The following is a 58,583-nucleotide window of genomic DNA, read 5'->3' as shown; positions in this document are numbered from 1 at the left end:
CTTAGGTAACTAGCGAAACTAGCGAGCTAACTTCCGCTAGCTTCCTGCTAACTTCTAACTCCGTTAAATGTAATACATTTTGTTTTCATGGATGCCTGGAAGTTAAACTTTATAGTTACACCTGGTAAAGTAGCAATGCTGATCGTTTTATTAAAGATGAAAGAATTGAGAAAGTTTTTAACTCTCAGTGATGCTGCAGTGTTGTTTGACCTGAAGAATACGGAGTTTAGGACCCAGATTACTCCCAGATTTAAGAGCATCTTAGTCCGACAAATACGACAATAACAACGGCCGCTTGCATGTTCTGCAAAAAAATGTGCTTTGTCGTGTATCTGACGGACAAACACCAAACCAGTTCCACATCACTGAAGTTGCACCATTTTTACAAACCAATTCTGGTTCATCTGTTTCACTCAACAAGCGGCCATGTGCATATGAAAACAAAGGCACTGCGTATGCGCGTTTTACTCCCATTCTATCGCGATATTTCATTTTCCTATCGTTGCCTAACATTATACCGGTATTACCGTGAACGGTATAATATGGCCCAGCCCTACTCACAGCTGAAAGGAGGTTCAAACTGAGCACGTGACAGTCTGGAGATGCCGTGGGGAACGTTCTGCTGCCTGCAACAACCTCCAGCAGGATCATATTGTGTGTGTAATGGTGTGGGGTGGCATTTCTGTGCCTGCCAGAGAGCCTGACTGTCATTGGGTAACAAGATGAGATCCTCGGACCCTTTGTGAGACCACATGCTGGTGCGTTTGGCCCTGGGGTCCACCTAATGCGAGACGACACTGGACCTCATGTGGCTGGAGTATGTCAGCAGTTCCTCCATGACAAAGGCATTGATGCTATGGACTGGCCCGCCTGTTCCCCAGACCTGAATCCAATTGAGCACATCTGGGACATCATGTCTCACTCCATCCACCACAAACTGTCCAGGGGTTGGCAGATGCTTTAGTCCAGGTCTTGGAGGAGATCCTTCAGGAGACCGTCCGCCACCTCATCCCGAGCATGCCCAGGCATTGTAGGGAAGTCATACAGGCATCTGGAGGCCACACACATTCAACTACACACTTTCATGCCATTCAACTACCTAAAGAACAAAGTATTTAATAAGAATAATTCATTCATTCACATCTGGGATGTCCTTTTTTTGGGGGGGGGGGGAGATTAGCAGTGTATGTGTAGTCATTAAAATATCCTTAAGTGTGAACAGTTTGGGTTTTTTTTTTTCAGCATTTGACATTACTGTAATGCTTTGACAAAAAACTACTTCACTTAAATAGAACTGCAAAGCTAAATTAAGTCTATTAAAATGTGTTTCAGTTTGTTTAGGGGTCTGGCACAAATCCTGCCTTGCAAAATTGGCAAATGAGAATTGCCACCAGTCAACACAGGTGTGTATCCCATTCATATTTGGCTTGACTTTTTTCAGTTTATTTTTTACCTGTCTAAAGTATTGATCAATTAAAATAACTTTTATTCTTACATTCCAGAAAGAAGAAATTTCTGAATATTCAGGGGAGGATGTCAAATATCAAGCGATGATGATGGCAACCACAGCATATCAGAAGAAGAATATGTGCCAGATTCAGAGTCATATGATGAAGATTCAGATGAAGACATCTCATTATTGCCAAGCACATCAAAAGGTCTGCTATGCCAAGATGACATCTCCAAAGCGCATGAACAATCAGATTCAACGAATTTAATCCACAACTTGACAAAGGACAAGCCACAAGATAAAGTGAGCTTTGCGAAACTGAATCAGAAAAAATGACTTTAAGTAAAAGAAATTACTGCTATTTTTGTGGCAAACCACAAGCTAAAATTTCCCGCCACCTGAAAACGCACAAAACAGCTCCTGATGTTGTGCATGCATTTTCCCTGCCTAGAGACTCAAACGAGCGTAAAAGTCTGTTAGAGAAATTGAGAAATAAGGGAAATTTTAAGCATAATGCTGCAGTTTTGCATGGTGGAGTGGGACCACTGAAAGTGAAGAGAAGACCCAAGATTAAAGCAGTAGAGGGAAAGTTTGCTCATTGCTTTTATTGTCAAGGGATGTATGTTCGCAAGGATCTTTGGAGACATGTCCGCAGATGTCCTAACAAACCAAAAGATGACACGGATAAAGAACCTGGAAGAACCAAAGTACTCGGCCTGGCTTTAACTCTGGAGTCTCAGTGTTATCCGCAGGTGTCAAGTGGAGTCTGGAAGGTTCTTGCTGTTATGAAACAAGATGAGATTGCCTCAGCTGTGCGAAATGACTTTACTGTTATTCAGTTTGCCCAGTCCCTCTACAATAAACATGGACAAGACCCTACAAAGTATGATTATATACGACAGAAGCTTCGTGAAGCGGGACGTTTGTTGTTGTGTCTGCGCACAGAATCCTCAGTGCATAACATGGAAGAAGCTATTAAGCCTGCTAATTTCCAGAGAGTTGTGCAAGCAGTAAAGAAAGTTTCAAGTTTTGATGAAGAGACACTGTCATACAAAACTCCAAGCCTTGTGCTGAAACTGGGACGTACACTGCATAAAATGTCTGACATTATCCATTGTCGTGCCCTCATGACAGAGGATGAAGCCCTAATCAAGTCCACTGATGCGTTCAAGAAGTTGTATGTCTCCAAATGGTCCGAGATGGTGTCTCATCGTGCCTTGAACACATTGAGTGAGGCAAAGTTTAACAAGCCATCAACATTGCCCTTTACAGAAGATGTTCGGATTCTCCATCACTACCTTCAAAAATCTGCAGAAAGTGCCTTTTGCAGCTTGGAGAACGAAGCCACAGCTCAGAATTATGCCCAACTTGCACAAGTTACACTCTCACAAATCATTGTGTTCAACCGAAGACGTTCTGGAGAGGTTTCAAAGATGTGCCTCAAAAGTTTTCTTGAAAGAGACAAAACGGCACTCCACACAGATGTTGCCATGGGGCTCTCAGAAATGGAACAGAGACTCTGTAACTATTTCTGTAGAATAGAAATAATGGGAAAAAGGGACAGAAATGTTCCAGTTCTGCTAACACCAAGCATGCTGGATGCTCTGTCACTACTGGTTAGTAGGAGGCCTGACTGTGGTATTTGTGCCACTAATATCTACCTCTTTGCAAGACCCCGATCAATGAGTCATTACAGGAATGGACTCCTTGCATGTTCATGCACACCAGTGTGGAGCAAAGCAGCCTGAGTATCTAAGATCGACACAGCTCAGAAAACATGTTGCCCCACTCTCACAAGTCCTTAATTTGAAAAACAACGAACTTGATCAGGTTGCAGATTTCCTGGGTCATGATATCCGCGTTCACCGCGAATTCTACAGATTACAAGTTCCCACAACACAGCTGGCCAAGATTTCCAAACTGCTTTTAACACTGGAAAAAGGACATCTTTCCCAGATCCAGGGGAAATCACTGGATGAGATCAAAATAGAAGGTTTGTATTGAAAGGAGCAAATATTAGGGCAGTAGTTGAATATTATGCTTTATCAACAGAATTAAAACCTAAAAGCACAGACCATTCTGTTAAATGTCCATGATTTAAGGTTCTTGAAGTCTATTGTTTCATCACTTTGCAACATTTGGCAAACTGCAGAGTGGTGGCCTTAAATAGTAAAACTATGTACTATAATTTCCAGTATTTGTTCTGTATTTTGTCATATCTCGTTGTTAATGTGAGGTTTTTTGGGGGGGTTGTGTTTGTGTTTGTTTTTTTCCCCCCACAATTTCTCAGATGAAATTGCATTAAGTGATGCTGAAACAAAGGACAGTGAGAGTGAATCAGATGATGATGACACAGCACTCACAATGTCGGCGTGTGGCACCAGTGAGCCTGTACATGCAGTAGCTGATTCCACAAACACAGCGCAGCTCCAAGACACTGTAGATTGTGGTAAGTTACCACTAGCTTCGTTTCTGTGGATAAAATGTTTGTTACAAATATTAAAACTTAATCAAATTGTGTAATCAGCAGATGAAGGACCACTCACAATGCCTGCAGCAAGTGAGACTGCTGCTCCCTCTGAAGGTAAGGGGTGCAGTTGGTTCTCTAAGCTTATTATTGTTTCATCACTTTGCAACATATGGCAAACTGCAGAGTGGTGGCAAAAAGTCACTTGGATGAGTGACAAAATGTTTCTCCCACTGAAAACGCTACGTCCAGATTAACAGAATCAACGTTTTGGGATTTACTTACCTGGATGATTGAGCATGCATCAAGAGACTTTTATTCATTTTTTTATTCAGTCTTTTATTCACAGTGGAACGCTAAATGTTGTCTCATTTTAGAAATTTGATAAATTTTCAAAGAGAATTTTAGCTCGTCTTGATATTGATGGTAGCAACACATTTCAGAAGTTAGTACAGGGTAGCATCCATTCTTTTAACAAGCAAATGTTTTTTTGTTTGGTTTTTTGTTTGTTTTAACTACTACTACTTTATATATCTTCCAGAGAAAAATGCTGCTCAATCCCACAATTCCCGAAGAGCTCCCAAAAACATGTGGTCCAAGGCTGAGGTTGCTGCAGTGATGAGGCATTTTAAAGACCACATAAACGAAGGGAAACTAGCCACCAAAAATGAATGCAGTCATTGCAAATTGGTAGAAGATCTGGTGTTGGCAGGAAGAACAGTTCAAAACATAAGAGATTTTGTAAGAAACAGAGGATTAACTGCAAAAAGGCAGACAAAAATGAACTAAAATAACTGTTTAGCCAGATGTGGTTTTACATCTTGGTCAGATTGCCAATTGTTGTTAACACTGATGTTCTGTTTAAAGAAAAAAAAAGTTCTTGTCAATTACAGAAGTAGTTTGTATTTCATAATTTTTACATTTAATTTATTTAGGGTTTTTTTTGACAGGTTATATTTAAAATAAAAAATTATAAATGCATATTTTCTCCCCTTAATATTTACCTTTAGACTATTAAAATTCATTTTAAATGTTATTAATTTTTCTGTTTTCTATATTTTTATATTTCTGTGGGAAGCGTGGGCATTTTTGTCCATAGATTTCTTTTTTATTTATGGTTAAAATTAATGTTCAGATCCAAGAACACTAATAAAATGATGTTCCAGTAATCCTGTGTCCTGTCAGATGTGTATTCATGGTAATGATGAGCTATTTAAATATTACATCATTGTCCCTTTAAAGACCCAATATTATTTTTTTTGGACCTCATAAAACACATTGTTGTCAAGTGGACAATGTCTCCAGAAAACACAATAGAGTCTGGTTGATGTGTATCAGTGTATCTAGACTTCTATAGGGAGTGTATGAGGTCTGAAGTGACCCAAATTTTTTTCAGATTTTTTCGAACACTTTAACCTCGCTCCCTTGGCTCCAAGTCCTTTGAAAAGGGTAGTCCACTTAAACCACCACCGGGCGGATTGACGTAGGATAGTCCCTCCATACCACATAGACCCGTGTGTGTGTGTGTGTGTGTGTGTGTGTGTGTGTGTGTGTGTGTGTGTGTGAGTGCGTCTATGTGGTATGGATTGACATTTGACCTGCGCTGTACCTGGGCTCCGGGGACATTTCGACTTTTTGCTGTGTATTCATGTGTCCCCCTAAAACATGACTTGTAAATGCATTTTTAAGTGTCTAAATAATAATTTTTTCTACTTCTTATGAGGTCATTATTTATCTTTTGACCTGTATTTGCTTAAACTGTAGTGTAAATTCATTTATTAAACTATAATTAAAAGATTTTCTGATTTTCTTAAAAGTCCACCTATACCCCTCACCTGATTTTTGTGTATTCCAGTGTATTGCACAGCGACGTTTCGAGTTAGAGTGGATGTGTGTAGGTACTGCAATTTAATACACATTTTCAATACACACGGCCGGAAGTCATTGTGATTGGTAGGCTATATATATAGGCGGTACCTACAGGAAACGGCGCCACAACTTTCGCGCGCGTGCCCTTTAACAAGTGTATGTCGACGGCAATACGAAGACGGATTAAAAACACAAAGGTAAGCCTTTTTTAATGTAAAATGCACCATGACTTTAATACTATATGAACTTATAGGTGCACAGGCCTATATTAAACTGGTTTAATTTATGCTTTATGGACTGTTAGTGAGTCTTTGAAGAAGTAAAACGGCCCCAGCGTTTGTCATTGAGTAAATAAAATAGGGCTGACGACTAACCGCGTCAACGCGATAAAGCGGGCTAACCCGTGTTAGGATTTACTCGGTGTTAAAGCATTATTGTGGCTTAAACGTGTTAATGCCGACATCGCGACTAACGCGATTAACAATTAAACCAGCGCAGTCTGAGTCAAAATCCCTGATGTCGCTGTTAGCTAATTTCGGGCAGTTTGTCCAATGTCTGTCCATTCTGCTGACAGCCCTAAAATAAAAGCAAGGGTATAAGTGTATTTAGTCGTGTATTTATTTATATGCCTGAAGAAAAAACTTCTTACAGTTTTGATGCCTAAGCTTTCTCAGTACTTGTATCACTCTCTGCAGTCGCCATTACAGAAATGTCACATGTCGCCATTTTGAGTACTAGGCCTTTAACATTTTAAAAGAAGGCATAAATTAGCACTATGAATAAGTCAGCTGTGTTTATGCTGTAAACTACACTACTGCTAGTTCTGCTACTACTGATGATGATGACAATGATGACGATAATCGTAATACTTTATATGCTTTGGTAATACAGCCAATCGTACAGGAGAACATGCGAAGGAGACGCATTCCTCCACGGGAGGATGCAGTCTGTCATGTTTCTGCTGGAAGGGACAAACTGGGACTTGATATCCACTACATAAATGCCTTCAAAGGTAAGTTGGTCTTTAGTTTGGATTAGATTTGGAGTTTTTCACTTTGTCTTTTGTCACTCACTTGGTATGCCTCTGCAATTCAGGTCGGGGCATTTTCACGACTGTTCCATTCCAAAAAGGAGACTTTCTTTTGGAATACAGAGGTAAACTCATAACAAAAGAAGAATGTGAGCGGAGACACAGAGTTTATCATGACAGCCTGAAGGTGTTCATGTTTGAATTCAAGTTTGATGGAAAACTCTGGTGGTGCGTATTATATCAGTGTAGTTTGATTAAGATTAAATGACACATTGCTTTTGATTTATGAAAAAAAAAGCTTCCTAACTAACTAGTTAAGCTAATACTTTTTTGCCTAACCCCACAGTGTGGATGCATCTCAAGAAGATGGGTCATTAGGCAGACTTGTCAACGACAACCACATCAGTCCAAGTGCTAAGATGAAAATATTAAATATCAATGGAAAGCCCCATCTATGCTTATTTGCAAGCAGAGACATAAGTCCAGGCGAAGAAATAGACTATAATTATGGTGACTCGGATTGGCTCTGGAGATGCAAGGTATTTCTACAATTGTACTTTTTGGAACTGATAAATTGCATACCCTAAGCCATTTTTACATTTGTACCTACTCAAATTGGCTTAACGTGACTTAGGGCATCTAGTTTTTCACTGAAATTGAGTATCACCTACTGTGCCTGGGGTAACTATAGCAATGCAGCCGAGCATCCAGTGATATAAATGCCACAGCAAGCATGGACGTCAAGGTGACAAAATGCCTGCTGCTCAGTCTATACTTTAGTGTTCAATTCAGGGATCACGCTGTTAATTTTGGTCGCTATTTCAAACATTTCAGAGTTTCAAAAATGATGGCTTGGATTTTCACGAAGGAGGCGCACTCATAACTTATCGAGTGACACCATTGACCAGCCACCTGGTGGCATTCAGTCTATGTCAAATTTTCTGATCACTTTGGATCACTTGGAACCTTGGTGCAGTAGTTACTGAAAAACTACATGGTACTATAACCTACTGGAAAAACAGGGGTAGGTACTAATGGAAAACAGGCAATTGTGATGGCTGCCACATTAAAGCCCTCTAAAAGCACTAAAAAAAATATCAGCAGGTATGCAGAAATAAAAAATGGCTTTCGGTTTCTAAATTTTAACAGTGATTGATGTTTAATGTGATTCTACACAGCAAAATCTCCAGTGTTAAATTAACACTGGAGAGTGTCTATAAGGGTCCACACCTCTGAGTGTTAAATACAACACTGTTGAGTGTTAAATTAACACTTTTGACAGTGTTATATGTTTAAAAGTAACCTAGTCAGTTTTGAAGATTAACAATGGCTAACACTGAGCAGTGCTGATTTTCTAACACTGGAAAATAACTCAAAATGTTAGAAATATTCCAGTGTTAGAAAATCAGCACTGCTCAGTGTTAGTCTTTGTTAATCTTCAAAACTGACTAGGTTACTTTTAAACATATAACACTGTCAAAAGTGTTAATTCAACACTCAACAGTGTTGTGTGGACCCATATAGACACTCTCTAGTGTTAATTTAACACTGGAGATTTTGCTGTGTAGCCTCTTTAGTTAGATTCATTTTAAATTTTGTCCCTTGAAGATAAATGGGCCCTAGTGACAGTTCGTTGCTGCTACAGGTGATTGTTTTACTCCTTTAGCAATGGCTTAAAAAATAAAGAAATCACACTGACTATTTGTCTCTTAATCATAGGGCCTTAAATTCTCTATACATGACAGTGAATATTTTAAAGACAATAGCTTGAAACTTATCTTTCTCATACAGTTTATTTAATGTTTCAAAAGCCTCTTCAAAAATGCACTGTATATTCATTTTCTATCTGTTACACACGAAGACGGAGACCAGCCAGATTCAGAAGACTGTGAGCTGCCTAAAGCCGCAACCAAACAGCTTTCCAAACAATGATCTGGACCTGAAACATCCAGAGCCTGAAAGGGTAAATATAATCCAGTGTACCACTTAATGAACTAATAATTTAATCTATCATCATTCTTTATGGATGCTGTGTGTGTGTTTGTGTTTGGCAGTCACCTGGGTGTGATGTGATTTACATGGACTGTGGCTTGTAGGTCCTTTTCATTGTTTCAAAGTGCAAGTCTGGATAACATCTGAGTGTGTGTGTGTGTGTTAACCACCCAAATGTGACTTAGGAGGACCACACTGTTATTGGGAGACTCCGTCAAAGTTTGCTTCATGGTGACATCACTCTGGTTTTAGGAGGGGTCTTCTCGTATTTCTTGACAGTTTGACCTACAGCATGCAGAACTGACTACATGTGCTTTGTTTCTATGTGGTTTGAAACTCAGGCTTGAACATTAAGATAGATAGTACTATACAACTTAACTTGTTTTAGGCACTTTTTACTGCTTTAGTGCATGGGCTCTCTCGCTGTGTACTCTGGCTTCTTCCCACAGTCCAAAGATGTAGCTTATGGGGTTAGGTTAACTGGTGATTCAAAACTGCCCTTTGGTGTGAATGCAAATGCTTGTCCTTCCATGTTAGACTGGTGATCTGTCCAGGTTGTACTGCCCTATGGTAGCTGGTATAGGCCCCAAAACTGCTACCCCACAATCCTGATAAGGATAAGTGGAAGAGGATGGATGATTGCAAAGGAATCAGTTGTTAACTATTGTAGCCAGTATTTTTTTCAGAAGAAAACATTTCTTGAGTGGAAAGCCCCCCCACACACACACACACACACATGCAAATTAAAAACAGAAGCACAGGCCTGCCCAGTACAGTTGCAAGAAGAGCACTTGGTCTAATCTTTGTGCCATCTTTTCTTTGTTGCAGGATCTTGATGAAGAAATGCCTCAGCAAGGCTCAGAAGCCATGCATTCTTCTTCAGTGCAAGATTTTGAAAAGGTAACATTGACCTAGGACAGATTTTAATGAATGTTTCTCATGCACGATGTGTACCTTACGCTATTTGCCGATAGTGAAATGGTCTATTCATCCTCTTGAGTGATGCATTTTTAGTAACTGTCAGATTACTGTTCTTTTGTCTTCATTCTCTATCTGTTACACACGAAGACTGAGACCAGCCAGATTCAGAAGACTGTGAGCTGCCTAAAGCCGCAACCAAACAGCTTTCCAAACAATGATCTGGACCTGAAACATCCAGAGCCTGAAAGGGTAAATATAATCCAGTGTACCACTTAATGAACTAATAATTTAATCTATCATCATTCTTTATGGATGCTGTGTGTGTGTGTGTTTGGCAGTCACCTGGGTGTGATGTGATTTACATGGACCGTGGCTTGTAGGTCCTTTTCATTGTTTCAAAGTGCAAGTCTGGATAACATCTGAGTGTGTGTGTGTGTGTTAACCACCCAAATGTGACTTAGGAGGACCACACTGTTATTGGGGGACTCCGTCAAAGTTTGCTTCATGGTGACATCACTCTGGTTTTAGGAGGGGTCTTCTCGTATGTCTTGACAGTTTGACCTACAGCATGCAGAGCTGACTGCATGTGCTTTGTTTCTATGTTGAAATTTTTTGAAACTCAGGCTTGAACATTAAGATAGATAGTACTATACAACTTCTTAACTTGTTTTAGGCACTTTTTACTGCTTTAGTGCATGGGCTCTCTCTGGCTGTGTACTCTGGCTTCTTCCCACAGTCCAAAGATGTAGCTTATGGGGTTAGGTTAACTGGTGATTCAAAACTGCCCTTTGGTGTGAATGCAAATGCTTGTCCTTCCATGTTAGACTGGTGATCTGTCCAGGTTGTACTGCCCTATGGTAGCTGGTATAGGCCCCAAAACTGCTACCCCACAATCCTGATAAGGATAAGTGGAAGAGGATGGATGATTGCAAAGGAATCAGTTGTTAACTATTGTAGCCAGTATTTTTTTCAGAAGAAAACATTTCTTGAGTGGAAAGCCCCCCCCCCCACACACACACACACACACACATGCAAATTAAAGACAGAAGCACAGGCCTGCCCAGTACAGTTGCAAGAAGAGCACTTGGTCTAATCTTTGTGCCATCTTTTCTTTGTTGCAGGATCTTGATGAAGAAATGCCTCAGCAAGGCTCAGAAGCCATGCATTCTTCTTCAGTGCAAGATTTTGAAGAGGTAACATTGACCTAGGACAGATTTTAATGAATGTTTCTCATGCACGATGTGTACCTTACGCTATTTGCCGATAGTGAAATGCATTTTTAGTAACTGTCAGATTACTGTTCTTTTGTCTTCATTCTCTATCTGTTACACACGAAGACTGAGACCAGCCAGATTCAGAAGACTGTGAGCTGCCTAAAGCCGCAACCAAACAGCTTTCCAAACAATGATCTGGACCTGAAACATCCAGAGCCTGAAAGGGTAAATATAATCCAGTGTACCACTTAATGAACTAATAATTTAATCTATCATCATTCCTTATGGATGCTGTGTGTGTGTGTTTGGCAGTCACCTGGGTGTGATGTGATTTACATGGACTGTGGCTTGTAGGTCCTTTTCATTGTTTCAAAGTGCAAGTCTGGATAACATCTGAGTGTGTGTGTGTGTGTGTGTGTGTTAACCACCCAAATGTGACTTAGGAGGACCACACTGTTATTGGGGGACTCCGTCAAAGTTTGCTTCATGGTGACATCACTCTGGTTTTAGGAGGGGTCTTCTCGTATGTCTTGACAGTTTGACCTACAGCATGCAGAACTGACTGCATGTGCTTTGTTTCTATGTTGAAATTTTTTGAAACTCAGGCTTGAACATTAAGATAGATAGTACTATACAACTTCTTAACTTGTTTTAGGCACTTTTTACTGCTTTAGTGCATGGGCTCTCTCTGGCTGTGTACTCTGGCTTCTTCCCACAGTCCAAAGATGTAGCTTATGGGGTTAGGTTAACTGGTGATTCAAAACTGCCCTTTGGTGTGAATGCAAATGCTTGTCCTTCCATGTTAGACTGGTGATCTGTCCAGGTTGTACTGCCCTATGGTAGCTGGTATAGGCCCCAAAACTGCTACCCCACAATCCTGATAAGGATAAGTGGAAGAGGATGGATGATTGCAAAGGAATCAGTTGTTAACTATTGTAGCCAGTATTTTTTTCAGAAGAAAACATTTCTTGAGTGGAAAGGCCCCCCCCCCCCACACACACATGCAAATTAAAAACAGAAGCACAGGCCTGCCCAGTACAGTTGCAAGAAGAGCACTTGGTCTAATCTTTGTGCCATCTTTTCTTTGTTGCAGGATCTTGATGAAGAAATGCCTCAGCAAGGCTCAGAAGCCATGCATTCTTCTTCAGTGCAAGATTTTGAAGAGGTAACATTGACCTAGGACAGATTTTAATGAATGTTTCTCATGCACGATGTGTACCTTACGCTATTTGCCGATAGTGAAATGGTCTATTCATCCTCTTGAGTGATGCATTTTTAGTAACTGTCAGATTACTGTTCTTTTGTCTTCATTCTCTATCTGTTACACACGAAGACTGAGACCAGCCAGATTCAGAAGACTGTGAGCTGCCTAAAGCCGCAACCAAACAGCTTTCCAAACAATGATCTGGACCTGAAACATCCAGAGCCTGAAAGGGTAAATATAATCCAGTGTACCACTTAATGAACTAATAATTTAATCTATCATCATTCCTTATGGATGCTGTGTGTGTGTGTGTGTGTGTGTTTGGCAGTCACCTGGGTGTGATGTGATTTACATGGACGAAGTTTATTAGTTGATATCTGCAACTGAATTGAAAACACCTCACCTTTCCAACTGTCCAAAACAAATAAATGTTGCAATATTTTGCTAACAGTGTCACAATCATCGTCTGGTGTGCACAACAATATCATCTTTGGACAAGTGCATTCAGTGTGTGGGACTGGTTTCCTCCCTCAAGTGGCTTGGCTATAAGTGCAAAGGTGAGACATTTAGTGAATAGGTACATTATATAGTAAAAAGCATTAATGGAGTTCAACAAGTTAAGACTAGCTGAAATGAACACTGCTCCCTTTTTAATTAATGGGTGGTCACGTCTAATTAAAGAAATGTAGTATTACCTCATTGGTGCAGGACCTTGTAAAAATGGTATACTTGGGATTGTCCTCAATTCCCCATTCCATAACATAAACTGCTCAAAATAATAAAGGGAACACTTAAACGATGCGATGTTACTCCAAGTCAGTCACACTTCTGTTATATCAAACTGTTCACTTAGGAAGTAACACTGACAACCAGTTTCACATGCTGTTTTGCAAATAGAGTAGACAACAAGTGGAAATTATAGTCAATTCACCATAATAAAGGACTGGTTCTGCAGGTGGTGACCACAGACCACTTCTCAGCACTTATTCTTTCTGGCTGATGTTATGGTCACTTTTGAATGCTGGCGGTGATTTCATTTTAGTGGTAGCATGAGACAGTCTACAACCCACACAAGTGGCTCAGGTAGTGCAGCTCATCTAGCGTAGCACATCAATGTGAGCTGTGGCAAGAAGGTTTGCTGTGTCTGTTAGTGTAGTGTCCAGAGCATGGAGGTGCTACCTGGATGTGGAGTAGGCCATAGGAGGGCAACAACCCAGCAGCAGGCCTTAAATAGTAAAACTATGTACTATAATTTCCAGTATTTGCTCTGTTTTTTGTCATATCTCGTTGTTAATGTGAGGTTTTTGGGGGGGTTGTATGTGTTTGGTTTTTTTGGGTTTTTTTCCCCCACAATTTCTCAGATGAAATTGCATTAAGTGATGCTGAAACAAAGGACAGTGAGAGTGAATCAGATGATGATGACACATCACTCACAATGTCGGCGTGTGGCACCAGTGAGCCTGTACATGCAGTAGCTGATTCCACAAACACAGCGCAGCCCCAAGACACTGTAGATTGTGGTAAGTTACCACTAGCTTGGTTTCTGTGGATAAAATGTTTGTTACAAATATTAAAACTTAATCAAATTGTGTAATCAGCAGATGAAGGACTACTCACAATGCCTGCAGCAAGTGAGACTGCTGCTCCCTCTGAAGGTAAGGGGTGCAGTTGGTTCTCGAAGCTTATTATTGTTTCATCACTTTGCAACATATGGCAAACTGCAGAGTGGTGGCAAAAAGTCACTTGGATGAGTGACAAAATGTTTCTCCCACTGAAAACGCTACGTCCAGATTAACAGAATCAACGTTTTGGGATTTACTTACCTGGATGATTGAGCATGCATCAAGAGACTTTTATTCAACTTTTTATTCAGTCTTTTATTCACAGCGGAACACTAAATGTTGTCTCATTTTAGAAATTTGATAAATTTTCAAACAGAATTTTAGCTCGTTTTGATATTGATGGTAGCAACACATTTCAGAAGTTAGTACAGGGTAGCATCCATTCTTTTAACAAGCAAATGTTTTTTGTTTTTTTTGTTTGGTTTTTTGTTTGTTTTAACTACTACTACTTTATATATCTTCCAGAGAAAAATGCTGCTCAATCCCACAATTCCCGAAGAGCTCCCAAAAACATGTGGTCCAAGGCTGAGGTTGCTGCAGTGATGAGGCATTTGAAAGACCACATAAACGAAGGGAAACTAGCCACCAAAAATGAATGCAGTCATTGCAAATTGGTAGAAGATCCGGTGTTGGCAGGAAGAACAGTTCAAAACATAAGAGATTTTGTAAGAAACAGAGGATTAACTGCAAAAAGGCAGAAAAAAATGAACTAAAATAACTGTTTAGAGAGCTGTGGTTTTACATCTTGGTCAGATTGCCAATTGTTGTTAACACTGATGTTCTGTTTAAAGAAAAAAAAGTTCTTGTTAAATACAGAAGTAGTTTGTATTTCATAATTTTTACATTTAATTTATTTAGGGTTTTTTTTGACGGGTTATATTTAAAATAAAAAATTATAAATGCATATTTTCTCCCCTTAATATTTACCTTTAAACTATTAAAATTCATTTTAAATGTTATTAATTTTTCTGTTTTCTATATTTTTATATTTCTGTGGGAAGCGTGGGCATTTTTGTCCATAGATTTCTTTTTTATTTATGGTTAAAATTAATGTTCAGATCCAAGAACACTAATAAAATGATGTTCCAGTAATCCTGTGTCCTGTCAGATGTGTATTCATGGTAATGATGAGCTATTTACATATTACATCATTGTCCCTTTAAAGACCCAATATTGTTTTTTTTGGACCTCATAAAACACATTGTTGTCAAGTGGACAATGTCTCCAGAAAACACAATAGAGTCTGGTTGGTGTGTATCAGTGTATCTAGACTTCTATAGGGAGTGTATGAGGTCTGAAGTGACCCAAATTTTTTTCAGATTTTTTCGAACACTTTAACCTCGCTCCCTTGGCTCTAAGTCCTTTCAAAAGGGTAGTCCACTTAAACCACCACCGGGCGGATTGACGTAGTATAGTCCCGCCATACCACATAGACCCGTATGTGTGTGTGTGTGTGTGTGTGTGTGTGTCTCAACCTCAAAATGCACTCTGCCTCACCCCGCCCGTTGACGCTTCTGACCTTTTACCAGACAGAAGCTCTCTGTGATAGGTGTAATAACCTTAACTAAGAACATGTGTAATCTATTGAATGAATGCTTTGATGAAATTATAATTAATGTAATGGTAATGATGGTTATGAATAGTAGCAGTAAAATATTTCCCTGATCTCCACACTCCCTCTCTTGAACTCTTGACCACAAGAGGTCACCATACGTTGCGCTGTGTCACTCCTCGGCCCACTCAGCTGCCTCCATGTCCATCAATGGCATGATGGGCCCGGGTCACCATTCCCAGGTCCACTGCCCTCGCTCTGACCCTCTCTAGCCGTCCTCTGGCCCAGGGAATGAGACAACACCCTCTGAGACATGAGACAAAACAAACACCTTTCCCTACTACGCCTCCCTCACGTATCTCCTCACTTGGTCTCTTAATTATTCAAACTTGGTTCAAGCTATCATGTTTGGGACTCTCTAATCAAAAACGAGCCTAACTTATGGCCTTGGCTCCCTATTTCGTCTGCCTTCAACAACTGTGGGAGTGAAGCTTCCGTGGAATGTGCTCTCCGTCTCCTCTATTATCAGAAAACAAGGTCCTGACTCTCTGAAAACAGTATTTCTTATAACTCAGCAGTATAATGCATCATAAAACAATATCATTCATTCACAATAAATCAGCAGTCCAATGTAATACAAACCAGTTTCACAAATGTAATAGTTATCACCTTCTTCTAATTCAGGAGAATAATGCAAACTAAAACTACATAATAGTTTCACAATCTTTAATTAGGGGTATAACGTGGCATAAGATAATAGAATAATCTCACAGTAGCTTTCATTGCGACAGGAAACGGTTATGTGGTTACGCTGTCATTACATAATTATTATTAGTACACTGAACTTTTCTTCGAGGCCTACGTGGACAAAAATTTTCGGTTTACCCACCAACAATAAAATGGAAAGGTGAGTAATTAACACTAAAATTGGACTATTAACAAGAAACGAGAACATTCCAGCCTTTTAATGCCAGTTATTTTCCTCAGTCTAATTAGAGAAAATTGTTTTAGATTGTTTGCGCTTTGTATATAGTCTTTGTCCAGAAATGTGTCTAAAATCATAATTTTTAGAATTTGAAAACTTCAATAATATTGATATATGCTCTCCATTGGTTAGTATATATAGAAATATAACATATACCTAAGATTAGATTTTGTACTCTTAGGCGTACATTTAAAAGTAACACCCTCCATTTAAGCGTAGTGAAAACTGTTCAGTCGTTTGACTTTTGATGTTGTATCTTTTCTTAAATATATATATTCATTAAGAAAAAGAAGTGATAACACATTGAGATAATTGAAAAATACGTAACATTTTCTAGTACGAACAAATACGTTAAAACAAAATCAATGTTTGGTTGCATTACTTGTAAAACAACCATAATAAGTAACACTGTTCACCATGATAAATAACTCATCTTACAAAAGTGTTTTTGTCACATAAGGTCATAAATTCTCTTTTAAGCAACGATTTGCATTGGCTTGACACAATGACTCTTTCAAGTCATGGTGATTGTGATAATGATTGTAAAGTCCGTTCGGAGCAACGGTCTTTAACAGCTTGTTTTTGTGGTTTAGGAGCCACTCAAAATGTATATGTAACATAGTATAACATTATTAATATTAATAAATCAATTAGGGAATGTGTATTACACAGTGAATTAGTGCTTGTGTTTTTTAACTATAGTGTTAATTACAGTAATTTGCACTGTGAATTTTACAATTTAGAACTTAGAGATAGTTTCTTAGCAAATAAACGTTAACAAGGGCTGTGTTAGTTAGCGCGTGTATGTCCAAAAATCTAAATGCTACCTGTTATGTTGTTGGCATAGAAAAAGGATTTTCATAGAGACACTGTAGTGACAAACATTGAAAGTGTTTATATATATATATATATATTTTTTTTTAATGTATATCTGAATGTTGCAGAGGAATGAATCAGATGAATCAGCTAAGGTCAACACAGACAGTAGCAGTTCAGAAGAAATATTTTTCACATCTGGTTTGCCACAGCAGAAAAGTTTCTTCTTCATAAATGAGAATAAATGGAAGGAGTTACGGCAACATCAGTCAGGAAGACTATTTAAAGGACTGCAAGTGGACAAATATAATTGCCAGTGGAGTCAGAACCCTTAATCCGTACTGCAGTTTTGGATTTCGGAGACAGTGTGAAAAAACTCTCTTCAAGATCAAAGGCACCGGTTTTCAGGTTTATGGGGTACTGCAGATTTCAGGACTGCCCTGTCACTGTGGCTGTGGTGGTTTATGACAAAGAGACACTGAAAGCAGAAGTCGTTTTCAAAGGAGGTGAGGTCTGCCATAATAACAAAGAGCTGAAAAGGCGGCCTGTGCGTGCACAATCACGTCAAAGTGCTGGAGAACTCCTCAAAAACAAATTACCAAGGAGCTTGTACTTGGAGTCTTTACAGAAAGTGCCACAAAAGGTGATCCAATCTGGCAACAGGGATGATGCTCCAACAAAAGAAATCTTGAAAAACATTACATGGTCTGAAAGAAAAGCCAGTAGAGCAGATCCCAACGAGTTGATTAGCTTACAAAAGATAATTCAACAGTATCAGGACACTGAAAAGGACGTACTGCAGAAGATTCTGATGCATCCAAAGGGCGTAATGCTGTGGTCTAAGAAAACCTGGTCAGTTTTCCATCAAAGATGCAAAGAAGACATTGTGTACTTTGATGCCACTGGAAGTATAATAAGAAAAGAAAGTGCTGGAACGCCACCATACTATGTGTATGAGTTGGTTGTCAGAAACCCATCCAAAGGTGCTTCTCCTCTTCCAGTTGCTACATATGTCACATGTGACCACACTACAGCCTCTGTGACATACTTCTTGCAGGCCTTTCAGACTGATCTGGTCAGAGCATTTGGTAATCGGGCCTACAACAGGCCTGTCATGTTCATGTGTGATGGATCCCTGGTACTCCTCCGATCCATTTCCATGACATTCTGCAGAACAAGTCTAGAGGATCTGCTGCAGAAGTACTATGTCTTACTGAGTGGCCAGCATTCAGCACAGCAATTCAACATTCCCATTCTTCATCGATGTTTGAGCCATGTCATGAAAAATGCCAAGGACCTTCGTAAAAAACATTTATATCAATAATTAAAAAAGAATACAAGATTTGTAATGTAAAGGTCCTACTAACAGTGATTTCATTCGTTCATTTTCCCAGCATTCCAGAGAACTACAGGCTTGGAATGCATGTGTTTGGGCTCCTTGCATGCTGGGATAACTTAAAAGTAGTGCTGTCAAAATTATCGCGTTAATTGTTAAGATCAACGCGAAATGTTTAATGCATTAAAAAAATTTAACGCTGATTTTGTTTTTTTATTAATTTCCTGTAATCTAAGACCTTTAAATTCATGAGCACCTCTGGAGGAGGGGGCAACAGTGTGCTATGCTGGCGTTTGGCCTGACAGAAATGATTAGAAGAAGTGACACCATGCTACTATCTAGCTAACACTAGCTAACACACGCAAGCATGGACGAGGGCGGACTTTTGGGTGGAAAGTTTCTCTTTAAGAAGTTGCCTGATGGCTTGTTGGACAAAACGAGAGTAAGATGCACAATTTGCAACGCTGAATTCAAGTACCACAGAAGCAGTTCATCACTGGCGTATCACCTGAGAGCAAAACACCCAACTGAATCCACCTCTACGGGACCTCGCCAGTCTACGCTTCAGGAGTATGGTGCTTGTGGACGAATAACAAAAAATGTGAGAGAAAAGGTAACCAATTCCTTGGTTGTTTGGATAGCTAAAAACTGCCGACCAGTTAGCATAGTAGAAGATGATGGACTGAGAGAAGTCATTCGTGCTGCATCAGGAGATGAGTGTTACAATCTGCCCTCGAGAGGAACCATTGTGTCGAGACTGCACACTTTGTATGGGGACCAGAGGGCTCAGCAGTCCAGCAAGCTTGTGCAAGTAAGGAATGTCGCTCTCACCGGAGACCACTGGACTTCGGTGAACAACGATAATTACTTAAAATATAAAGAATAAAAAAAATGTAATTGGAGCCAGGCTATTAATAAAGTAATTGAGATTAATCGCAATTAATAACAGAAAATTGTGAGATTAGTTAGTTAATTTTTTTTAATCTATTGACAGCACTACTTAAAAGACATGGATGATGTTGTCCATAGTGCAGCAATAGTGTTTTGCAGTCCTTGTAGTGGAAGGAACGTAACAAAACACTACAACAACTTGAAAATCCTTATGCAAAAACGGGGGACCCTGGATTTGGATGAAAAGACTGTGATTGCTGAAGATTACAAGGTTAGCTAAGATTTATTTTTTAAGTAACCATATTAATAACATTTTTACTTGTGTCTGACCCAAATGAATTAACGAATTCACATTATTTTAAAAATATGTATTTTAAACCACAATGACATTTTATATAATTAATTTTTCTATGGTTTGATAACTTGCTGAATACAGATATATATCTGTTTTACAGACTGATGTTCAGAATGCCCCCTTGAAGACCCATTTCCAGACAATTGTTGACAATGCAACACTGGACTGTGAGGGCGAAAGAAACATTTTTCATGCACCCAAATTTATTGCCGGTCTGGTAAATCACCTTCTACCACATGCAACTTTGTGGTCATCAATAATGTATTACTATCTTAAATTGATGTAAATGTGCTAAATGTTGAATTATCCATTTTAATTATGTTTTTGAATTACTTGTATTCTCCTTAGGGGATCTTGGACATCATGGTACTGGTCCTGCTTACCAGCAGCTCAGTAAACTCTATGGTGACATTCAGCAATCCAAGAACCAGGTATCATAGCCAGAAGAATAAGTGAAAAAGAAACATAAATTGTATATAAATTTACAATACATAGATACTGACTTAAACAATGTACTATTGCATTTAAGAATTTTACACAAGACAACAGAACCCAAGGAATCATGGAGAAAAGCCAGTGGGATTTGAAAAAAATCCGTATCCAGAGAAGGAGACTGACAAGGCTTGATGACTTTGTGGAAATTTGTCAAAAAATGCACGATGCCCTCCTGCTTGAATATGCAGACATGAAAAAATCAAGACAAAAAGGTATGAATAACTTTCTAATAATGAAAATTGTGTTTTATACAACTAGAACAAGAAACTAAGAAAAAGTGAAAACATTTGGCTATGACTATAGAATTAAGAGATAATAAAATAAGTAAGCATTAAAAGTATGTATGTGTAATCAACAGTCTTTTCGCGTGGAAATGGAAAGACAAACGCCTTAAACGAAAAGGTGTGTATGTGTCACCGTTAGTGACAGAACTGCCACTGAAGAAAAAGAAAACTGAGGTAAGTCATCATGTTCCCATTATTTTCAATAATTAAACCTTGTGATGTCCTCCCGATTGCCATACTCCTTTGGTCCTCTGGGGTAAAGCGTCTGCTTTGACTATTTATAAAGCATCAATTATAAATTTGCCGCAAAGCAAGAAGGTCCTGAGTTCAATTCCACCATCAGGCCGGGGTCTTTCTGTGTGGAGTTTGCATGTTCTCCCCGTGTTTGCGTGGGTTCCCTCCGGGTACTCCGGCTTCCTCCCACCGTCCAAAGACATGCAGCTTGTGGGGATAGGTTAATTGGATAATCCAAATTGCCACTAGGTGTGAATGTGCGAATGAATGTGAGTGTGAATGGTTGTCTGTCCCTGTGTGTTAGCCCTGCGACAGACTGGCGACCTGTCCAGGGTGTACCCTGCCTCTCGCCCTATGACAGCTGGGATTGGCTCCAGCACCCCCCACAACCCTGAAAAGGATAAGCGGAAGCGAATGGATGGATGGAATTATAAATTATCATCCGTCTCCATGTTTCAATGTTTTATCAAACTGTATTCCAACTGATTACCTGAAATCTTTATGTGTTTTGACATTTTTTTACACCTAGGCATGGGCCTTAGTGAACCCCCACTTTAATGCCAAAAAATGCATGTCCATAGGTGACATAAGTGCAGGAGGAAGCTCAGGTTTTTTGCTTTTTGCTGGTCACACCATGTACAGCTTTGTTTTCAGCAGTTGTAGGCCAAGGGCATATGAATTAAACAAGCTTTCAAGGGTGATCATTGTCTTTTGGAGACCTACTGTATTTAGCAATCTACACTAGCATGTTCTCTGTACAGCTGGACCGGGCATCACATACTGACAATGTTTTTATCTCATAGTTCCTCTGTTTACTTGGGATGTAATGTTGGACAGAATCCTTTAAGGGGACTAGGCACTCATACACAGTCATATCAGTTCCTGTATGGTACACCAACAGCAGGACAGATGCTCACTCGTTACATACATCTCAAATCAGAACACGTTTGTCTCATTCATGACCATATTCTTTTGTATAATATATTCTATTATATAAAGTCATTCAAAAATGTTCTGTTAACAGGTAAAAGGGAAGAACACTGTTCAAACCTTTAAACAGGAACAGCACAAACAATATGATGCTTGTCAAAACCAGGTATTTTTAGAAATGTTTTTAATGTCTACATTTATGTTTTGTGTGTTATTGTCATAAATGACTCTGAAAATTGACATGTGTCTATCTTTGTAGGATGAGAGCCAGGAACAAATAGCCGTTTGCCAAAAAATAGCAACATACATGGCTAATAAAGCATCGGTCACAGTACGGAAAAGAGATTTATGTGCCTTCAAAGTGGATGCAATTGTTAATGCAGCTAATGAAAGTCTCTCTCACATGGGTGGACTTGCAAAGGCACTGTCTGCTACTGGAGGACATACTATCCAAGCAGAGAGTGATCTCTTCATTGCCAAAAATGGCAAATTAAAAGGCTGGACAAGTTGCAGTTACCACAGCAGGCAAACTACCTTGCATGAAGCTGATTCATTTGGTAGGCCCGTGTCTGCAGAATGACCCAACAGTGCACATGATATCCCATGCAAAGAAACTTTTGACTAAAGGTATTTTGAACGTCATGACATGTGCAGAGGAGCACAAATTTTCCTTTGTTGCCATTCCAGCAGTGAGCTCTGGAATATTCAACTTTCCAGTCTCAATTTGTGCTGATGTTGTAGTCACCACAATCAAAAAGTACTTTGAACATAAGAACCGCACAAGTCCTCCATTTGAAATACACCTGGTAAAAAACGATGATCCAACCGTGAAGGAAATGGAAAGGGCCTTCAAAGAGATCCTTTTGGAGCCACTCTCTGATGTCAGGAGGACAGCGAGTATACCCATTTCTAAAGTATAATTGTCATCTTTAGTGTTAGAAAACAATTATAACAATAAGCATGAATAAGTAATTATTATGAAATAATAAGTGAAACTTAAGAATTAGAGCATCTTTGATGCATAGAATAACCCTTTTCAAATTGTGCAATAAAAATTAGCAGTCATTAAATACATTCAGGCTATGTTGTTCTTCTTCATTTGTTATGATTTTGTAATCACCGCACTTAGTGAGTATTATGTGAAATATATCAACATTAAAAACGTGTAATTCATGCAAAAGGTAATGCAATTTTTTCCTTAATAAAAAAATTAAAATGATCACAGCAGTAACAAATATTTTCGTTTAAATTCAAACCACAAATCAAGGGGCCAGAGGATTCTCCATCTACACTGGAAAGGACAGAGCACCTTGTGAGAAAAACAACCGGTCTGACAAAGGACACTGCATCACAGGTGATGTTTCACAAACAAACTCATTCACAATCAATTCAATAACTATGTCATCTGTTTGAAAAACCAAGTTTGTTTGTACATATTTTTGTAATTATATATTAGATTTTATTATATGTATGTGTTGATGAATGAAAAGTACAGACCACAGAAAAATGACAAATGTCAGTCCAACAATAAATGTAACTTTTACATGTTACTGGCCTTAATATTACAAAAACAACAGTAACTGACTCAATTTTTAATTTCTTAATGTAGTTTAACATCTCAAATAAATTACATTAAAATCTATGTCAAATTTGGAGATGTTTTCGTGTTGTTGCGTCAGGTACAAAAATACTTTTAAAAATTAGATTTAAAACCGTTGTAATCGATTACAATGAATGTTCTCATAAGAAGAATTATTTGAATTTAGTTACTATTGTCTTCAAATGTGTTGTCCACAAATATGCGACACAGGTCGCATATTTGTGGAAACAACAGTAAACGGAAGTTGTTGTTTCTGTGGTCCCATCTCAGATTAGAGGTAACAACTTTGTCATACATCACAGTGAGTTCCTGACCCTTAGACCACACAGCTGGCTTGTTGGAGAGGTATGTAATCCAGTTAATTAAAAAAAGAAAAAAGTACTGCATAAGGTTAACGTTAAAGCTGGGGCAGAACATTAGTTGTTCCCTACACATTCAGTAAGTACTGCTTTAGATCGACATTCCAGGCATATCCTCATGACCGAATACTGAATATACGCAAGTAAAAAAAATCTTTATTAACCTTTGTATTCCAAAACTTTATCATGTTTACAAAGTAATAAAAGCTTATTTATTATACTCCTCAGGTCATTGAAAGTCTCCTGCACCACTGGGGCTTTCGGAGCAGAGTGAAGCTGACCCCCCACCCACTTGAAACGTAAAGGCAAATAGGCGGAGCGGTTAGTGCTACGTTTGTGCAGATTTGTGCAGGTAAAATTAGCGTTTGTGCTGCTACGGTTTCCGAGATATTAAACTTTATTTTATAGGTCATTCAAAGGTCACCATCCCCCCAGACTGCTCCAAAACAAACCAAAATGGTCTACTTTTTTAGTGCTACGTTTGTGCTGATTTGTGCAGGTAAAATTAGCATTTGTGCTGCTACAGTATCTGAGATATAATGATTTTAATTATCACGGCCTACGCTGTATAACACCAGTGTCTGTGGCAGTGAGTTTCAGCAGCTGTGGAGTTTTGCACTTTTTCTAGGCTTGCTGCATATTAACTTTTATTAGTTTACACTTTAGGAACACAATTTATTCAGCGGAAAGGTTGATATTTCTTTTGTTACTAGTGCAGAAACGTACACAAGGTAGGCTAAAGTTTTTATTTTTTCTGTGGCAAAACTGAGTTTCATGTGAAGTGATTCACGTATACCTAAATTATTATTATTTTTTACATACCCAGTTGGCCTCTATGATTTTGTTTTGAATTATATATGTTCATTATTATTAATGTAGCTGTCTCAGAAAAAATGAAGTGTTTGCTTTGATAGGTTGTTACCTACGTGTAGAAAACTGAATATTCCACAGCACCCAGGCGAGGGATCTTCAACCTGCGGCTCTAAAGCAACATGTGGCTCTCCGGCCCCTCCACTGTGGCTCTTATAAGACCAAGTAAGTCATTTTTTTATTATAAAGACAACAAGAAAGGGTTCTGTTAACAGTTTTTTTTTTAATGAAATATCTGCATTGACTATTCACTGAATGTACAAGGCTTTTAAAAGTGATTTAATGTTTCTTAGGTTCAAATCTGTTTACTGTAATTTTCAAGTTGGTTGCCCATCTTTCCTAATTTTCAATTATTATGGAAAGGACTCACGTAGCTGGCTTCATTTTAACAAATACTTTTTTCCGTTATAAAGCTTTGATGATTCATTGTCTTATCAAATCTAAAAATAAGCATTTTTATTTACATAGCTTACACGATACAACAACTCATTTTCTAGATATTTATAGGCTCTTTCTTTTTTTAGGCTCTAGACAGGTTTTGTAGCAGCAGGGGGAAAAGGGGCCCTTTGAAATGAAAAGGATGCTGACCCCTGACTTAAGCCACCAGGTAAACACAAAACAAATACAGAAAAATTATTGACAGAAAAATGGAACGGGTACTTTCAAGGCTACGGGTGAAGGTGACTGGGTGTGTAAAAGCAAATATGCATCAGACTGACAAAGAAAAGAGTGTTAAAAGATTTTTAATTTAGAACTTTAACTTTATGTGCAAAACTGAACTTACTGTCAACACACACTAGCCATTTGAACACATGTAACTGTAATGAACCAAATAAAACAGAAAATGCAGGCAGCACTCATTATACTGTGTATAACACAGCATGGGGTTGTATTTTTTTCTTTTCAGATGCTCCTGTCACTCCATTTCCCAGGTCATCATAGCACTCCCACACACATGGAGCTCTCCTGCAGTATGCAGTGTAATGCCCCAAACTATCAGTGGTCATCTTTCCATGGAAAGCAATTAATGCCCTCAAAGTGAACGACTTTCCTTGGAGAACCAGGTTGGAGGGAAATTCATTCAGTGGAAATTCTGTTTGGTTTGCAAGGTCAGTATCAATCCACACGATATCTCCAATGTTGTAGCTGTGAGTAACTGTCCCTGCACAGAGCTCATTTCCTGTGGTGCTGTCTTCTGTTTTGAATTCTGATGGACACAGAGATGGATTGGAGAGTGGCCTGAGGCAGGTAGACTCAGGTAGGCCAAGTCCTGCTTCCACAGCCGTGCCAAGATGAGCCATACCAGACTCTTTGAGGACAGAGATGGCAGGAGAAACAAATGGCACTTCCCTTGTCATCCCTTTGCTGAGGTAGCAGTGCTGTGAGGAGCAGTGTTTGGTAAAATAAACACTTGAGATGTTCCTCATTGTCTTAGCAATTACAGCGGAGATATTGCACTGAGCATCGATTTGGATCGCAGCAGACCTCAACGAGACAGCTTCAAACATTACACTAAGCAGCTCTGCTCTCCTCCTGTAGGTTTGTTGGGTCACACCATCTGTGGCAATGGCTTTCACCAGCTGCAGGACTGGGTTTTCACTGTCTTTCAGAACAGCATTTTGAAATGTGGAGCTGTCACAGAAGGCACAACATAAGCACTGAAAAAATGCATCAAATGCACAGGTATTGAGCACAGAGATTGTCGATTCCCCTAATCTAATAGGCTGATGGAGGTTTCCATTTTTTAATAATCCCACTTTCACTCTTTTGGCCCCAAAAGTTTCATCTGCATGGAGCCATTCGGTACATGAAGAGAGGTAGGAAGTCCTCTTCCTTTTTTTGGGTGGAACAGCTAGGCCCCTCCAGTTCTCAACTGCATCCCCATCAGCCGGAAGAATGTTTGTGGCAGCATCAGATCCCACAAACGGGTGAGCATCCATTTTTATTTTGTCTTCTGCATTGTGAGTCGTCATGGATCCAGAATTGGCATCTGTGACTTTCAGTGATCCCACTGTTGCCTCATCTTTGACCTTTTCTTTTGCAGAACAAATCCGCATATTTCCCTCGATGAATGAAAGATGACGAGCAATGAAGCGATCGACTCGAAGACGCAAGTTGTCATGTTTGAAAAGGCCATGTTTTATGTTTTTGAACTCAGCTTCAACAGTGGCTGAACTTGCTGTGATGCTGGTGCTTTGGAAGAGAGGGACCATTATTCCTGTCCAGAGTGGCAAGTAACTTGCCAGTCTTATTATATGAGGAATAATCTCAGGGAGAAAGTGAATATTATCTCTATCCCCGTTTGCTGCAGCAAGTGACCTGCTCTCCTCACATATTTCTGTTACCCACTGTCGTAGGTCAGTCTGGATCTCATCCACTGAATCCACTCTCTCACTTTCCTCCGTCTGTTCATCTGGAATGATGATGGAGTCTTGAGCAATTTGGGCTTTCAAGTATTTCTTGCACCTTTCTGAAGGAAGAGGGGCTCCAGAACTGTCATCACCTTCTGCCTCACTGAGGGCCACAACAGTGATAGCATGTAGGAGCTGTTTTGCATGGTCCAAACATTGAGACTGAAGAAGTTTTGCTAATGACCTGACAAAGAAATCTTTAACACAATGTGTTTTCTTCTTCAGGCAGTCCCACTGGCATATCATCTTGATGCAGTGCGCAACATCAACCCTGATATAACAAGGGGGGAGTTTGGCAGACTGGGTTCCAAGAAGGACATGAAAGCATTCATTAAGGTAGGACTTCAGATCAGGATGAGGAGTGAAAGCCTTGACCAGAGCTCCCAGAATTGCCAGAGAAAAGTCACTCACAGCTTCCTTTGGCACAGGTGCACCTGCACGAATCCATTCTGTCAACCAGTTTGCGATGGCATTAACATCATGTTTCTCTGACAGCATTTGCACCACTGGGACACTGGGGCAATTGTTTTCTTTCAGAATACCTTGATAAAGGAAGATATGGCCAGATTTGACATTTGGTCTCAGCAGTTTTTTCACAACTGAACCGGTTGCATCAAAACACACAGTTGGGGGAGATTTTTTTGACAATGTCTTATAAACATGCATCTGTGTTTGACTCCAGTAGTGACAGAAAAACTTGTCCAGTCCAATATCTCGGATGCTACCACTGTGAGGAACACTATATTTTAACAATTGCAGAGATGCAATGGGGTCCTTATCTCCTAATTCCAAGTCTTTTCTCTCTTGTTTGGCTTTTCGCAGTGTGGCCAAATTTGGAAGGTGGCTTGGCTCAGGATCTCCAACATCCATCAGATCTGCTGCCCTCGCTGACCTCCATACAGCTGGTTCCATTCTGCCCTCACACAGCTCTTTAGCGATCTGTTCACGCAGGTTTCCAGACATGAACCGCTTGGAGTGGCCAGTGTGCAGGGAGAAATCTGTATTTCTCATGAAACACTGGAGCACCATTGGACTATTAATTGCTGGCTGTCTGTCACATGACATTTCTAACTGGCCATGACACTCCTTACAGTCGCCTCTGATGTCCAGATATTTATTGGTGACAGTTGGATGGAACTTTGCTCTACGGAACACAAGTGTACATGTATTTTTGATCTTCTTCCATATAAGATCGTTGATGATATGAGTCCAAGTGCCAGGTTTCAAAATTGTGTATTCCCTTTTTTGGGTAGGAGAAAACTTGTCATTGTATTCAACCTTTTCAGGAATAAATTTAACCCAGTCCTCAAAAGGGACTTCTAGTTCAAAAGCTTGACAGTTTTCTTGTCCAGGAGAAATGCAATGTGAATCTAACTCTCCTTCACTATTACTTTCCTGATCACTGATTTCCAAAGCTGACCAGATGTTGTGTCTATTTAGCTTCACAAAAGTGTACAGGGCCTTTGCTGACATCTTGTCTTCTAGCTGCTGACTCAGCTCTTTCCAGACTGATGCAGCTGGAGTGGCTATTTTGCCATTTTGGACTATGGCCTCTTTTGAATTGCAAAGAACTGCAAAAATGGAAACCTTGTCTACAGATGGCTTTCGAGGCATCTAAAAAAAAAAAAAACAACACACTGATTATGATGGAGCAAAATGTGATTTCTGAACTATATATACAGCCAGGAGCAACCCCTCCCCCAAGTTCTCCACCAATCTACACTTTCATATTTTGTGGAATTATTGTTTTTAAGATGGAGCTATTGAATTTGTGAGTTTATTAAATTGAGTCTGAGTATTTAACCCATGTACTGTACAGCACTTTAGTCCAGTGTACTACATGTTTTAAAGTGCTTTAGAAACTTTTTTCTTGGACATTTTTGAAAATGTTTAACATTGAAAAAAAATCCTTTTGATCCAGACAGTTAGCTATATCATGTATTAACTCAGTAACTAAAACCTCAGTATTTTAAATGTAAGCTTACCTTGTTCAGAAATCAGATGAACGCTGTTCTAAGAATCCTTCAGACACAGTAATGCCAAAAAATTGTTTTTTCTGCCAGAAAATGTGTATTTGATGCAAAAGACTGCTAGCTTGTTCGTTTCTCAAAAAGTGTTCATGGGAGTGTAAAATGTTCAAATGTAGTTTTCAATAAAGTTTTTTTAATCCACTCTAAAAAAAATAAATACTCAAGCATTTGCATCGTGGTTTCATGAACAAAAAGTGATTGAAGTAAAGAAATTGAAGTTTAAAAAAAAAAATACACTTATTACAAATTTAGCTTATTAAATACAACAAGAGGGTTTTTTTTAACAGAACTTTATTGAACAAGTGAACACACAAAGTGAAAGGTCATTTGAAAAAGACATTTTTCAGCAGTAAACCATAACAGGATATCTCAAATCACAGGAGCACAAACGCTAATTTTACCTGCACAAATCAGCACAAACGTAGCACTAAAAAGTAGACCATTTTGGTTTGTTTTGGAGCAGTCTGGGGGGATGGTGACCTTTGAATGACCTATAAAATAAAGTTTAATATCTCAAAAACTGTAGCAGCACAAACGCTAATTTTACCTGCACAAATCTGCACAAACGTAGCACTAAAAAAGTAGACCATTTTGGCCCGTTTTGGAGCAGTCTGGGGGGATGGTGATGTCATCAGCAAAAAATATAACTTTTAATATCTCAGATACTGTAGCAGCACAAACGCTAATTTTACCTGCACAAATCAGAACAAACGTAGCACTAAAAAAAGTAGATCATTTTGGTTTGTTTTGGAGCAGTCTGGGGGGATGGTGACCTTTGAATGACCTATAAAATAAAGTTTAATATCTCGGAAACCGTAGCAGCACAAACGCTAATTTTACCTGCACAAATCAGCACAAACGTAGCACTAAAAAAGTAGACCATTTTGGTTTGTTTTGGAGCAGTCTGGGGGGATGGTGACCTTTGAATGACCTATAAAATCAAGTTTAATATCTCGGAAACCGTAGCAGCACAAACGCTAATTTTACCTGCACAAATCAGAACAAACGTAGCACTAAAAAAGTAGATCATTTTGGTTTGTTTTGGAGCAGTCTGGGGGGATGGTGACCTTTGAATGACCTATAAAATCAAGTTTAATATCTCGGAAACCGTAGCAGCACAAACGCTAATTTTACCTGCACAAATCAGCACAAACGTAGCACTAAAAAAGTAGACCATTTTGGTTTGTTTTGGAGCAGTCTGGGGGGATGGTGACCTTTGAATGACCTATAAAATAAAGTTTAATATCTCGGAAACCGTAGCAGCACAAACGCTAATTTTACCTGCACAAATCTGCACAAACGTAGCACTAACCGCTCCGCCTATTTGCCTTTACGTTTCAAGTGGGTGGGGGGTCAGCTTCACTCTGCTGCCATTCGGCTAAATCTGGGGAATAATATCTACATTATGAACCACTACACGAGCGATGTGATCCTCTATAGAGAGAACTAATCAGGAGACAAAGCTTGTCCAAGGTAAAAAAAATAAATTAATATATTCTAGAATTAATTTTTTAAAATTTTATTAATGTCTCGAGATAAATGGAAAAAGTATTGTTGCAAATTTGTAATTAATTTCTAATATGTCACAGGTGAACTTTGACAACTACAGAGCCATTTTATCCTTTGTGAACATTGGAAATGTACACTGGAAGTTTCTGGTTAGTACAAGCAGCATTTCTGTGAAAAAAAGTTTGTTTCAGTAACACATTCTTCATAATTTATGTACTTTTAAAATTTATATATCTATCGCAGTACATAAATGCAGATGACAGCTGTCTGTATTTTGTCGATCCGTCAAGAAACTCTTTGGAGCAGGAAGAGTCTGACCGTGCAGCCAAAAGATTCCGGTAATTATGCGTTATTACATCTATATAATAACATAAAATATTAGAAAAGTGACAGGAGGACTTAGGTCTTTTTCTAAAGGTGAACATATGGTCGTAGATGAAAGTTTAATAAAATCCGTGGTTATCAGTTCTTTAAAGAATTAAAAAAAAAAAAAAAACTTCAAAATTACACACATATGTAATTTTAAATAATAAAAAAAAAAACCCTGACAGTGTTTAACCCTCAGGGCTCTATACTGGCCATTTGTGGCCACTTTGCTTTTCGCTTTTTTTTTTTTCGCATTTTTGTTCTGTTAATGCCAGTGGAATTAAACTTCCCAAAGGTGTGTATTTTTGTCAGATTTTTTAATTTTCAACATCAGCTCCTTAATAATGTCAATAATATTCACTATACACTAAATAGTTCCTCTTGGTTCTATAGTGGCCATTTGTGGCCAATTGAAACCCATTATAACCACCTTTTTTGATTCCTTGTTACTGACAGTACTATATCATGCAATTTAGGTAAAATTGCTTTCATTCTAAAGTCAACACATGAAAATTGTAGTTTTTAATGTTTTTTACCAAATTACATCATTTACCCATTTTTGGCCAAGCAAGCAATTTCATGTAATATTCTGAGTTTCTAGTAGCAGCCTTTGATGACCTACCACACTCCAATGGACCAAAATAATGAAACAATTTTGACATAGGTTTGATCTTAAGGATCTAATAGTTTGTGTTTATGCATGACATTGCAGTACAAACATGTATTTGCAAGATAGACTGGAATAAATTCAAACATTACATAGGCTGCAGTGAATTTCTGTGGATGCAGGATATTGAGCTTTGAGGTTCCCAGTCACTTAGCTTTGAAGCACATGCTAAAAGCACTTTTACTCTTGTATTTTTCATCAAAAGATACCATACCCAAAATATTAACTCTAGAAATAAAAACAAAAACAAAAAAAAACCCAATCACAGGACATTTTGCAGAGTTCAAACCTGCAGCTGCAGCTGGAGCGCAAACAACAACAAACACTGTTTGTAAACGTGTCCTGGAGTTTCTGCAGGTGCAGACAGAGCTACTGCTGTAAGTAAGCCTAACAGCTTCCAGATCATTTATTCTGGCAATATGGCAAGAAGGTCATCACTGCTTCAAGCACTGCCTATATGATCTGGTCAGAGAGCAAGGACAGCAGCAGTCATCTGTCCTTGAAGAAAATACATCTGCCCAAGTTGAAGAAACCTGCTCTCCAGAAGATGAGGGGACAATCTTCAAAGAGGCTGACTGCATCACCACTGATGTTGAGTTCTAGCCAGTGCCCGAATCCTCTTCTTTGTGGGAGGATTGGGGTTGGGGGGCATGGAGGTGGAGCCCCCCCCCCCAATGATTGGAGGGCTCCACTCACTCCACTCCACACCACTGGAGGGCTCCACTCACACCCAGTTCTCAGGAAGTGTTGTTGTTGTGTTTTGGAGTGAAAGTGTTGAGTTCTGTGGTGATGAGCAATAAACGAGCAGTGTTTATCGACAGCTCTCGTGTCGTCTGTGTTTACCTCCACATTGGTGACCCCTGACTCGAACATGCTGCAGTCCGATGGTGGCGCCGACTCCGCTCTGGATGCATCAGCAGCGCCAGCCCTCTGCCTCCGGCTGCAGCTACGTTTGCTGTGGCGCAAACGTCCTACCTTGTCAGAACACCGGACTTTTGGCTTCACGATCCCCCGTCGTGGTTCGTGCACGTGGAGGCCCAGTTCGCCCTTCACCACGTGGTGGCTTCTCTCGACCCGCTAGCAACCCGTCGTGCGTTGACGCTTCACCCACCCGAGTACGCCGCCCCTAAGGAGGTGCGTCTTCGGTGCTATGCCTCACCGACGCAGAGCGAGCCGAGAAGCTCCTCTCCCTCTCAGGCCTGGGTGGTGGTACGGCTCTCGAACTGATGGCGCACATGCTGTCCTTTCTCGGACCGGACGACGGGGGATTTCTCTTCGCCCACATTTTCCTCAGACAGCTGCCGGCCGCGGCCGTGAGAGCCGGCCTCGCCAACTCTCCGCTTCCGGGCACGAAGGATTATCGCTCCCTGGCTGAGGACGCGGATCGTATTCAAGTATTCAAGTATTTATTTTTATTGTCATTGTCAAAGAACAATGAAATTGCGTTCTCCGGCTCAATATTGAGCTCTTTTATTTGGTCATTAAATTGCGTCACTGGCCACTAACACACCATGTGTGACATTGCGTCACTGGCCATTCATCTCTTCCCCCCCCCCAAAAAAAGAAAGAATAAATAAATAAATAAAGTAAAAATAAAGCATTGTGACAGTTACTGTTACTGACCTGCAATGATGATAAAAAAAACATATTAGGTTTCACCATTTATATGCTAAAAGATGTGAACTTTATTACTATTTTTACTATAATAATACATAACCTGACTGGTATTCAAAGGGTATAATATCAGAATTTGAATTATATTTTGGTTTTTATGACTAGAAGCGGTGCTAATTTAAAAAATCAAGTCAATGAAAGTAGAAAAATGTTTTAATATATATGAATTTTATAGCATTTTGTAAATGTAAACAGGGGGTGGCCATTTTTGGCCACGAACAAGCTGAGAGGGATTTTTGTTTTTGTTTTTCTCTCACTGCACAAAAAAACAAAGATGCATAAAACTCATTGATACTTTTAATTATTGCTATGCATCTAACCTCCATCATGGTTAGAAAATAAATCAGTTTGCATGTATTATTTAGAAAAAAAATGGGGATTCTATGCTTTTATCCCTATGTAAATCATTACAATTATGTGATTTAACTGGTATTTAAAGGGTTAAAATTATGAATTTGATTGAAATTTTGATTTTCATGAACAACCCTGATGCTAATCTAAAAAATCATGTAAAAAAAACTGGACATTTATAGCATTTTGTAAATGTAAACAAGGGGTGGCCACTTTTGGCCACAAACAGTCTGAAAGGGGTTTTTTATGTTTGTCTGCCACTGCAGAAAAAAACAATGTTGCATAAATGTCATTGATGGTGTTAATTATTGCTATGCATCTAACCTTCATCATGGTTAGCAAATAAATCAGATGGCATGTATTATTTAGAAAAAAAACTGGGATTTTATGATTTTCTCTATTTATGAGTTGTTATGATTATGTGTTCAAACTGGTATTTAAAGGGTTAAATTTCAGAATTTTAATGAAATTTTGATTTTGATGAACAGCCCTGATGCTAATCTAAAAAATCATGTAAAAAAAAACTGGACATTTTTCTTAATATATAATAATTTTATAGCATTTTGTAAATGTAAACAAGGGGTGGCCACTTTTGGCCACGAACAGTCTGAAAGGGGTTTTTTATGTTTTTCTGCCACTGCAGAAAAAAACAATGTTGCATAAATGTCATTGATGGTGTTAATTATTGCTATGCATCTAACCTTCATCATGGTTAGCAAATAAATCAGATGGCATGTATTATTTAGAAAAAAAACTGGGATTTTATGATTTTCTCTATTTATGAGTTGTTATGATTATGTGTTCAAACTGGTATTTAAAGGGTTAAATTTCAGAATTTTAATGAAATTTTGATTTTGATGAACAGCCCTGATGCTAATCTAAAAAATCATGTAAAAAAAACTGGACATTTTTCTTAATATATAATAATTTTATAGCATTTTGTAAATGTAAACAAGGGGTGGCCACTTTTGGCCACGAACAGTCTGAAAGGGGTTTTTTATGTTTGTCTGCCACTGCAGAAAAAAACAATGTTGCATAAATGTCATTGATGGTGTTAATTATTGCTATGCATCTAACCTTCATCATGGTTAGCAAATAAATCAGATGGCATGTATTATTTAGAAAAAAAACTGGGATTTTATGATTTTCTCTATTTATGAGTTGTTATGATTATGTGTTCAAACTGGTATTTAAAGGGTTAAATTTCAGAATTTTAATGAAATTTTGATTTTGATGAACAGCCCTGATGCTAATCTAAAAAATCATGTAAAAAAAACTGGACATTTTTCTTAATATATAATAATTTTATAGCATTTTGTAAATGTAAACAAGGGGTGGCCACTTTTGGCCACGAACAGTCTGAAAGGGGTTTTTTATGTTTTTGCTCTCTCTGCACTAAAATAACAATGCATTATAATCAATGTTGATGTGAATCAATTACATGCCCCAGACTCTACTATTAATAATACAAGAAATTTCAGTAGCAATGCAATTATATAAAATTGCGAGATTTGAGGTTGTCGTCCAGCTGGTGCAGTGGACAAACAAACTGGTGTTTAAAGGGTTAAAAAATAAAAAAGTAATAATTATTTTATATTTATGGAAAGAACTGAAGTTACTTAAAAGCTTTATGCAAAAAAAATGGCAAATAAACAAAAATAATAAAAAATTACAGACCTAATCTGTAGGTGGCCACTTGTGGCCACTAACAAGCTGAAAGGGTGGTGATTTTTAACAGACCCTGAGGGTTAAGCAGTGAGACATTTGAGACAGTTAACATTTGTAGATTTAAAAAAACATGTTATTAATTTTGATACTTCATGTAACATAATCTAGAGCACAGGGCTTTCTGACACACCATTAAAAACATAGTGATATGTATTATATGTGTCTGTGATTTATGAATGTTCTTTTTATGTGTGACTTTTATCTTTCATTTGTATATAAATGTGATACGTTATGTTCACAAAGTGAATACTTTCACATACTTTGTATGTCTCTACCAGCTTTGCACATCTAGAGACTGGTAGAGACATACCCTAAAAGACTGGCAGCTGAGTATTGAGTCAGGGGGCTGAATAATTACGCACACCCCACTTTTCAGTTATTTATTTGTAAAAACTGTTTGGAATCATGTTTGATTTTCATTCCACTTCTCACGTGTACATCACTTTGTATTGGTCTTTCACGTGGAATTACAATAAAATTGATCCATGTTTGTGGCTGTACTGTGACAAAATGTGGAAAAGTTCAAGGGGGCCGAATACTATTGCAAGCCACTGTAGTAATTATTTTCTCATCAAATTCGTAATGTTGGTTAACACACTTACACCCCCCCTTCTCCCTCTTCAGGTGCAGTGTGAGTTTTGTCTCAGATGGGCACATTTTGGATGTGCTCAATATGAGAGCAGCCTGGTCAAGTACTTGTGTAAAAAATGTGCATAGTTTGTTATGAATACTGTTTCTTTTTCAGCTCTTTCTCCCTGTGTTCTGTTGGATCTGTAAATGTCAAATATATTTATCTGTAAATATATTCAGTAAATATATACTGTAACTCTAATGGAGTGAGTTCATTGTCAAAGTTTATATAGTCAGGTCATTTCAATGGTGACAGGTGTATAACTTAAGCACCTTGGCATGCAGACTGCTTCTACAAACAAGTGCCAAACCATGCTACCTTTGTTATTATGAGCTAGAAGCATACTCTGACAGGAAGAATTACGTGCCAAACCATGCTACCTTTGTGAATGTGACCTACAAGCACACTTTAACGGGTAAAAAGAAGTGGCAAACCGTCCTGGCTTTATGACTATGAGCTACAAGCATACTCTGATGGGCAAAGTTAAGTGGCATACCGTTGTGCTGGAATTACTATGTGACATCAGAAATTTGTATAAACTACTTAGGGAGGAAATTTTTGAGAAAGTAGGATGTTTTTTCCTAACCATGCTACCTTTGTTATTATGAGCTAGAAGCATACTCTGACAGGAAGAATTACGTGCCAAACCATGCTACCTTTGTGAATGTGACCTACAAGCACACTTTAACGGGTAAAAAGAAGTGGCAAACCGTCCTGGCTTTATGACTATGAGCTACAAGCTCATAGTCATAAATTTAAATTTATGCTGGAATTATTGTGTGGCAGCAGAAATGTGCATAAATTACGTACAGTAGGACATTTTGCCAAAGTAGGGCAGTTTGTCAGGGGACACCGTAAAATTATCCTACTGGTAGGACGGTTTACCAAAGTAGGGCAGTTTGTCAGGGGACACCGTAAAATTATCCTGCGGGTAGGACGGTTTACCAAAGTAGGGCAGTTTGTCAGGGGACACCGTAAAATTATCCTGCGGGTAGAACGGTTTGCCAAAGTAGGACTGTTTGTCAGAACACCGGTTGTTTGTTGAGCTGACTTTTGTGTATTTAATCACGGCTTGTTTTTGTTGTGTTTTGTGGTTGCAAAAATGGGTTACATGAGATTTTAGCTGAGATTCTGAGGTTTCTGAGGGTACCACACATGTCGGGACTTTTATATTTATATATTATATTTCTGACCCAGTGTTATAACCGATTAAACTTGATCTAATTCCCTTTTTCCCCTGGTACCGGGGGTGTGGGGCTTAATAGGTAAGGCTAGACAGCTTTATAGTAGAGGATAAGAAGTCACTGAGCTCCAATTAAAATAACCTGGCTCAAATTATCTATCTTGAATGTAGATGCCATTTGAGTACAGTGAACTCATTGTTGTGTTTAAGAATGCAATTTGAGATTATTTGAGCTTTGTCACATGGTGTATTATCCTCCTGGAAGCAGCCATTATGAGATGGGCACTTCTGATGGCTAGGACATATTTACTTTTTAAAAAGTATTAAATAACACACAATTGAATATTATATTACATTAGAGATTATATATTAATGATATATTTCCACCAATAGAAGCTTACTGTAGAGGAACCAGCTTTTAATATAAAAGAGAACATGGCAATATATGTATCCTTTATATGAAAGCATGGGCTTTTCTGCAGAGTACTCCAACAAAATTTACCAGTGTGATTAATAATAGTTCTTTAAAAAAAATACTTGAAACAAAACTATAGTTGCTTACAAATTGTCTATACAGTCTTACAGAGACACACTTTGTAGCTCCCTACTAAAGCCAGATGGTCTTTCAGATTCAGTCTCCTATTTGTGAAGATATTTTTGGAAAATACGCTGGTAACACTACATGGAAAGCAGACCCTCAAGACCTTAAATGGTGTTTTGAACTGAACGGTCTACAAAAGTTACCATGCCATTTCTATAGAAGAGAGCTTGTTTAAAAAAAAAAAAAAAAAAAAGCCTCATTCACACCCACTTGCATAAGTGGGTGTGAATGAGGCATGTTGTATACAGCGCTTTGAGTACTCCGGGAGAGTAGAATATATAAGAATCAGTCCATTTACCATCATGTTTTAAAATAGTCAGCTGAATTCTGTACTGATTGAACGTTCTGATTTGGGGGGAGGGGAGATTTCTAAACACGTATGTCCTTTCAAAAATTGGATCATGCAAGTTAATCCTCACTGATATTTACAATACAGATCCACAAAGGGAACTTGGAAGTGAGGTAAAGTGGCTTCTTTTATGGTTTACATGCTAAAATTTTCCCAGGAAAATTGGTTGTAGCTTACTGAACGTAATAGTATTGTAAATATGTTTTTTTAAACTTCAGGTTATTAATGCTTATCTGACGCTCTTGGTGAGCAAATTCAACAAAGAAAGTGCTGACAGAGCATTTATGGTCAACACATTTGAAATGACACTCCTATGGAAGCAGAATAAACCAAAAATGTACGTATTAAACAATGTTCTGTCATTAAGTTGTCTTTAAAAGCTTCATCATTGAGGTGGGTCTAGTTAACGTGTTTTTTCACTGTCTTACAGATTGACCCAGGGTTGTACAAGTACATTTTGGGAGTTGCCAATGAAGGTCATCACTGGATGCTGGTGGTAACAATTTTTTCGTACTTCATGGTCATTGCCGTATATACGTAATAGGTGACAAATTAAATTCTCTAAATTATAGACTTGGAGAATTAGTTGCAATGAAGAAAAGGGAATGTTGAAAAAACATCTAACTAAGACATTGTAGGTATTGTTTTAAATAGTTTGTTACCCATGTCGATCTCATGGTCAAGCATAAATAAAGTAGTGCATTCAGTCTGTAACTCTAAACTCTAGTACTTCAACATTTAGGTGATCATATCTGGCGAGAGAAGCAGCATTTTTCTAGACCCACTGGGTGAAAGCAAAAAGCACATCAAACACTGCCAGGACATTACAAGGTAAAGTAGTCTCTGCATACTTGAAAACACAATGTAAATATAGTATCACAAAAAACATTGACAATTTAGACATTGACATTTAAAGTTAACATAAAACTGTAGTAGTTGCAGTGATCTTTAGAATAACCCATTTTATGAATCCCCGTCTGGCATTTCGGAGTTGATGTATGTTGGCAAAAATATAAATACACAAACCAATCAGACAATTTTAATTCTAACAAAACTCCACTGATGGTTAATCAGGTATTGTATGCATGCATGTTCTTTGTGTCTGGGGATGGGCATCCAGGTACACACCGGCTCACTCCTTGGCGGCCGCTTATCGGGGCCTGGAGCCTGGGGCTCGCTCGGGCCACTTCGGAGGCGGGGTGCCCCCGGCCTCTCGGCCTGGGGCTCGGTCACTCAGGCACAGCTGGCTGCCGGCGGAGCTCACGGGCGCGTCACTGCAACTCCCCCTGGCTTCTGCTCGGTGGCTGCTGAGTGAGCCCTCATCTGGGACTCTCCTCAGCTCTTACTGGGACAGTGGCGCGGCTGTTGGTCTTCCTTGGTCTCTTGTGTTCTGGGGGCCTCTGGATGTCTGGAGTTTTGATCTCCTCCATACCTGCTTCATACCCTGGAGGACGGGGCTGTGGCTCCCCACACTCCCTAGCAGATCGTTACATGGAGAAACCTTTGGAATGCAAGCATGCTGATCCACACAGGTATGCACACAGGTGTACACATGGGTATTCACGGACACGGACTACAGCTTTCTTGGCTGCTGCCTCAAAGCACATTGTGCGCTGTCTATCTTGCGTGCTGCACAATATCGTTTATTATTTAGTATCTACTGATATCTACTGCTAGCTAGTTTATTGTGATGAAGCTGTTTTGTTTTTTTTATTATGTTGCTCTTTGTTGTTTGCTTTCTCTTCTGTTTTTTCTCCATACAGGTGACCCAGGTGTTTTTTTCTTTCTTCCCCCCCTTCTCACCGTCTCTTCTCCCCTTTGGTTTTCTTTCTCTCCCTCTCTTTCTTTCATTCTTTCTCCCTGTCCTATCCCCCAGTCATGTCTGTCCCGTTTGTAGCAACTGAAAATAAAATAAATTCATAATTATAATAAAGGTCAATCAAATGGACCAATATGGCAAGGCCATGATGATCCACTTGGTAAAATAAATCCGCTTGGCATCTTTCTTGGCCTTAAGACAACAATTCTGATGGCTAAAGATCCAAACGGGACACAAAAAAAAAAAAGGTATTGTATGCATGCTACAGTCAGTGTGCCTAAAAGCAATTAATGCTTCTTGTGTGTAAACAGCATCTTCTTTTGGGAATAATGCAAAATCTGCTTTGTACCCCAGAAATAATTTTGGATAAGAGGGCAGATTGTATCCGTTAAAAATACCCTCAACCTTTTAAACATTAAAAGAAAAAACCCATTCCATGCGTGCTAGACGAGGTAAGACTTTCGCTTGTTAAAGATTATTTTTCCTCCTAGGATTGTATAGACGTGTTATGTTCCCTAAACACACTTAAAATGTCATTAAGTATTTGGATTTGTGGATTACAACAGCACAATTTATGTCACTCTCAGCAGATTGCTTCCCTGATTGGACATCATGAAATGGACATCCAAGGTGGACTGAGACAGCTCAAGATATGTAGCAAAAAACAAACAAACAAGACACCTTTATTGTCCTCCACATCTGTATCTCTGACTGGTGAAAATTCACTCATGCACTCCATCTCCATGTCCAGTTCTGATAATACATCTAAAAGAATCATGGCTGGCACGAATATGTAGCTGGCGCAGTGATGACTTATCTTCCAGACTACAAAAATAAATAAATAATAATAATTATTAAAAAAAACTGATGGAACCATTAAACTAGTCGAGGGTGTCGGTTGTGAAACATGACTGTTCAGGAATATCGTCATCACTACAGCAAATGTGCCAAAGTTGAAAATCTGAGCAAAGTGCTTGCGAATGAGATGCAAGAGTGAGTATAATACTATGTGACTTGAGGAGAAGGAGGACACAAAAGATTTGTCTGCTGTTGTTAAGGGATACCAGATCAGGATGGTGGTTTAATGTAGTATTTGATTATATTATAAAATACAAATTTCTATTCTTCTGCTTTGATATATAGAAGAATATTACCTAAATGTCACCTATCGTGCCCATCTGTAAATAAGAAAAAAAAAACTTAAACTACTTGTTTGAGTTTTGTTGAAGTTCTTTTGTTTCAGCTACATTTCATGATTTACGGCAACCTTTATTTAATATCGCAATTTTTTCTTTGTATGCTCTGTCTGAATTAAGTTATGTGCTTATTTGCCACATATGCACACAGTCTCTTTCATGTATCATACAATGTGAAGTGCAGTTGGGACCGAAATGCAAGGATGCAGAGAGGCCAAAAAGAAGGCAAAAAGCATAAACTTAGCAGGGGACACGGAAGAACAGAATCTTAGCCATTAAACTGATATAAAGTAAAGCAACACGACCAGACAGCGTACACAGTGTGACAAGACAAAGAAGCATTACAAACGGAGGCTTTAAATACATGCAGGAGATAATCAGGGAGAGTGGAAACATAAGGTAACAAGTCACAGCTGAAACTAATTATGACAAAGGAGGCAGGACCAACAGCAAGGCACAAGAGACAGTGGATTATAATCCTAAACATGGAGACAGCAATTTTACAAAAACATACAAAGTTGTAAAGAGGAGGCCAGAATAAACTAAAACAAAATTAATTAAATATTAATATACTCCAAGAAAGACAAAGTCCCAATAAACAAACAGTAAAACTTGTTAAAAGCTACCTTTCAATATATTCAGTTTCTAAAAGGCACAATGACCAGATAAAGCATGTGGCAGTGTTGATATTTAACACAGACCACCAAGAAATGTTTTTGATGAATCAACTGTGGAATTTAACGTATCTAAAATTCATATTGCGGTATAATTTGAAGCATGTGTGGTAACAATATATGTATCGTGATATATTCTTTTCTTGTGTGTCATATACATGTATATGATCTTAAAATGACTCAACATACACATGTCAGATATATTGCAGATGAATAAACACACTTCAAAAAAGTACAGAATGCCATTTTAAGAACATTTGTGCAAAACTTAAAACAAATTTAAATGACAAACCTTTTCAACTTTTTCCAAACAATGTAACACAAAATTCTTAAATAACAAATACAAATGAAGATAAATGCACGAACATTTCTGAATAAAATGCAAGTAAAATATCAGTAAAACTCAAAATTCTAAATTGTTTAAAATAAAGTGCAAAATGTAAATAAATACACATTACAATTCTCCCTGCTGTCCTGATTACTTATTTATATTGCACATAAAGCTGCACATATTTGAATTGAAAACCCTTCACGTTTAACAGGTGTTACGGCCGAGACCGTTTTGGACGAGTGACAGGACTCAAACGCAGGACGCCGAACAGCTCGTAAGTAGATTTTAAGAATAAAGTTTAATGTTTCCACAAATATTCATAAACAAAAAGGTGAGAGTAGACAAGTACGACGTTCCACCACTGAAACTAAGTAATGATCTGGTCCGGGTCAGAGAGGACAGCTATTCCAGGGATTGGACTGGAAAGCAAGTCACATTTGATCCAGGAAAAGGTAACAGAGTGCAGATGTTCAGATACGGATAAGGAGACATATGAATATGTTGCTGGTTCAGAATCCTCCTTCGTACTGCGTACTTGCCAAAGGAGGTCGGAGATGACGTAGAGGGGTGAGTAGTCCGGGTGTGAAATCCAAAAAACTCCTGGCGTGGAGGCAGAGAGGCAGGTAGGTAATTTGGGTAATAGCCTGTGGGACTGCCAGATGGTCCAGCATCCAAGTAGGTGCTCTTCGACAGGGGTTGACAGTTGGGTGTAGCTAAGAGAGAGGCGCACAAAAGACAAACATACAGTGAGGCAAAGTGATTCACAAAATACATAGGGAATGATGGTGGTGGCCTGCACTGACTGATGTTAGCAGAGAATCTGGCGAAGAGAGATTGAGTACGCTGGCCTTATGAGTCCCCGGCTAAATTACCCACAGGTGTAAGCGATCAGCAAAAACACTGAGGCCCCTCCCCGGGGTGGAGACGCCGGCTCGGAGGGAGACACACTGGCACACACCCGGACCATGACAACAGGTTCCTTTTCTGTTAAATATAGCACAACAAATTTCAAACTTGCGATATGTAGTGCAAATACAAACACAACAATCACACAGAATCTGTCATGTCAGTGCCCTGCCAAGTTGGTACCAGGTGCCTGGTTTTTCTGTCTGCTTTCAGGACCTGTGATTAGTCCTTCTCCTGTTCAAGCACCCGTTGAATCATCTGTTGTCAAGACTTTTTCCCATTGTAAGAAAAGGCACTTACTATTTTCTTGCACTTGCCAATTGCACGTTCAACACAGGTGTCTTTCATACTTCTCTCTCTCCAGTAGCTGGAGTTTGTAAGGGTGCCATTTGTGAGTAGCTAATATCCGCCGAAGGGATGTTCGACTAATGCCACTCTCCAGTGACATGCGGCGAGTGCTACGCTGTGGGCTCTTGCTGAATGAAGCTAGGACAGCCACTGATGTTTCTTCATTAGTGACAGTTTTCTTGCATCCACATTTTGGCAAATCCAACACTGAACCAGTTTCACGAAACTTAGCAAGCAGTTTGCTAACTGTAGCATGGGAGATGGGTGGTCTCGTAGGGTGTCTTGCATTGAAATCTGCTGCAATGACCCGGTTACTGCGTTCACCAGATATCAACACAATTTTAATCTGCTCCTCACGTGTTAACCTCTTTGTTCACAGCCATTGACATGTCAAAGAGAAAGTATTCAGAATACGTTGCTCTCATTGAGTGACATAACAGAATATGTTACAAAATACATTTTGGGCCATGTAATCTCTAATCTGTAGTGGAATACATTTTAAAAGTAGTCTTCCCAACACTGACAGAGATGATTGTGAGAGACCTACAACCTCTTTCCATAGTGGAGGATGATGGCTTCGGGAATTTTGTTTAGACACTTGACCCCAGGTACAAAATTCCAGGTAGAAAATCTTTAACGGAGGGGAAACTACCAGCTTTTTATGAAGACTGTTGTGCTAAGATTAGAAAGGCACTGAATGGTGTGGGCAATGTTGTGCTCACCACTGTGATGTGGACATCAAGAGCCACAGAAGCATATTTAGCAGTCTCATGCCACATGATTGATGAAAACTGGCAAATGGTGGCATACGTGCTATAAACATGCTGTGTTCCTGGATAACACACTGCAGACAATATTTTTGCACAATTAACTAGAATTACAGAAGAATGGGCCATAAAGGAGAAGATTCTGGCTGTTTTAACAGATAGTGCTGCTAACATGGTTGCTGCTGTGCGCAAAGCAGGATGGAAACACTACTCATGTTTTGCAGACACTTTAAATTTGGTGGTGAAAGACTCCATTAAAGCCCTGCCTGACTTGCTTGAGCTTCAGCAGAAAAGCAGTGCTATTGTTGCTTTCTTTCACCACATCACTAAAGTTGCAGACAAGACAAGAAGCAGCAGAAGTTCCCTGAACAAAAACTTATTCAAGCAGTTGAGACAAGGTGGAACTCCACATTCTACATGTGGGAGAGATTGCTTGAGCAAAAAGAGGCAGTTACCACAGGTCCTCTGTGTCCTTGGGAAGAGCTCACTTTGTTTAAATGAGGAAGAATGGTCTGTCATTCATCTCTCCATCAATGCACTGAGACCATTTGAGGAAGGAACCAGAGAGAGGGATCAGGATCCACTACTTTGGTGGAAAAACAATGTACAAACATTCCCCTCTCTGAGCAACCTTACCAAAAAATACCTGACAGTGGTTGCAACATCAGTGCCAGCTGAGAGGATTTTTTCAAAAGCAGGGCAGTTAGTGATTAACAGAAGAAATGCATTAAAGGGAAAAAAGGTTAATATGATACTGTTTTTGAACGAAAACCTGTAACCAAAACCTTTGTTCTGCACAGACAAACTGAAGGCTTTGGGGGTTGTTAAGTTGTTTACTTAGTATTTATATTTTCACCAGTTGTTGTTTTTGTTGTTCAGAATTTTAATTGTTATTTTTTGTATTATAGTTTCTCAACTGTACTTGTTTGTTTAAATTTGTTTACTGGTTTGGGTGCACTTTTTTGTAAAGGTTTTTCTAAAAAATATTCATAATAAAGCATTTTCTATGTAATTATAAATTTTCTCCTGATTATGTCCTGGGTTTAAAAAAAAAAAAACACTTAAGGTCATGAAAATTAATTGAGATTTATCAATTCAATGACGCATCCACCTTATTTTGGGGCGATCGTGGCTCAAGAGTTGGGAGTTCGCCGGTTCGAGCCCTGGCTCCGACAGTCTCGGTCGTTGTGTCTTTGGGCAAGACACTTTTTTACCATTTATTTATTGAAAAGTATCGGTATCAGCGATAGTGGCACGTGTTTACTTGGTATCGGATTGATACCAAAATATGCAGTATTGCACACTACTACTAATAAGCTTGTGTGCTGCAGGGTAGCTTTAAATTTTAATTTGATAAGTTCTGGGACCTGCAGGTAAAAGAACCTTGGGAGGTGCTGGGTATGGATTTAATTGGACCACTCCCAGAAACACGTCTAGACACACGTCCAGGACTGCAGCGGAGGTCTCTGCAATCATGAACTCTAAGTTACACATGTTTGGGATGGTCAGGAAAATCATCACTGACCAAGGAAAGGAGTTTGTGAACTTGTGAAAGTGTTATTCGTACCTTGACATATGATATGATGTATTTAGGCTAAGTCTGCTCATGCAGCTCAACAACAGCATTTTCAGCATGCTGAATGTTAAACATGCTGTCTCCAGTGCTTACCACCCCCAGACCAACATTTGGATATCTAACCTCGAGTAACTCATATGAAATTAGTCATGCTTATTTATCTATTCTACAATACAACTCAAAGGATGAGAGGACCAACCAGAACATTAAGCGTGCTCTCAGAAAGTACGTCAACCAGAACCACGATGACTGGGACGTTCACCTTGCTGCTGTGCTGTATGCTATCAACACTGCATTCCTGTTTTGACATTTTGTATTACTTTTAAGATACTTTACAGTGTAGCATCGTTTTAAGAATGTGTTTTTAAACTTAATTTTAAAAAAAGTTATTGACAAGTGCAAGAGAAAATGAAATAATGGAGAGATTTTGTGTGATCAGTACTCCACCCATCACAGTCCCTATTTCCTGCTCTTCCACCGACATCCACGTCTTCCTGCTGTGATGAACACCTGTCCCATGGGTGAGGACTTTGAGGTTGCAAACCCAGAAGAGGACATCAACACAAGAGTTGAGGAGATGACGGTTCTGATTAAAACGGTCTGTACAATTAAAGAAGGGTGAGTGACAGGGAAAGGAGATCTGTTGAGGCAAAAAAGGGAAAATGTAATACAGTGTGTTGGTCAAGCAGGTGATGATGCTCTTTTGTCAGGTGATCCAAAAAGGAGACAAACTGGAGATAAATTATTCAGCCAGCACCAAGGACCGTACACTGTGGCCAGCGTCACACCAAGTGGGGTGGCCAGTATTGTGAAGGGAGCAACTTGCCAGAAGGTAAACATGTCCAGGCTGAGGAAATACCACAGATCAAAAAGTAAGAGTATGAGTAGGGTTGCCAACCGTCCCTTAAAATACGGAATCGTCCCGTATTTCGAAACAAAAGTACACGTCCCGTATTGAGCTAATAAGCGACGCACTTTGTCCCGTAATACAGTGAGAATCAAAAGTAGTCTATAACTGTTTATGGATTTAACGCTTTGTTTGAAAACATAATTCCCAGCCCCTCTCCTGCTTTGTGACCAATGAGCTGACAGCACACTTACGAGTATGGTCGAGGAAAGGTCGCTTACGGAGAAAATACCGGAAGACAACAGATGACCACAACAAGAAGCATGGCCAACAGGGAAACAAACGCCGACACTGCGGTACAAGTAGTGATGGTGAGATGAAGCCTCATGATGAACTGAAGCTTCCCATCCAACTGGTCGACTCATGGTTCGAAGCATTGTGATGATTCATTTGCTCTACTGCGCCATCAAGTGGACAATTCAAGTGAAACGGGCTCAATGATTATAATGATGTGATGTGTAAACCGCTAAACTGAATAAATAAATTGTTTTTCATGGTTATTTATCCCGAATATTGTCTCAGTATGTCTGATACAAAAGAGAAAGTGGAAACTATCAGTACACAGTTTTTGGGATGATTGTGTAACTGCGTAATCATGCTTATGTACATCTCAATAATGACACAAACTAGTGTGTGGCACTTCAAGTTGAATGAATAAAGGAATTACTATTGTTCATGACACCAATAACTGAACTCTAAATATTAGTTATATTTAATATTATAATAATTTTATATTATATTAATTTAATTAATGTTTGTGTATAATAAATTGGCAGCTTAACACAGGAATGTACATGGAAACAAAAAGGGAGGGAGTTGTGATGTGAATGTGCTTGTGACTTTTCCCTAGTGTCATGAGCACTGTTATAAAGTTTTCATTTGTTTTTATTCAAAAATAGCAGCTTTTCCACAGTGCTGGGCTTAAGACGGTTCCTCTTTTTTGAGAGGATTTCTCCTGCTTTTGAAAATATCCTCTCACAGGGCACAGATGAAGCAGGGGTTGCAAGACAAACCACAGCAAGTTTATACAAGTTTGGATAAAGAAATTTGTGTCCAGTACTCCAGTAGCTATGTAACACGTACGTAATCCAATTCCACAACACGATGTGATGGGGGAATCAGCTGTGTTTTGCTGCCCATTTTATTTCGAATCTGGCGTGAACCGGTGAACCAGTTCCCGAATCAGTCACGTGGTACGGACTGCCCGCGAGGCCTCGAACGTCACTGCATACGTAATCAACGCAAGCCTCGATACGCGCTTCAGAAAAACGCCCCCGCGATTACCCGACGCGCGATTCGAAGCTTCGACACACAGGACACATCACTAGGTGCAAGTCTCGGACGACAGTAAACCTAAAGCTGGGCAGACACTGTGCGATTTTTTCAGTCACGTTATTCAGCTCCTGCTCAAACTGCACGATTGACTCGCAGGGGTTAGAAGTTGGTAGGTCACAATGCAGGGTCTCACACTATACCGCCCGATGCTCTAATGCGACCTGAGTGCTCACACTGTGCCTCCATAAAATGAAGGTTATAACAGAAAATCTGTCGCGCTCTCTCTCTCTCCGTCTTACACTCACACAGACACACCACCACCACCATCAACTTTGCTAAATTGCTAATGAAAAACATTGATCGGGCAGCTGTGACTGAGCAGCAATGTAAATCCAACTATTTTCACGGTTGTGTGCCTCCATCGCTTGTGTCCAGATCACACGCTGCACTGCCGTGCTGCTCCATCTTTTACACCAACGTTTACGTGTTTGCGCGCGAGCAGTGTGAGCGGCTGTGGTGAGACCCTCACGAGCGATTGATGATCGGGAGCTGGTCGTGAGGTGTTAATCACTTCTCGTTACCCCACGTATACTACACGATGCACGATGAAGGCCAAAATCGGTCCGATCACTCAAAAATCGGCTCAAAATGGGCCAAAAATCGCACAGTGTAAGCCCAGCATTAGAGCAGCAATGTTTGTTCCCCTCAGAGAAAGGGAAGAATGGGAAAAGGAAAACACCTGGCTGGAAAAAGTTAATATGGGCATGTGCAGTGAATATCAGTGCTATGTGGCCAGAAGTGTGATAATATAACTTATTTTGTGTAATAAACAACTGCAAGGATAGATGATTACAACAAATAGATGACTAATACATAAAAGTAATACATAGATGAATAATGATGATGAGTTATGATGCGTAGTCATGGGAACAAGCGGGTTTACAAACAGGAGCAGCTGATTAGCATTAGAAAAGCTGAAATAATACCTCAACTGAAGCCAATTGTACTAAATGCACTAAATGTGCACTGTTACAAGAATGTTTTTCTTTCTATTGTTTTCTATTATTTTAAGTTAAGCAGGACAGAGTTAAAGAAAGATTTACCTGCCTGTACCGCCGGTCAGAGGAGGACACGAGAGATTCAGCAGGTTGTTTACGCTGAATAAATGGCTTACAGTGGGGAAAAAGTATTTAGTCAGCCACCGATTGTGCAAGTTCCCCCACCTAAAATGATGACAGAGGTCAGTAATTTGCACCAGAGGTACACTTCAACTGTGAGAGACAGAATGTGAAAAAAAAATCCATGAATTCACATGGTAGGATTTGTAAAGAATTTATTCGTAAATCAGGGTGGAAAATAAGTATTTGGTCACCTCAAACAAGGAAAATCTCTGGCTCTCACAGACCTGTAACGTCTTCTGTAAGAAGCTTTTCTGTCCCCCACTCGTTACCTGTATGAATGGCACCTGTTTGAACTCATCATCTGTATAAAAGACACCTGTCCACAGCCTCAAACAGTCAGACTCCAAACTCCGCCATGGCCAAGACCAAAGAGCTTTCGAAGGACACCAGGAAAAGTATTGTAGACCTGCACCAGACTGGGAAGAGTGAATCTACAATAGGCAAGCAGCTTGGTGTGAAAAAAATCAACTGTGGGAGCAATCATCAGAAAATGGAAGACATACAAGACCACTGATAATCTCCCTCGATCTGGGGCTCCACGCAAGATCTCATCCCGTGGGGTCAAAATGATCATGAGAACGGTGAGCAAAGATCCCAGAGCCACACGGGGGGACCTGGTGAATGACCTGCAGAGAGCTGGGACCAAAGTAACAAAGGTCACCATCAGTAACACACTACAACGGCAGGGAATCAAATCCCGCAGTGCCAGACGTGTTCCGCTGCTGAAGCCAGTGCATGTCCAGGCCCGTCTGAAGTTTGCCAGAGAGCACATGGATGATACAGCAGAGGATTGGGAGAATGTCATGTGGTCAGATGAAACCAAAGTAGAACTTTTTGGTATAAACTCAACTCGTCGTGTTTGGAGGAAGAAGAATACTGAGTTGCATCCCAAGAACACCATACCTACTGTGAAGCATGGGTGGAAACATCATGCTATGGGGCTGTTTTTCTGCCAAGGGGACAGGACGACTGATCCGTGTTAAGGACAGAATGAATGGGGCCATGTATCGTGAGATTTTGAGCCAAAACCTCCTTCCATCAGTGAGAACTTTGAAGTCCTTAGGGACTAGTAAAGCACTATATAAATACAGGCCATTTACCATTTAAATAAATGCAGATGCTTAATAACACAAGCTGTTGCTACGAAATTGATCTAACCTTGTTCATTCTTTTATAGAACCTCACAAGACATTACAGAAAGGTCACACAAGAATTATTTGGTAGAGGACTGTTTTTGTGTGTGTGCATGTGTTTGTGTCCATTTTTTGGTTTTGTTTTTGTGTCTCCCACAGCCTGTCATTGCTGGATTTTAGTTCAGCAGATTTAGCCTGATAAACTGGCAGATAAACACAGAGGCCACACAGTAAAATGTACTGCCAAATTTTGCACCATTCGCTAATATGCACTTCTGAAGGAACTTTGGCGGAGACATTCAACTGATGTCTTTTGTTTTCATGTGTGAGGATCGTTAGGGGAGGCGGGGGGGACCTTGAGTTGACACTGTTGAAAGAATAGGGTCTAAGGTGAGACTGAGACAAAAGATAAAACTTTGTCTTTTGAGAAAGCCAAGGGTGTGGACAACAGTTATGGAAAGTAGTCCCCTGCTGAATAAAGGTCTATCTACTAAAGGGAGAAAGAAAGTGTTGAGTACTGTTCACTGTGTTTCCATTAAAATTAAATTTGACATGACAAATGGCATATATCAATAAACAGTGAAGGTTCAGTTCAGTGTCCCATTTTAAGATATGGGACATAGAAAAAATACTCTATGAACTACTATGGAAATTCTGGCTACATGCAAACAAACACAAAGTGTTTATTTGGAAGAGTTTGTGATGAACCATTTGGAGAAAAGTGTGAACCTATGATTATTATCATGTGTTGTTGTCTCCATTTGTTTATTTGTTTTTTTAATAAGGTTTAGATGTATGCAAATATCATTTTTATCCATGCAATTTTTTGATTGCTCTATACATAACAAATGTGAAAAATATTGTTTTTCTTTGTTTTGTTCAGATGTGACTCAGGCCACCACTCAGACAGGGGAAGAGTTGTGACAGATGTGTGAATATTTTATAATAAATGTTCTTGTTTTAAATTTTGGTTTTCGTTGACTGTTTATTCATCCTTATGGTATATGTGTCATTAGTTTAAATTCTCAAAAAGAGATGTAGGAAGACTAAGAGGAGGATGAAACTTTTTCACATGAAATGTATAATAATAACAAGTATTGTGAATAAGAAATGCGTTTCTAACATAGATGTTTATGAATCAAGATTTATAAAACACTAGTTATGTAACTGGTATCATTTTGGCTTTAAAATAAAAACAATCGAACTTGTGTTTTATGAACAATTTGATGTTTTGATAATAATTAATAACTGCATTCAATGTCACTGATAGTTTTAAAGACATTAATATTAAAATGTATAAATTACACTTGAAAGCTGTACACTACTTCATTTTCAGTGTTTGTGAGCTTTTCCTTGCTCAAAAGCAAGGTAAGCTTTAGGTGACACTGTTGAAAAGAGTAAGGTGTAAGGCGAGGGAGATGTTCAAACTGAGATGATAGATAAAACTGTGTCTATTGAGAAGGTCAAGATGTGGACTACAGATGTGGAAATTAGTACCCTGCTGATTAAAGCTTTTAACTAGTAAAGGGGGAAAAAAGGTCTTGACTACTCTGTTGTGTTTCCAGACTGTTTTTTAATTAAAACATGAAAACAACTTTGCTGTCCATTTTGACAGCTTCTTTGTTTGACAAACAAGTATCCTCTGTAGTTAAATGTAGTTTCTACTAAATGCATCAAATCCCCAAGGCCAAGTACTGCATACCACACGAGGACCTTAAGAAAGTTATTCATGCTTTTGTGACCTCTTGATTAGACTATTATAATTCCCTTTACTTTGGTCTCCACTCCACCCTTCTTTATAGATTGGAGCTTTTGCAGAATGCTGCAGCACGTTTTTTCCCAGGAATTGGAAGGTTTGCCTCTATTACCCTGGTCCTTCCTGACCTGCATTGGCTTCATATCAAATATAAGTTAATATGAGCATTGAGTTTAAAATTCTGTTGCTTACCTTTAAAATCATAAACAGTACTGCGGCATGTAACCTTAGGAGAGCCGTAAGACCATCAGGACAATGACTTTTAGTGCAGCCTAGATCTCAGCTAAAGCAAAGAGGTAACCATGCTTTTGCCCTGGCATGCCCGAGACTCTGGAACAATCTTCCTTCTGCTATTTGCGTCTTTTATTCCATCCATTCATTTAAATCAGGGTTAAAAACTTAACTGTTTGACTAAGCATTTTCAGTGAGTTGTTGTTCATTCCCTTTATTTTATTCCCATGTTATTTATCTTCTATTGATGTACCAATGTATAAATATGGCCACCTTATATTTACAAATAGTCATTGATTGTGTTTTTTTAAATTATGCTGACATAATTTATTTCTCATTTTATCTGTATTGTTTGTTTAATTATCATTTCTATTTTGTTAGTTTGTACTCTGTTATGCTGTTATGTCTGTTATGTTTGAACCTTGTTGTGAAGCACTTTGGTGTACCGTATTGTAAATTTGACATGACAAATGGCATATATCACGGGAAATTCATGTAAATAGAGCTCCTCCAGATATTGGCTTAATTTTTATATAATAGGAAGTAATTGAGTAATGCTGCTTAATTTTTGTAATAATTATTGGTTATTTTGTTTAAAACCAACAACAAACAACCAGTGTTGTAGAAAAGTAGAACCCCTAACCTTTCCCCCTCCTGACCCCTCCTCTTTAGTTTTACACTCCCTTCCTTACAGTGGCAGTGATTGGTTAAATCCTGTTGAGTGATGTTCTCTTCAGGTTGGGTATTTAGAGACTATGGCTTAGATATTTTGTCTTAAACTTTATTGCACGGTCCTAGGTATCGGCTGAATCATCCTGTTTCCCCTTTTCGGCTCTTCTCCTTCTCCACGGCATCCTCCTCCTCTTCTTGGGCTTCTTCTGTACATCCTTTCATGTGTTGTTAATTATTAGTCCTTCCCCCAATGTCTTTATTCCCCACAATCCATAAAAAGGTATAGTTGACACACTCTGCAATGTCACCTTTTTTGATAGTAAAAGACCCATAGCCACAAATCTCCCATAACTCTCTGTAGGGGATTCAGGCTCCAAGAGAAAAGAACTTTATCATTTTGGTTTTCTTATTCATATCAAACAATAATATGTAACCCATGCAATTAGTATTTACAATAAACCATCACACTGTTAGTGTTTCACTCTCTGTTCAAACCAGTTATCATGCAATTCTGTTACGGGGACTTATGGCTATCAGGAGTACATATACCACTTTAATCTTGACTTTTTAGTCTTGGATTTTATTTTTATTTTTTTGTGACAATTTGCCCTGTAACACAATTATGATCTGTTCCTCCACATATACATTTCTATGCTTTAACAGCAAACAACAGATTTCCAGACCATTTTCTTGGTTGAAACTTTCTTTATTTCACACTATACCTCTAAAACCTTACCTCTATAAGTATATTCTAAGGTTTTATTCAATTTAGCCTCATAACAGTCGGAGAATACGATGAGGTATCCGGGCTTGGCTCCTGAAAATTACAACAGGAAATCCAGATCTTTCTGCCCTCCCTCCCTCAGACATTGAAGTCTCCACGGATTATTTTAGACCATATTATATATACTTCATATTAACAACATCATAGGAATACAAGATTATTAAGATCCAAACCCATAACAAATATATACAAATAAAGAACCAGAGAAACGTATTTCCCACAAACGTTTCTCAGGCAGGCACATTCAGACCCGTTGGCATATAAGTTTTCAGTCTGTCTATCCAGATCTTCTCCATCCTCCTCCGCTGACCGACCGACCAACCCGGATTAGCCTGCAGGCCCATGATGCTCAGGGCCTCCTCTGTGTGTTCCCTGAAGTGGATGGCCACTGTGGAACACGGCTCACCTGCCCGAACGGCATACAGGTGTTGCTGTAAGCGCCCTCTCAGGCAGGCCCCAGTTTCCCCCACATACATTATCCCACAACACCTACACTGTATTGCATAAACCACATTTTTTACCTCCAAGGAAAATCTTCCAGAGACCGCCCAAGAGGCCCCACTATGCGGATTATTAATCATGTGGCTATATGTCAAAAAGCGCTTGAGTGCATCAGGTGGTTCTCTTTCCCTCCCCCCCCAGTTTGGCCCTAACCAAAAGGTCACCCAAACTAGGATTTTTCCTAAAGGCCTTAATCAAACGTACCTCAAATACACGACCCCGAGTTTTCATGTCACCAAGGTTCTGTTGGACACCGGCAAGAAAAGGTTTGTAACTCTCATGGAACGTACTAACAAAAGGTAAAAGACTATCCCTTTCAACTTCATCCCCGATGGCATTTGGATCGAGAGGAGTGCCCTTATCATCCTCCTCACGGGCGCTCGGAGTGCAGAGGTTCGAGAGTGTATCTCTGTATACTCTCCTCAAAAAGGAACGTGAATAGCCCCTCCTTCTCAAACTTTTAAACAATATGCGCGTTGCATTATTGAAGTCCTCCCTTTTACTGCATATCCTGTGAAACCTTAATATCTGTGATTTTACAATCCCTCGGAACGTGTGAGGTGGATGGTAACTGGATTTGTATGAACGCATGCGTATCGGTGGGCTTAAAGTATACTCTCGTGTGCAGCCTCTTCTCCTCCTCCCCCTCCTCAAAAAAAAAAAAACGTAGTATCTAAGAAATTAATCTCAATATGGCTATACTCATACTTCAACTTTATTGATGGGTGGTGAGTATTTAATATATGTACAAACTGATGGAAGGTGTCCTCCCCGTGTGCCCACGCGCCCACAATATCATCCAAGAAACGTAAATAAAATACTGGCTGTAAAGGGCACTTGGCCAGCGCCTCTCTCTCCCATTCGCTCATATAAATGTTCGCGTATGAAGGAGCATATCTTTGGCCCATCGCCGTGCCCTCCATCTGTAAATAGACTTTATTTTCAAATTGAAAGTCATTATTAACCAGGCAGATTTCTAGCAGCTTCAGAATCTCCACGTCCGGACGCGCAGCATCCGGATAACGGCGGAAGATATTGCTGACTGCCCTCAGACCCATTTCAGTATTGATGTTCGTATACAAACTATCAATATCTATTGTGAATAAAAATGCATTGATGGGCACTGACATAGAGCGAATGATATTTAAAAAATGATATGTATCCTTGAGATAGCTCGGGTGCCTATTAGATAACGGCCCGAGAAACGAATCAATATATTGCGAAACATTATATGTGGCGCTACTACAGTCCGAGACAATCGGCCTCCCGGGTGGAATTTCAAATTTGACAGTCCAAGTATCGGGGCTCTTATGGATTTTAGGCAAGAGGTAAAACAAACGCAGGCGAGGATCATCCGGGCCCAAGAAATAGTCACGTTGCTTAGCGGAAATATGTTTATTATAGTACAATGAATAAATGATCTTCCTGATACTCCGCTGCACTTCAGATTGGATCGAATGTGAAATACATTTATAATACTTTGTATTGCCCAGCTGTCTTTGGGCCTCCAATCTAAACTGTTGTTTATCCATGATGACTATTTTGGACCCTTTATCCGCCGGTTTTATCACAATGTTTTCATTCTCCTTCAGTTCCCTCAGAGCCTGCCGTTCCTCCCTCGAGAGACCGCCCTCCCCACCCACCTGCGGCCGAAATGAATGAAATAACCGGATATCCCTCTTTATTAGATCTCTGAGCGATTCACTCAAGGTTCCCCACTCCGGCTCCCAAACGGATGGCTGAATAAAGGGCTCTCTACAAAAATCATCATTATCAAAGTAGTCCCTCAACTTTAATCGTCTATGATAATAATGCAAATCACGACGGAGTAGCTCTCGGGAGAAACTACGCGGCTTTGGGCTGAAAGTAAGGCCCTTCTCTAATAGACTTAGTTGTGCTGACGATGGAACAAAAAGCCTGGAAAGGTTTAACACGTTGGAGGAAGAGGACCAACTTAAATCTAGCAGAGGAACAGGATTCATCTCCTCAATCCGCTGCTCCACTCGCGGTTCTATCATCCCTCTAAACCCTCACTAAGTCGCAGGCTTTCGCACCAGCTCCCAAAGATTTTTCCAGCAGTCTCCTTCGTCCAGTGAATACCATCTGCTGTAGTGTGAAAATGTTGCTGTGATATACATGGCAAATAATTGTAATGCGTGCTAATGAAATTATTAATCATGGTGAGATTATACTGCTGAGTTTTGGACAATGACTTGGAGAAATGGACGTGAGCTACAAAAATATCCGCATTCGGAAACGCGATTTTCGCACCATTCACCACCCTACGCAATTGCTTGATCGAAGTCTTTTGAGGGTCCTGATCCTTATTATTTAGGCCTATAGATAGCACCACCAGTCCCGTATTGTCACATACCAGTGCTGTCTCCAACAAGTTGAAGAAATGATAGAAATTCGCACCCGGATAGCTCTCCACTTGAATCTGATCGTTATTGAAGGGGGGTATCCTACTTAGATTAGAATCTCCCAAGAAAACTATAGGTTTATTAACCTTAATTCTCCAATCCTGCAGTTTAAGACTAACCCGCGCCCGATGGTAGGTTAGCGTATGCCACACCCTCTCCACGCTCTTCGTCTCGGCCCTCGCCCCAATCGACTCTCACCCCTGTGGGCTCGTGTCTGCTGCGATCCTCAGTTTGCTTTTTTGACCCCACGGTTTTAAATTCTTCCACAGAGTCATTGCTCTCATTATCTTCCTCGCTCAGGTGAAAATTGCTTTTAATATTAAAATAGTAGGGATCAGCGCGGTCCAGTGAGTCACTGCTCAAGGCGCCCGCTGGCTCCTGCTGTTGCAGGGCCTCAATCGTCATCTCACCCACTTCCCTAACCCTAACCCTCTGAAGAAGCGACAGCAGTCGCGAAACGTTAGGGATGCCCCTCAGACCAGCGTGAACCAGGGTTGTAACTCCCCCAGAACAAGGTAATTTGGAGTAAAAACAGTTTTTTTAGCCTCACTTTTTTACTGGGAGTAAAACACAATTGGTTCTCCCAATGTGGGCTTAAATTGAATGATTGAACAAGGCAGTGGGTAATTTAAGTCTCCCACTTTTTGGTTTTAAACCTTTTTATTTAAACTAAGCAGGAATAAGCAAAACTAGCCCTCCCAATTCATATTTTACTTTTTTAACTAAGTGGGAGTAAGTTAACATAGCCCTTCTGCTTCAAGAATTATCTTCTGGGGAAAAGGAAAATTAGTTATTGAGCCCTAAACCAGGAAAGTAAGATTTCTTTTAACCCCCTTCTGGATTTTAAGAGGGGAGCTCAAGTGTGTTTTTAAGCCTATATCTTCCTGTGGGAACTACATAAGACTGCAGCCATCCTAAATGAACTCCAACAAAATAGACTATATAAAGGAGTAATATTATGGGGGAAAGGACACGGTTAAAAGAAACCCAAAAAGGTACAGCACACTGTACAGGAACCACGGAGCGGCAGGCGAAGATGAAATGCATTATGGTGAACCGCCCAAGCTGTTACTGGTTATCACGCATACCAGAAGACTGCTTCGGTGTGATCCAGTGGACTCAGGCTACACGTGGAAAGGCAGGTGAGCTCTCCGGTAAGACTCCTTTTGAAATCCAGATGGATGGGGGTTGGAAGAGGGTCGTAAGAGCTGGTCTGAGGGGACAAGCAAGGTGGGGCAGGGGGGAGAGGTTGATGGACATTCCATTTTTGAAAGCTAAGATAGGCACTTAACATGTAACACAGAGTATGAGTATGTTCAGGTATCTTTTTATGGGTTGGGGAGGAAGGAGGGAAGGATAGTGAGGGAGGGATTAGGTGTAGCACACATTTTTTTAGGAAGATAGCTAAGATGAGGTTTTATTGGATGTATTATTTATGAAAGATTTTATTGGTCTTTTAACTTTTTTCCCCTTGTTTTTGTATCTGGCCTGGTTAAACATAGACGCCTCCACCACACGGGAAGATATATGACACAATCAAGGTAAATCACAGTCTAAACAGACAAACTATAGGGGAGATGATGAGAAATGTCCAAATATGAGTAATATCCCATGGTACCACACAGATCCCCTTTATTCTAATAGATTAATAAAGTGATACCTTAATTGAGGCAGCATAGTTGAAACTAACATTGCTGCCATTGAAAGAATTAGTCATGGAAACGTGTGGTTGTATTATTAAAGGAGGATGCTGCCACATTGAGGAGAGGGCTAGATTGACTAAAGGGATGTAATTCGGCTAGTTGGCCTTTAGGACCATTCAGGACGAATCTGCAAGAACTTTCAGGCAAAGTGTCCAGTCTGGAGATGCAGCTGGAACAGGAGAGTCAGGAGAAAGAGACGGCCCTGTCAAATCTAGATGTGGAATAAATCAGGACGAATAAATCTAACCGAAAATCGTCCGTTAATGAATATAGCATCCAGATTGACAGCTTCATCAGAGCGGGTCTTTTAGATCTACACAGGACGGCCTGGCAGACATTGGAGGAGTGATTCTTTTATGCAATTCGGTGTAAAGAGGGATGATATAGTTCTGTTTTTATTATTTATTAATAATTTTATCCAATT

At 39.4% G+C, this 58,583-nt stretch overlaps 2 protein-coding genes across 2 annotated transcripts; both read left to right on the top strand.

Moving 5' to 3' along the window:
* Positions 1-6,047: 6,047 nt before the first annotated feature.
* LOC146614003 (histone-lysine N-methyltransferase set-1-like) lies at positions 6,048-8,806 on the top strand. Its single transcript, XM_085378104.1, has 4 exons — positions 6,048-6,798; positions 6,882-7,044; positions 7,163-7,355; positions 8,678-8,806. Exons 1-4 carry the CDS (start codon positions 6,696-6,698, stop codon positions 8,804-8,806), a joined length of 588 nt encoding a protein of 195 aa, XP_085234230.1. The 5' UTR covers positions 6,048-6,695.
* An 8,728-nt stretch (positions 8,807-17,534) lies between these two features.
* Positions 17,535-18,610, top strand: LOC146614002 (uncharacterized). The gene is made up of 2 exons (XM_085378602.1): positions 17,535-18,438; positions 18,522-18,610. Exons 1-2 carry the CDS (start codon positions 17,535-17,537, stop codon positions 18,608-18,610), a joined length of 993 nt encoding a protein of 330 aa, XP_085234728.1.
* Positions 18,611-58,583: the final 39,973 nt, after the last annotated feature.

The sequence above is a fragment of the Diplotaxodon limnothrissa genome, linkage group LG18 (genome assembly GCF_057381915.1).
Source record: "Diplotaxodon limnothrissa isolate DT_005_m linkage group LG18, D_limnothrissa_male_GT1.1, whole genome shotgun sequence".
Lineage (NCBI taxonomy): Eukaryota > Metazoa > Chordata > Actinopteri > Cichliformes > Cichlidae > Diplotaxodon > Diplotaxodon limnothrissa.
This window is presented reverse-complemented; position numbering and strand designations above follow the sequence as displayed.

Coding starts and splice junctions, on each gene's coding strand:
- LOC146614003 (XM_085378104.1), top strand. CDS start 6,696: ATGCGAAGGAGACGCATTCCTCCACGGGAGGATGCAGTCTGTCATGTT. Junction 7,045..7,162: donor TTTGATGGAAAACTCTGGTG/GTGCGTATTATA, acceptor CTAACCCCACAG/TGTGGATGCATCTCAAGAAG. Junction 7,356..8,677: donor ATTGGCTCTGGAGATGCAAG/GTATTTCTACAA, acceptor TTACACACGAAG/ACGGAGACCAGCCAGATTCA.
- LOC146614002 (XM_085378602.1), top strand. CDS start 17,535: ATGGGGTACTGCAGATTTCAGGACTGCCCTGTCACTGTGGCTGTGGTG. Junction 18,439..18,521: donor CCTTCGTAAAAAACATTTAT/ATCAATAATTAA, acceptor TTCCCAGCATTC/CAGAGAACTACAGGCTTGGA.